This window comes from Dasypus novemcinctus, chromosome 24, assembly GCF_030445035.2.
Source record: "Dasypus novemcinctus isolate mDasNov1 chromosome 24, mDasNov1.1.hap2, whole genome shotgun sequence".
Taxonomy (NCBI): Eukaryota; Metazoa; Chordata; class Mammalia; order Cingulata; family Dasypodidae; genus Dasypus; species Dasypus novemcinctus.
The window spans coordinates 57,257,307-57,329,395 of NC_080696.1; the positions used below are offsets into that span (position 1 = coordinate 57,257,307).

Consider the following 72,089-nt stretch of genomic DNA (forward strand, 5'->3'; position numbering starts at 1 on the left):
ATTCACAACATTGTGATTATACTAAGAGCTATTGATTATATGTTTTGAATAGATTGTGCAGTGTGTGAATATATCTCAATAAAACTGCTTTTAAAAATAAATAATTTTTTTTTTAATTTTTAAAAACTGCTCCCCTACCCCCAACCAGAACTCCTGACCCTTCCTCCTTACAGGTTTAGTTTTCTGCATAGCTCTTATCACCCCTGACATTCTATATCATACACTTATTTGTTGTTCTTTAATGCCAGGGATTTTTGTCTCTTTTGTTTGCTGATGTAGACCCAGGGGTAAGAATAAGCACAGTAGGCCCTTGAATGAATGAATGAATGAATGAACGAACGAAACTGCCCTGCCCTCATGGAGCTCACAACTTAGCAAGAGTGCGTGACTTTGGCAGACTTTACAAATGGACATCTCAAATTTGCAGTGGAGTAGCAAAGATGGTACAGCCAGAAGGCTCCTGCTACACAGAGTGAGCCAGAGGCTTCTTCAGTCAACAGCTCCGGGCTCCAAAGCCAACTCTTCCCAGTCCTACCTGCACCGAGACCTGTGGCAGAGCTGTGTATGTCTCAATTTACCTGTTTGTTGGTTGTTTTTTTTTAAGATTTTTTAAAAAATTTATTTCTCTCCCTTCCCCCCGCCCCAGCTGTCTGCTCTCTGTGTTCATTCACTGTGTGTTCTTCTTTGACCGCTTCTATCCTTATCAGTGGCACCGGGAATCTGTCTCCCCTTGTTGCATTATCTTGCTGTGTCAGCTCTCTGTGTATGCAGCACCATTCCTGGGCAGGCTGCACTTTCCTTCGCGCTGGGCGGCTCTCCTTACGGGGTGCACTCCTTGCGCGTGGGGCTCCCCTGCGCGGGGACACCCCTGTGTGGCAGGGCACTCCTTGCGCGCATCAGCACTGCACGTGGGCCAGCTGCACACGGGTCAAGGAGGCCCGGGGTTTGAACCGCGGACCTCCCATATGGTAGGCAGACGCCCTATCCATTGGGCCAAGTCCACTTCCCAGTTTACCTGTTTGTAACATGGCATGACATGATGCCTCTCTAAAGACTTGGTCGTAGCCTCGATATTGGTCTGGTCTTTGTAGCTATGCGGTGCTATTTTTTCACTTTCTATTGAAGTATAATAAACATATACAGAAAAATGCCCTAGTCATAAGCATAGGCCTCAACGACCTCTTACAAAATAAACCAGCCCCCAGTTTAAGACGTGGGACATGGCCAGCACCCCACAAGCCACCTCTTGCATCCCTTCCCATCACTGCCCCCCACTGTGTGCCCGCCATTTTGACTTCTTGCAGTATAGGTTGGTTTTGCCTGTTTTTGTCCTTTTTATATCAGTGGACCTTACCAAAGATACCCTTTTGTACCTGGCATCTTTTGCTCAACATTTTGTTTTTGAGGCATCCCCACATTGCTGTGTGTAATTGTAGATCATCCATTCCCATCGCTCTCCGTATACTACTGAGAATATACCGTTTGCTTATCCATTCTATTCTCAGTAGGTGTTTGTGTCTATGTGATTTTAAAGCACTAAAACACCAGTATTATTGTTAGTGTAATACCATCATTTTCCATATTTAAAAAAAAAAAAGTTTGAGAAGTCTTGTGACACGGTCACCTGTTGCTTTAATTCCCACCAGGGAGTGGGGCGATTGGTGTGTTTGAGCATTTATCCATATTAGTCGTTTTTTGGCCCCAAGAACCAAATTGAGTCCTGTCCACTTCCAGACAGTCATCTTTGGAAGTGGGGGAGGGTAGAGGAAAGAGAAGTGGGACATAGGAAAAACGGAGGAGGGTGTGACAGAGAGGGAGCAAGGGGAGAAGGCTGCAGGCTCCATTCCCCCACCTGCCTGCAGCCTAAGACATTCCCTTCTCCCGGAACCAGATTTCACTCCTTTCTTGCTCCAGGACCAAATACTTTCCCTTAGGACCTGACCTTCCGCCCCAGAATAATTGGTTTTAACCTGGATCTTCTGGCCCTACATCCTCTCTACCAAACAGAAGGCAGGGGCACCTCCGTCCTGCCCCCAGCAGGTTTTCTCAGAATCCAGACTCGATGGGCAAAATGGAGAAGACCATGGCAATCAGAGTTCCTTCAAAAAAAAAAATTAAACTCAGTTTTCACTATGACTGGAAGTAAATACTAAAATAGCAGTGTGATTTTGCTCCAGCATTACAATTGCAAAGCACAAGGACTAAACTGGGTAATGAACATAGAGCTCATGGAACTTTGAATGATGAAAATGTAAAATATGGCAATAAAAACATATTAATATCACAATAGTCAGAAGTGGAAACAACCCAAGTGTCCATTAACTAATGAATGGATAAACAAAATGTGGCATGTCCATACAATGGGCATAGAAAGAATTGAAGTTCTGGTATATGCTACAACACGGATGACTCTTGAAAGCATTATGCTACATGAAAGAAGCTAGACACAAAAGGACAAATATTGTATAATTTCACTTATATGAAATATTTCAAATAAACAAATTCATAGAGACAGGAAGTAGGTGTTAGAGGCTACCAGGGAAGGGCTGGGGAAGGAGGAGGGGAAATGGGGAGTTATTGCTTAGTGAGTACAGAGTTTCTGTGTGAAGTCACAGAAAAGTTTGGAAGATGGATGGGGTAAAGGTAGCCCAACATCGTGCCACTGAATTGTACACTTACAAATGGTTGAAATGGCGAATTTTGTGTTTTATATGTGTTGCCACAAGAAATTTTTTAAAGAATAATATTGATAGTCTCCTATTTCCTTCAGCATGTGAAAGAACACACATGTTCCATCTTGAAAAATTTGTCCCAAATAGTTGAAACTCCAGTGGTGGAGTTTGTTTGCACCAAAGCCACCTGGTGGTGCTACTTCCCAGCGTTACAGTACCCGCCTTCTTTGGTCAGGCCTCCGGGGAAAATATTCTTGGATTGTTGCCGTGCTGAATTACCGACAGTCCTCAAGAACCCTCTCGCAGAAAATCTGGCGGAAACGTATCGCACCCCTCACCTTCCTGCCGGGAGACCGGCTCGGCTCTGAACGCAGGCAAAGCCCCGTTAAGGCTTCAGCCGAAGTCACAGACGGACCCGCCACTTCCAAACCTGAGACATCACCTGTGCCCAGCTCCCGCTCCACGTGGTAAAAGCACAGACCCAGCCCGACCCCTTTACCAGTCATGGGCAAGTTACTTAACTTCTCTGGACCTCAGTTTCCTCATCTGAAGAATGGGGAGAGGAGTGACACTGGCCACACTGAGATAATGATGCAAATCCCTTCATGCTGCCCCCACTGCCACCTTCTGCTCCCCACCCCAAAGTGACTGCTCAGTGCTTATTAGATTAAGGCGGGGAGCAATTTTCAAAAGGTTGTAGAGGGGGTGGGGAGTACATGGGGACCTCATATTTTTTAATGTAACATTAAAAAAAAAATAAAGAGGGGGGAAAAAGGTTATAGAACAACCCCATTTCTGTGAATGTAAGGGGTAGCATGGACATAGGGAAAACTCTGAAGAAATAAATTCTGAATTTTTAAAGGTGGCTATCTTTAGAGGAGAGGAGTTTCACTTTCTAGAGTATAAATTTACATGAGGCTAGCTTTTTTTAATAAAGATATATTATGCTTGTAATTTTAAAATTAGTTTTTTTTTTAATGCACCAAATAATAGATGCTAAAGCAATGCTTCTATAGTGCCCTAAATCATTGCATTCTTTCAGCAGTTCTAACAGTGTGGCCCAGGAACCCCTGAGGTTCCCAAGGTCAAAATTATTTCATAATAATGCTAAGATGTTATTTGTCTTTTTTACACTCTTCTCACAAATAGAATTTCCTAGAGGCCACATGATATATGATATCTCAAAGACTGAATGCAGAAATAGATATGATAATTCAGCCCTCTTTTATTAACTCGGACACCAAAGAGAGTTACAAAAACATAAAACAACGTCACCCCTCTCACAGCTTTTCTTTTATGCTTTGGAAAATATTTTTTTAAATGTTATATAGATTTATTGTTGATCCTTTAAAATGAATTAATAATTTTTTGTTTCACATTCTAACATGGTAAATATTGACAGATAAAACCCACATACACAAAAGCTTTTGAGGATCTGAATTATTTTTAAGAGTATAAAAGGGTTCTGAAGTCAAAAAAAATTTGAGGACAGCCATATTATATAAACCTTCCCTGCAATGAATAATAAATCAATGGGCAGATGAATCAAGAAACACTTTTTCTATAACATAGATGACTTGTGAATGCCTAAACTCAGATGTGGCGACACCCTGCCCTAAGCGCTATCTTTAGAATCCTATGATCTGATTATCAAACTCTGCCTTCCAGCCTCCTCCACCCCACCCCATCCCACCCGAAAAACCTTTCCAATACTCCAGACCAAATCTCTTTTGGTCTTATCTACCTATTATTTTTCTAAAATACCCACCCCAACCAAGCTTCATCTTTTCTGTGAAACTCCCTTCACTGGGTACAATGACGTGTAAAGAATGTATAAGGAACAATAATTACTGAGTGTGCACTAAATGTATTGCATTAGACAGATAGAAATACTTTACATGGAATAACTCAGGGATGTGAAATTATTCAAAAATAATTTTAGGAGACCACTCAGCTGTCATTAATGAACTACTAGGTGAGAGTAGATCACATCCATCCACCCGCCCAGCCATCCCTCCATTCTACCAGCAAATATTAAACGAGCACCTTCTATGTTTAGGCTCAGCAAATACAGTGCTAAACAAAACAAAGCTCTGCCTGCACGGAGTTCACCTTCAACCTGGGGAGATAAATGAACAATATGTCAGATAGTACTAAGTGCCAAGAAGAAAAATGCCAGGGAGAGGGATAGAGAGTTCAAAAAGCTTTGGGGCAGGTGACATAAGAGCATCTGAATAAAATGCAGAGGAAGGCAGGGGGTTATCTAAGATAAAAGTGTTACCAGGTAGCGAAACAGAAAGGGCACGGCGGCTGGAGGAAGGAGCTTAGAAAGTTCCAGAGGAAAACCAAATCTCCTGCGGTTGCTGCATAATAAAGAGGAAAAGAGGGATAGGAACAGAGAGTGCAGAGGTAGCCAGAAGCCAGAGGACACAAGACCTGGCAGTAAACAAGCCATGGCGCTGGGTTTTATTCCATGATTGATGTAAAAGCTTTGGAGAGTTTGAGTAAGAGCAGTGGTGGCAAATAATAAGCGGCTCGGTCTAGGATGGTCACGATGGGGGTGATGAGGAAGGTCCACATTTCTGGATTCGCTGGAAAGGTTTGCTCTTAGATTGGACGGGGAAATGAGAAAGAGGAGTTGAGAAGGACTGTAAAATTTCTGGCCCATTCGATGGCATGGGGAAGACGGGCTGGGGTGGACGCTGGCAGGGGGCAGGAGGTGGAGCAGCCTTGGATTTGGGGCGCATTGAGTTCCAACGCGAGTTAGGCATCCTGGTGGAAATGTGGGGTGGGAGGTTGTGTACGACCCATCTGAGCTTCGGGGGCAGGGCTGGGGTTCTAACCCATTGCAGATGAGGGCTGATCTCTGGGCCCCGACCTCGTTGAGAGATGTGGAAGGAAAAGAGCCATTCGTCCCTAAAATCCCTACCTGGGGCTGCAGGAGATATGAGAGAGAATCCCTGGTGGGCTGAGGATGGAATTAGTCCATTAAACTGAAACTCGTAAGTGCACTTTGAACAGGGCCCAGCACCCAATGAATGAAATGCTTTCATATTCATCTGTATGAGATAACAGTTGCTCATAGAAAGCTGTATTAGAATGCTTGGAATTCCAAACAATATCTGGGGAGCTTAGGTTAGGAAGCTGAGACTGTCTCACTTGATAAGTAGGAATCACCTGGTTAAAAACGGGATTTCTCCGCCCAACCACGAGCCTCCACACCTGCAGCTGGGGGGACAGTACTTGGAAATTGGCATTTTTACCGTATTTGTCAGGAGATTCTGACGGGTACTGCCCTTAAAAGGGACACAACCCAGCCCACAGATGTTCTAGAGTTTGAAGTAGATGGAAAAGTGATCACAAAATTTTCCTATAGTGAATAAGGGGAAAGGACAGGAAAGAGATGTGGGGTTTCCTTCTCCTTTTCTGATGACTTTATAAACTCACAAACTGGAAATCTTTTGTCACTAAAACAGGCCAACTAGGCTCTCTTTGAAACACGACTTAAAATGCTCGTGTTAGCATGAGGCTGCTCAGCTCAGACACTGCCACACAGGATCGGCAGCACCAATGGCCACGTTAGGAAATATCAACCTCAAGTCCACACATTTTCTCTGGGCCTTGAAAGCAGAGCTTACTGTGATGAAGGGAGCAGCTACGAATCAGCCACCGCCCCCCCAGAGGTGCCTGGCCTTGGGAAAGTGTGGTCTTTGGGGAGCCTGGGCTCCCCATCTGAAAGGGGGACAGGGACATCCCTCCAAGTGCACCTCTCACCTTCATATTCCACGACCCATGTTGGGCTCATGCCTGTTCAAGATTATTTCAACATCTAGCTTTCCTTTCCAACTTTCCTAATCCAGCCTAAGATGTTATGTTGCCAGCCTATTCATGTTAAAATTTTGAATTTTAACTGTACCAAACACTGCATAGAGAAAAGGCTTCCACGCACAAAAGCGATTAACACCATGATTTTTCTGATTCCTTTTCATCTCTTTGGTAATGATACACTAAGGAATTTGGACGTCCAGCTTCAGCTCCTGCCCTTCTGTTTTCCCACAATACACAGAATTACCCTAAAGCAGAAATCTGGCCACACCCCCTCCCTGAAACCTTCCAAGGCACCCCTTGGCACTTAGAATCGTTATGGTGTCATCTGACTCTTGCACAAACCCTCCAAACTTGTCTCAGGTAGCTCTTTCCAGGTGCCGTTCTCCACCAGAGATGATTTTGCCTTCTTCCCCCCCAGGGGACACGTGGCAATGTCTGCAGATACTTCTGGTTGCCATAGCTGTGAGAAAATAAATGCCACTGGCATCTAGCGGGTAGAGGCCAGAGAGGCTGCTGAATGTCCTACGATGCACAGGACTCCTACAATGCACAGGACCGCTCCAGAACAGACGGATACTAAATGGCAATAGCTCCAGGGCTAGGTGGCCCAGCGGTTGTCCTTCTCGCTCTCCTTCTAACCTCAAAGCCACACCCCGTGCCTGAGGCGATACTCGAGGACAGCCTTCTTGTTCTGCCAGCTCCTTTGATTTTTAGGGCACTGCTTGGCACTGGACGGGACCGCCCAGCTCACATCACTTCCACATTATCCTGCTCTGCACTGGTTTCCTTCTCAGCGTCATGAGGGTAGAATTGTGACTTCACTCCTGTGATAACCCCAGCAAACGGCACTAGCCCCAGTGCCTGGCGCTTAGCAGACACTCAAAAAAGATGTGTTGAATGAATAAAAGCAGGCGGAAGAACCTCAGCCATTCGCCTCACCAAATTGGATTTTTTTTTCTTGGAGCTATTATTTTCCAGAGAAAAGTGTTCTCTTCTATTTACAAAAACAAAAACAAAAAACCACTCTAAATCATCCTGTGCTCCTGTGGACTGCATGTTCCTTAAGAAGGAAATATAAACATACTTACGTATATACCTGTAATTCACCCCCCCCACAAAAAAAAAATGCAATAAGCAAAAAAATCATTTTTAAAAGTTACTTATAGAAGGGAGGGGCAGGGTGAACCAGAGGAAAAGCTGGATTGCTCTCAATCTACCTTGTTTTATGGTTTTGTATTTGAAACTGCTTTCCTGAACGAAATTACGTATATTTTTAAAAAGCAAAGTAGCACCTAGCGATGAGAAAGTGACTAACCGTACACAAATCTCACTGCATACTCAGACAGACATTATTTCAAATGACCATCACACAGTACCTCCAATACCCTGCAGTGGACTCCACCCAGGAAAGACCAGTGTTCCCGGGGGACTGGTTAAAACAGACCACTGGGCCCCACCCCCAGGGTGCCTGGTTCCCTGGGTTTGGGTGGACCTGGTAATTTGCATTTCTATTCCCAGTGACCTTCAAGTTCCCAGTGACGTTGATTTTATGTGGTCGAGGGACCACAACTTGTGAACCACTGCTTTAGACAAATAGAGTCGCAAAAAAAAAAAAAAATTGTAATAATATTGGCAGTTTTTTTTTTAGTTCTATATAGCAGGATAAAGCAGTTATTATGTTAATGCCATCATACCCGAGAACAAAATAAAACCAAAAAGGTAAAAATTCTCTATCACCCTAAATTTGAACTGGAAATGGCAGTATCAATTCAATTCAAAAGGGATTTTTTTTCCCTTTAAAAAGTATATTTCCTTGTTCTACCCATCAAAATGCCAGGGGGGAGCAGGTGTAACTCATTGATTGAGCATCTGCTTTCCATCTGAGGTCCTGGTTCAATGCCCATACCTCTTTTAAAAAAAAAAGTCAGGCAAATAAGCCATGAAAGAGCAGTGAGCACCCTTATCCCTGAGTCATCATTTCTAATGACTATTTCCCACAAAAGGAACCCAGCCTCCTTGAAAGAAAGGACTATTTCCAAGCTTGGGTCAGGAAATGCACAGGATGAGCTTGGAACATCTGATAACATTCGTCTGGAAGCCAGCAGACCGCTGGAGCCACCAGGCAGGCACTCCCACTGGCCAAAGATGGGGGACCATGAGCTTAAAAGATGACTGCAGCTTACAAGGAACACATCGCATGTGTGAAGACCCTGAGTTCTTCACATAGGGAAGCCTTGCATGATAAGCATGCTTGTTTTGTAAGTTCACAACTTTTACCGTACACTTATTGTTTTATCAATGTCCATGTATGAATTGATATACTTCAAATGAAATTCACTGATCTAGGTATCAGTGCATTATCCTAAAAGTTGGTAAGAGGCAGAATCAAGCATTTATCCTGCCTTTTTGGTTCAGCTGTATTTCCCAGGAACCAAACAGCCAAAAGGAAGTTCTTCTTTATAAATTCAACTAACAAATGCAGAAGGAATGATTTTTAAAAATGCTTTAATTAAAGTTATTAAACTTGCAAGATCATCAGTGGAAGCTAAAATCTTAAGGAGAAAGGCTGCCGGGGAACTTTATAATGGCTGTTTTAGTCTGATCAAGCCTAAAACATCACCACAGGTGGGAAAGCAGAAACTGATGTCCCCAGAGTAGGGCAAGAGGCTCTACAGAGCTACCCCTCCTCCTCAAAAACAAAAACAAAAAAAAGAAAAGCCCTGAACCTGAATCTCCATTTAAGCCTGAAGATTTAACATACCGGTTTACAGAACATGGAATAGGTTAAATGAAACCACGAAGATGCAAATAAACCTAAACAAGAATTGAGAACTTTTACAGGAAAAATAACCCAGTCTCTTCAATAAATAAAATGTCACAGAGTAGAGGCAGTCGAGATTTTTTTAGATTAAAAAGGGTGTTAAGAACTCGAGACGACACACCGTGAGCAGGTCTTGTTTGGATCCTCCCTGCAGCATGCCAAATGTACAGGGCCACTTCTGAGATGACCAGGAAAGATGGACAAGGACAGGAGAGAGGCTGGAGCCAAAGAAATCACTGTCCCTTTTGTTCACTGTGATAATGCTATTTGGGGCCTAAGTTTATTAAAAAGTCCTTCTCTGTTAGAGACACTTGCTGATGAAATTACATCATGTCTGACATTTGCTATAAAATACTCCAGTGGGGGAAGCTGGGACAAGATTGGCAAAACACTGCTAAATGACAAGGACATGGAGGGGGGGGTCATTATACTAATCTCTCTACTTTTGTGTATGTGTAAAGCCCAATTCATAAAAAGTTAAATAAAACAAAATCAGAAACCGGAAACGCAATGAAGACCAAAACCCAAGATTGCAAAACACCAAATCTATATTTACATCCACATATAATAACATAACTTTAAGCTGAAATATATCATAAATAAAACAAGTAATGTCTACTGCTTGACAACTTAGGCATCAACAATCATAATAAATCAAACTGGAATGAAATAAATACATAAACAAAAATCCAACGAATTGTACCTCTATTATATGTACTGTTGTCTCAAAAGAAAAAGAAAAAACATAAAACCAGTAGTATCCCAATAGTTAATACTGATGGGCAAAAACATATTTTGAAGTACAGGGCTGTGAGGAAAAAATTGACATTTTTACGCATTCAGAAATGTGGTTGGAAAGAAGAAATCTGAAAGCCCCCGAAATTCCAGCATAATACAAAATTGGCTGTTTTCAAATAGATTTGGTGATTTTTTTTAAATACAGTTTTAAATTTCAGCCCTCTATTATTACATACCCCCTTTAAGATTTACATGTATAGTCACAGCAAGCTTTCTGTAACACTCATTGAATCAGGCAAAGATCGAGTCAATCATTTTGCAAATGTGTTAATCTTCAAAAATAGGCTATAAAAGTGCAAAACTATGAAAACAAAATCTAGATTATGTACATATGGCTCAGCTTGTGGACAGGAAAAAAGGTAAATAGTGTACACTTTCCTGATACAAAGCACTTCATTGCAATGCCAGCGGACGGATCTCAAATTAGGTCCCCCTTTAATAACATGGGAATTAAGACTTTTATCGAGGACCTATCATATGTTGCATAATGAAAAAAACGCAGAATTTTTTTTCCAGGTTTTGTTATTTTAGGACTTTACACTTGGCTCTAATGGAGAAGGGCAGGGCAAGAAAAACAGTGCAAATTTATTTTTTGAAACAGTTTCTTAATAAAATAGTCTGTGGCTGTTAAACCCACATACTGCTGAATATTATCAGCCATGGACTGCACATTAAGGGAACAGAACTTTAAAATACCCAGGAAGCCAGCTGGTGGCTGTCTTCTCTTTAAAACCCAAATTGCACATGCACTGAGAAAAACGTTGCTGCTTCAAAACAACCAAAAGGGAGAAAGGCAGGAAGACAACTGAGGTCTCGAAACAGATCCTCGCTTCCCCGATTCCCCGATTCCCAGGAGGCTCAGCCAGCAGTTCCTTATTTAGAATCAATGTGTTTATAATTAACTTTAACACAGTTAACCCCAAAGCCAGACACACCAAGACTTCTAAAATACAAACCGAAGATTTACCAAAAAACTGTCACTGCCTTTTAAATTGCTCCCCGATATTTGTAAATCACATGTATAATTTAGCAAGCTTTTATATATTTATACTTATATAGGCAAAGGCCCCCCAAAAATAAATTCCCTCCCCCTAAAATGATTAATTTGATAGAAAACAAATCTAAATAACTCCACTATGGTGTGGTATTTACTCAATATCTGGCTGCTCTGAAATGCTTCTTAAACACAATCTTTAAATCCTACAAACCACACCCTAGGAAAGAATGGTGGCGGTTCCAGGACCTTCTGCAGAGCAGCTAGAAACAAGACTGCATCTTTCTCAGCGGACATGCTCAAGTTCACAATAAAAGGGCACCAAATTCAGAATGGCTAATTTCAATATAAGCAGCACATATTGATAGAGGGTCAATACTTTTGTCAACAATTTTAAGACAACAATAGATTGTGGAGGATTTAACATCATACAAATCATTGAGAATTTTTAAAAAACACATACATTTTAAATGAAACAGCACAAATAGCAGAAACTGCTCAAGGTGATGAACTACATTAGAGAAAAGAAAACACAGTATTTAAACGAACAGGTTTCCAACTTATCTATTTACAGATTTCTTTACCTGAGGTGCAAGCATTATATACTTTCCCCCCACCCCACCCTCAACCCAAACAATTTTTTTTTTTCCAGCAGCGCTCAAGTATGCAAAAAACTCCACTTCTTTATTTGGTCAATTCTAAAAAAAATATTATTCAGAGACAAAATAGAGATTTCCAGTCTCCATTTGTGTACAACCCAACTGTTCCAACTATAGTTTTTATTGCTATTTGGTACAAAAGTTAACAGAACAACTTTACAAAACTGTAGTGTTCCTTATGTTATATGTACAGTACAATCACAGCTTATTTCAGTAGCTTTCACCATTCGCTTTCTCAAAGGATGAACTAATGTAATTCCACGGAGAGTACACACTTATATCCATCAAAACCTAAGGGAAAAGAGGTTTAAAAAGTAATTAAGAGAGAACTGAATAAGGTTTAGAAAATTCCTTCTTTTAAAAATTGTCTAATAAATAGTAGAACTAAGAGCACCTAGAGATTCAATTGGTTCCATTTAAGCAAAAAATTTTCAATGGAAGTTATCAGGAGACTAAATACATAACCAAGAGTTCTGTAGGAGATGGTAATAGATAATGAGAGTGATTTAACTGAAAGAGTTAACCAAGAACTGGAATTCCTATCAGCCACACCCAGCCACCTAGACTTGGAGTAACCATCCCCTCGTCCTAGAGGAGGCGAAGGTGCACTTGACAGCACTATCGTTCAGCCAACACCCATCGAGCACCAGTGAGCCCAGCAACGGGTACCTCCTCCTCAAGCTTAGCAAGTGGTAGAAAACACACACAGGGAAGAGGACCCAAAATGTAGTTAAGGATCACGACAGGCATATCACATGGGGAAGCCACTAATCCCAGGGAAAGAGTTTACAGAAATGACAAGTGAGCTGGTCCTGAAGCATCCAAAAGAAGCTGGCAGGTAAAGTGGGTACAGCAGGAAGGTGTCTACAGACAGGGACACCTGCACGCAGAGAAGCCCAGAGGGGACAGAGAAAGGACTGGACAGATAGGACAGTTACCCCTTGCCATTACAGACAAGTTGTACGATGTGTGGCAAGTCACCTGTTACTAACCACCTGCTCCTTATAATCCATATTTTGTTCTGATGATTTAATCTCACTCCTCTGCTGGGAATGCTTTACCCACTAGCATTCTGCTTATACTACCGTGAGTGGGAGAGAGGATTCTGCTTATACTACCGTGAGTGGGAGAGAGGATGCAGAAGCTGCACAAGGCCGATGCTGTCCAAGGAAGAACGTTTTTGCATCTATCATCTCCTACATGTGTCCCCTTGAAAAAATGGAGAAATTCTACCCTGGCACCTGAGCATCTCACCTCTCCATCTCTGTATCCCTAGCACCTAGCAGGCACCCAGTGAAGAGGCTGTCACTGAATATATGGTGGTCATTTTATCTGTTCTATGAGCCCCAATTTTTCATGCAATTTTATTGTTAAGCAAGTCCTAGTGCAACCCTTCAGTAGACATCATGCCCTCCACCCAAACTAAATAAAATAACATGAACCTTCTACTTTCCCTTCTCCCAATCCCCATCCTCCATCCATTATAAAATCTCTAAACAAGCTCCTAGCTTTAAACAAGCGCCTAGAACTGAAAGGCTGGGGCACAGCCTTTGGGGTGGGACAGGTCTGTGACAAAAATTAGGCTCCTGCCACTCTCTGGCAGAGCGGGGTTTTGGGCAAGGTATGCAATCCAAGTCTCAGTCTCCTCGCCTTTAAAGTGTGGACAGTACCGCCAAATGCAAACTTCTCCTGTAAAGGACCAAGTAGTTAACTATTTTCAGTTTGGCAGGCTATGTAGTCTATGGCACGACAACTCAACTGTATGGAAAGCAATGGGAGGCAATATGCAAACATATATGGGAGAGGCTGTGTTCCAACATATTTATTTACAAAAACAGGTGGAGAGAGTAGTTGCCAATCCCTGACCTAACTCCCCTGTTATAAAGGATTAAATGAACTCATATCTATAAAACTTTTTTCAATGCAGCACAAAGTGATGCTTATTAGTAAATTCCAGCTATTAGTACACGGTTTTTACTATTATCATCATCACAGATATCCAGAGATCTTCAGCACTCTAAGTTTTAAAATACCCACAAAAGAAATCAAAACTAAAATAAAAATCAATTTTATTTTAGATTGCACAATTTAAATGCTTTATTTTCAATCACATAAGACCAACACATTATATTTAGGTAAAAATATGCTCACCTTTTTTCCCCAAAATAAGAAATCAAGTTTTTTTGTCATTTGGTCGATAATGTGCATTCCCAATAAAATTCTCATAGTTTCTCTTCTGTAGCATGCTGCTAGATAAGTGTTGATAGGACACAGGCCTTTTTCCTGATTGAAAAAAATGTAAAAGGGTAATTTAGAGTAAAGTTTAAGCAATTAAGTGAGGTGTATATAATTTGTTAGATGTTGAGTTTCAAAACCCCTAAAGCTGATAATGCGATCAGAACACACAAGTCACATACATGTGGCTTGCAAATTTATAGCTGAAATGTTTTTAAGCAAAAAATTTGTTTGCACAGAATTGTGTTTAAGTCACTAAGGCTAAAATCTAGGTGCCGGGTTGTCATAACTAAGAATTAAAAACCAAAAGAAAAGGGCAGCATAAAGTATTTGAAACTTATAGACATCCTGGACCAAATCTGTGTGGAAGAATAAAAGTGAAAAAAATACTCATTAAGAAGATTTGACTTAACAGAGTCTTTTCTAAAGCATAAAGACACAGTTTTAACATACGTCTAACCATTTTAAACCCTGAAGGAGAAAAAAGAAGATTCTTTTAATCAGAAGGCAGCAAAAATTAATATTTCATCATGGTTTTTATAAAACTCACTGGAGTATGTCACAGCAAATTGTTTTTTAATTTGGCATCCCCTACAAGATCAATCGCCATCAAGTTAGTCTTGATACAAGTGTTGCTGCTGCAGAATCTTTCAGTTGAAACTAACATAAACTGAGAGGTTTAAGCAGATTTTGTCTCAAGGTGACACAAGCCAGCGTAGCTCACACATGATAATGCCAGGCACCACAGTGGTTTAATCAAGTTTGCCAAGTGAAATGAGTACCCACAACACTCTGATCTACCTGCTCACAGGTACAAGTGCATGCCAGACACCTTTGTGAAAAGGTGCAAGAGGAAGCACAAGCTTGGAAAGCATTCCGTGTGCAAAGTAAATCACCGAGGGGGGAAGTCTGCCCCTGCTGGGTCAAGGGTTTTCACTAGCTATTTACCGAGGACCCCCTCCTCCTGTGTGGGATGCACCGTGACAGATTCAAAGGTACCTAAGACACGGTTTTTACTCTGAAGAGGTCGCAGTCTAACGGGGTGGTGAGACTTGTACAGAAATCCCTCCACATCCCAAGGCAGTTTGGAATTGTGTGTGGAACAATACCGTAACTGCGTAGAGAAAAGGCCAGGATGAAGGCCCAAGTGACACCCAGGATTTCAACTATCAGGAAAGGAACCGAGCAGCCGGCTGTTTCTCAACTTTTTCCTTTTCCTTTGAGATACCTGGGGCTGGAGATTTTAGTCGGGGACCTTGTGTGTGGGAGGCCAGTGCTCAACCACTGAGCCACATCCGCTTCCCTAACTTGCTTTGCTTCTTTTGTTTCTTCAGGAGGCACCAAAAACTGAACCCAGGACCTCCCATGTGGGGGGCAGGCTGAAGCACATCCACTCCCTCAACCTTTTTCTATTTTCTTCATTATGACCCTTCTACAGAGAAATAGTATTGAGAGAAAAATTAAATACAAATGAATAAAATCTTGCTGGGTAGGGCTGAGCTTTGGAGTGCTGCCAACGCTCGAAGAAAGCCATTGCTCCCCAAGAACTAAGCCGAGCTAACTGAGGCACCAGCCCCAGCTGGCTCCACGGGCCCTCAGGCCGTACCTTCTAGCACTGAGCTGGAGGCCTGGCTCCCAGCAGGTCCGCAGGCCGCATGCAGGGGCCCCGAGCCGCCGAAGGGCTTCTGGGCCGCGGGCCCGTGGAGGGCGTCGACCTCGCCCGGGCGCAGGAACCGCTGCTTGGGGGGCAGCCCTGCGGGCGGCGGGCAGACGCATTCCTGAGGTAACAGGCTCGTGACTCCTCGGACGACGTGGTACTTGGGGAGCTCGTAGCCTCGCCTGTAGTTGGGCCCGGGCTGGTCCACGTCCAGGGTTATCACACTCGTCTTGAGTCTCTTGGGAAGCAGCTCGCTGAATTCCCCGCCGCCCCGGCCGCAGAAGGGGTCTCGCCCCGGGGGCGCCCACGGGCTCTCGCTCTTGGGAGGGAAGTCGGGCCCGCTGCCGCCGCTGCCAACGAGGACGGGCTGAGGCGGAGCCACTGGGAGAGGTTTTAATTTTGACTCCGGTCTTTTGGTTTTATCTGGTGCGGGAGAAACACTGGTTTTAGAAAACATCTCAGACTGCTGCTGCCTGCCGGCGGCGGGGCCCGGCCCTCCGACGCTCTGCGGGGGCCTGTGGGACTTCAGGTTACTGGGGACTAAAGTGCTGGGGTCCAGCCCTGCAGGCGGCGGCGCTTTGCCTGGCGCCGCGGGGCTCTGCTTGGCTTTCTCGGGCGGCAGGGACTTAGCCTGCACCGGGAGAGCCGACCTGGGCTTGGGTTTATGGAAACTAGACAAGGGAGGCACATCCTTCCCCAGTAAAGCTGGAGGGCACCCCGTACGCCTACTTCTAAGCAGAGACTTGTTCCTACAGTTTTTATGGATGTCGGGGTTGTATTTATGCTCCAGTCTCTGGTGCATCATTAAAACTTCTGGATAAAATGTCTTGAAGGTACAGAACGGGCAGGTGATACTAGGGATTAAACTTTTACTCAAAGAAATCGCGGGGCAACTGTGAAGCGAGCCCAGGGATAAATTCAAAGGTTTTTCCTGGCAGTCCACGTTTGGCTTGTATCTGCAGTCTCCTGCAATCTCTACTTTCTTCTCTGTGTGGCTGACTTCGCTGACCTGGGGGGTCCTGCCATCTGGGTGAGGAAGGGGAGTAGCATCCATTTCTGTTTTACAGATGAGGTTATTTGCCTGAGGTTCCACCGTGGACCTCTTTTTTAACATGTCCAAGTAAGTAGGGGCAGGAGCTTTGTTCATCTTATCAGCACTGTCGTCAGTTGCATTTTTGTTGAAATCCTGAGTATCTCTGTGTGCTGGTGAGAGGACAGCACTGCCCAGAACATTCTGGAAGGGAGAAGGCATCTCCTTAAGTTGCTTTGCAGGTGGACTGCCTTTAACATCTTTGGCACCCTCAAAATATCTTTTCAAATTTTTGGTTTGCACACTGTCGACGGTTAACAGCGCATCTTCGGTCTCCTGACTCTTAGCATCACTCTTGATGTCGGGGGCAATGTCGATCTGCTTGTCCTTGTGATGTCTCTCCAAGTGATACCGCAGAGATGTCTTCTGGGCTGCAGCATAGTCACAAAATTCACATTTGTATGGTTTTTCGCCTAAAACGAGAAATGTCGTTCTATTACAGAAGTTTATGAAAAGCATCAAAATAGATCTTCAGAAACTAGAAGTTTACAGACAGAATACAGGGCTCTTTCCTCTCCCCTCTCACTTAATAATTTTCATATCCAGAATTTCTCCTGAGTTGTTTATCACCCTTACTGCACTAAGTATTTGAATGCATGAATACATGCCTTCACATAGACACTAACAAAACAGCAGTTTAATTTTATCTTCATAACAGTCCTATGGAAGGGATTGTAATTATCATTCCTTTTTCACAGCTAAGGACACTGGAACACAAAATGGTTGATAACTTGTCCAAGGCTGCACAGTAAGTGGAATAGATGAAATTTAAGTTTATGCAGCCTCCATAAACTACTGGTACAGCTGCTTCTACAATCTAAAGAAAAGGCTACTAAGTTTGTTTTCATATCATACTAAATTATATATTATATATAAGACTGTTGCATTAAAAAATATTAAAAGGGAAGCAGATTTGGCTCAAGGGATAGAGCGTCCGCCTACCACATGAGAGGTCCAAGGTTCAAACCCAGGGCCTCCTGACCCATGTGATGAGCTGGCCCACGTGCAGTGCTGATGCACACAAGGAGTGTTGTGCCACACAGGGGTGGCCCCTGCATAGGGGAGCCCCACGTGCAAGGAGTGCACCCGTAAGGAGAGCTGCCCAGAGCAAAAAAAAAGTTCAGCCCGCCCAGGAGTGGTGCCACACACACAGAGAGCTGATGCAGCAAGATGATGCAACAAAAAAAGAGACACAGATTCCCGGTGCTGATGACAAGAATACAAGCGAACACAGAAGAACACAACAGCAAATGGACATAGAGAGCAGACAACTGGGGGGGGGGGGTAGGGGAGAGAGAGTAGAGAAGGGAAGAGAAAAAACAAATCTTAAAAAAAAAATTAGGGAAACGGACTTGGCCCAGTGGTTAGGGCGTCCGTCCACCACATGGGAGGTCCACGGTTCAAACCCCAGGCCTCCTTGACCCGTGTGGAGCTGGCCCATGCGCAGTGCTGATGCGCGCAAGGAGTGTCGTGCCACGCAGGGGTGTCCCCTGCGTAGGGGAGCCCCATGCGCAAGGAGTGCACCCCGTAAGGAGAGCCGCCCAGCGCGAAAGAAAGTGCAGCCTGCCCAGGAATGGTGCCGCCCACACTTCCCGTGCCACTGACGACAACAGAAGCGGACAAAGAAGACGCAGCGAATAGACACAGAGAACAGACAACGGGGGGGGGGGGGGATTAAATAAATAAATCTTTAAAAAAATTTACAAGTTTTAATAAATGAGTGCTAGGACATATAAATTAAGTGATATACTAAAAAAAAATTAAAATGACAGCTGCAGTCAGCACACTAAACCTCTATTCTGAAGCTATTCCAAGTATCTAGCACCATATTTATTTTTTAAATCAGACATACGTGTTTAAAAAAGAAATTAAGTAGTTCTTTACCTGTATGAGTTCTGAGATGAATATTGAGGTAATAATTTGAACGGAAAAACTTTCCACAATACCTACACTCTCTTGAGGATGTAAGATGCTTTATTTTTCCTCCATCATCATTTTTATCTTAAAACAGAAACAAAAATATTTATGTAATAGCTGAAAAGCACATGAATAAGGTATACTGGCTTACATTACATACATATTAAGTATTTTTGATATAAACATTTTCTGAAAGCATAAATAAATTCTTAGATTAGCATTGGGGTACATCCAAAAAAGCTGAAAGCACACTAAATGTTGTCTTGATGTTTTATCACCGTAATTATACATGCATGTGATTTTTTTCTTCTGGGTGTAGCACACAGTTCACGCTTTACAATTTGGCACCCTGTGTACCTTACTCCCGAGAAAGATGGTTTAGCAGAGGACAAACCCAGCATTCGGTCTCACTGTGCGGGACCCAGCAGGATCCGGACGCCAGGAGTGAGCTGAGCCTTTGGCTGGAATAAACAGCTTCTTCAGAAGAAAGGATTTAGAGAAGCAAGCCAACAAAAATTGTCACTTCTTCTCCCAACCATGGGGGGAAAGGGGAGTTTATTTTACAACAGAGCAAGTTACCACTAGAGGGTGGTAACTTACCATTTTAACAGAAAATTTAAACTTCTGGCTTGGGGCCAACACCCAGGAAAGTTTGTCAAAATTTAGCCAAGTTTTGGAAAGCAGACTATATCATCCTAAGCACTCGCCTGCACAAAAGAGATCCTACAATTCAAAATCTGTCCTCAAGATGACAAGGCGTTAAACTTTAAACTTCTTTGCAGGATTAGTACAGCATGTCTCTTTAGTATGATAGAGTTTAAGATTAATTTGGGGCACTAATCAAATGATGATTTTAAGTCAAACACCAGGGGCTCCAAAAGACAGACATGCTGCAATCAAAATACTTCCCCCCCACCAAAATGAATATACATGATCCAGCTAAATACTCTTAATTGCAGATGTTATACACATTAAGATAGCAACAAAACTCTGGTTATCTCTTAAAATTCACCATAAAACTCACTTTGGTTTGAAAAACTGTTATTTCCAATTAAAAAGTCTAGCCCCACCTCTTCTATATTTCACATAATAGATTGCTTCGAGGTTACCACCGGTTTAAAAAAGCACGTTCTGAGCAGACCTTGGTAAGTCCCCAGGTACAATTAAGACAGGACCATCCAATCCCCCCGTATCCTTCAACTCCCCTCTAAGAAAATTGTATTTTCATAGAATAGAGATAGTCCATTTTGTGATCTCAAAATACATCATGAAGACTTTTAAAAAATGACTTATGCTGCGCTTTTTGATCCTCTTAGAAGTAAATCTACCAGGTGATAAAGTAGGGCTAGGGGATGGGAAGGTAAAACTTAAAATGTACAGGGTTCCTATTTGGAATGATGGGAAGTGTTGGTAATGGATGGTGGTGATGGTTAACACACCACTGTGAACACAATTAACAGCACTGAACTATATCTACCTGAACAGACCAGAAGGGGAAACAACAGATTGCATATATAGTAACGGAATGAATTTCCTTTCAAAGTCCATGGAACTACACTACAGGGAGCCCTAAGTTAAACTAGGTACTTTAACCAATAGCGCCATTATAAAAACGTGCTACCATCAATTGTAACAAATGTTCCACACCGACGCAAGGTGGTGGTGGTGGGGTGGTATCTGGGAATCCTGCATTTATGCAGGATTGTCCTGTAAACCCACAACTTCTCTAATAAAGAGAAAGAGGGGGAAAAAACAACTTAAAGGTACTTACTGCTATAACTTTCAGCTAAACTTATCAGAACCTAAGCTAAATATTTATTTAGCAGTTACTATGTGCCAGGGGCCTTATATATACACTATATTAGTAATCAAAACATCCCAATAAGGTAGAAGGTACTTTAATTTTCCTCTTTTTGATGAGGAGACTGAGGCAAAGACAATTTGGGTCACTTGCCCAAAGCCTCCTAGCAAGTAAATACTAGAGCCGGAACTGAAATCCAGGGAGTTTAACTCAGAGGCTCTAGTTTAATTACAATAAGACATTTCCCACATCTACAAACCACATATTCTGAAGGGAAAAACAAATGCAAGGGGAAGGAGAAAGATATTTTACAAACAGTCAATATGTGGAACTGACATGTTTTAAATCCAGTAGCAATTCCTAAAGGATTCTACTCTTGAAAAAAAATGAAAAATAAATCTAGAGAAAGATTGATAGGATATTAAAATAAACCTAAACTAGAAAACCACCTAATATAAATTTAGGAAAATGACTTCCTTAATATGGAACACCAAGCTTACCCATCATACCCAACTAGCTTGATTTGTATCTTGCTGCAATTTCCTACTTCCAACTACAAGTCAGGATTTATGGTATGTTGCATCGTATCTAAAAAATTATGAAATGTCGTTTAAAAAAAAAAAATACAGGGCACAAAATTTCCACATCTACCAGGTTCCTGCTGTTTTAGCACCACCTTTGATTGCACAGTGCTGTTCTTTAAAGAAATGCAAACCTTTTACAAACAGGCTATTGAAATTATCCTTGGGAGGTGGAAGATGAGGGTTGATGAATCAATTTTGCAACAGAAATCAGGGCAAAGAAAGGTTAAGCAATATGTAACCGGTCACAAAACAATGCAGTGGTAGAACCGGAACTAAAGGCCAATTTCATTCCAGCATTCCCATCTGTTTACTAGGTATTTTCTCTACCCAACGGCCTGGCTCAAGCTTCCCACTTGACTCTTCTGCCCACATCACCGATTAGTGGCTGACCATTTCATTTCTTTCAGAGACACTGGGACACCTCACAGGCCCTGATTCCTGCCCCATCACTGCACATCCCTACACTGTACGGAGCATTAAAAGGCATCACCTAGAAAACCAGAGCTGGGTTTAAAGACCTTTTTTATGATGTCATTACAACACCATAATGTGTTTTCTAGACTTCTGAAAACTAAAGATTTGTAGTATGCACAGCACTAGGTTTCCTGTGTGCCAGGAAACTCAAAACAATCAAAATATTTGATATGAAAACTACTGCTCTCGTGTCGGCCACATGATCAGAAACAGAACAGAGTATTGGTTAAAGGGCAGGTGAAGTCCGGTATATTGTCCGGCCAAGTTCATCTCTGCTCTCACACAGTTCTCAGTAGACTTCAAACACACAATAAAATTACACTAAAAGGAGAACAACGAGGGCATTTTCCTTTAACCAGAGACCACTCGTAAATGATATTATTTCTCTAAAACTAATTCAGGTTCTCAAATTTCATCTATGATTATGTCCTATACATCAATGGTTTGCAAGCTGTTTTTAAACAGCAAATTCCTTTATTCAACAGTATTAAAATACTAGGAGAAGCAAGGTATGAAATGGAAATTACAGTGGGGCTACCCTGGTTGAAGTGAAGATGAACAAGGCTCAAGCCACAAGTGGAATCCTTTGTCCTAGATACTCCCACTGGGCTCAGGAAATACAATATGTGAACAAGCCTTCAGAGATAGCTTGTTTCCTATAAATGCTGTTAGCACACTGACAACTTTACTGAGCAAATGCGATTAAAAAAAAAAAAAAACTCCAGTGTATCAACACCTCTTATATTTCACAAACAAGTCATTCTGGTTACAATGGATAGGAGACTCTGACATAAAGGACAGTGTGCCAGGCAGCACCCAATGGTGTCTCTAACAACAATATTCTTGCTCTGTTGACAACCATTCCCAGTGTATTTTGTGCTCCCTAGAAATCCATTTGGAATAAATGCATAAGAAATGAGCCTTGAGAGAAAGTGTGTTGTATAAAAGGATAAGGTGATCTTACAGATAAGATCAGGAATGCTGGAAAAACCAGCAGGGCCAGGGTCGCTCAACCTTGACACTACTGACATTTGGGTCCCATAATCCCCTGTTGCGGGGACTGTCCTAGGCACTGCGGATGACCAGTAGCATACCTGGCCTCACTCACTAGCCACCAGTAGCACCACCACCACCCCCAAGCTGTAAAAATCAAAAATGCCTCCAACATTGACAGATGTCCCCTGGGAGGGACAATCACCCTAGCTGAGAAGCATCACTTTAGGCTGATGCAAAACCACACTGTGTGTCCTTTGTTGGCAACATGCAAAATCAGAGGGAAGTAGGTGTAGCTCAGTGGTTGAGCACCTGCTTCCCAGGTATGAGGTCCTGGGTTCAATCCCCGGTGCCTCCTTAAAAAAAACCTTGGCAGGCCTTTTACTCAACCCCATTACTACAGAAATGGACTTACCAGGGTGGTACCAAAAAGAGCCTGCACTCAAACCCAGTTCTCCAAATTCCGGCTACTTGCCAGTGTTGTTTGGGATGAGAACAAAGGGAGAAACAGCACGCAATGGTGCAGCTTACCGTGGAGGCCGTCGGGAAGCCCATCCTCAGATCCATCTTCAGAACCGCCTTCTCCTCGATCAGGGACTCCATTTTCATCCAGAGCAGCAGTGAGGTCCGGAGAGCATGTCCTAGGCTGCCTTCCATCCACTGACATGGTTGGCGATTCGGTGTCCGTCCTTCTGTCCTTCTTGTGTACTCTTGAGTGTAAGACCAGCTGGTGGTAGGTTCTGAAAGCTTTGCCACATTCGGCGCAATGTGTCGGCTTCTCTTTGCTACTGGATGATTTGGGATCTGCATCCACAGAAGGCACTTCGCCGTTGGCGTGCCGAGGCTTCTCCTTATCTTGTGAAAGGCCTGCACAATTGCTTCTATTTGTTTTGGACTTTCCAGAACCTTCCGAATGGCTTTTACTCACGCTCCAAATTTCTCCAAGTTCTTCTTTATCTGAACACGAATCATCGTTGTCAGTACTTCCCTCATGCCCTGGTTCCTTGACTTCTCCTCGGCCAACGGCAACTTTTCCTTTGGTAGCCAACTGCCAAGCCTGATAGGTGATGAATGGATCAAGCTGAGGTATCCATTTGGCTGGCTTCTTAATATTTTCAGGGTGAGATTTTGGTCTTAAATTAAAAAACTGCAGGAACTCTTCCTTTGTTGATGGTGTTCCCTCTCGAGAGTCTGTCTGTGTATCACTGGGAGTGGAAAGTGTTTCTTTGGCGTGCATCTTACTGTGCTCAATGAGACCTTCTTTATCTAGGTATACAAAGCCACAAACCATGCAGATTTTGTAAGGACATGAAATGCTTTCGGCTGCATGCTCCTGGACAACCTCATTGATTGTTACTGGACTTTCCAAGCCTTGCTGTAGTCTGTTTCTAGCCCCGGATTTCCCAGTGTGTGTTCGCATGTGATTTTTAAGAAACCAGGGCTCTTTGAATCTTCTTCCACAGACATTACATCCATAAGTGAAAGAATCCTTGTGTTTCTTCATGTGGATCTCAACATCAAAAGCTACTCTAAATGTCTGCCCACATACTTCACAGCTAAATTCTTCATTTTCTTTGCAATTCTTGTCCTTCGGAGGTTCTGTTCTCAACTGGCTTTTATCAAGAGGACTAAGATATTCTGCTTCCACACGCAAAACTGCTGGTTCACAAAGTATAGGCCGATGTTGCATTAAGACATGTTTATTAAGATCTTCTGAATGGGTGAAAGTCTGATTGCAAAACATGCAGTCCAAAGGCATATACCCTTCGATTTGGATTATGTTTTTTTCCTGCGTAGCTCTGAAAGGAACAGCAGCAGAACCCTTTATTGACATGATCTCGTCCACCTCCATCTGGGTTCCAAGTGAACTGCCAAGAACTTCTGGCCCATCCATGTACACTAAGAGAGACTGGGTTGGCATGCTGCCTGCTCGCTTTAGGATTGTATGTGAAGTAAGAATCTCCAAGTTCCGTTGCAGACTTTCTGGAATTGGAATAAGGCCACTTGTTAAGACTTTTCACTCACAGCTCCAGCAGCCCTGGGCTTCAAAACCGAGGGCCAATATTTATTATAAAAGGTCAAATGAAAGGAGATATTCCTCTAACTTCTTAGCTTCAGAAGTTTTAGGAAACTCAGTGAAAGACGATCACTGGTTCTTTCCACACACAAGGCATACAGACTCCCCAATGCTTTGTTTCAAGTATGAATCAGCACAAAGCATTAGTTCTCTTTGTCTCCATTGAATTTGAGTGATTCAGTTGAGCAAAAAGTCAATCTTAGCAATCTTGAGACAAGGGATTTCCAAAATCTAGAGAAAAAAAATAGAAATGTTACCTACACTTTGAGATAAAAGTCTGAATGGCTAGGAGGACTCAGTGGGTCTTTTCCACACAGCAGAAGTAATCTAACAAATATTAATAAATATCGCACCCTATTAAACACATCTGCTCGTTAAATTATCAGCATTGGATCCAATCACTAATACTTCATCCTGTTAAGAAACTTAAGACATGGTGTTCTACTAATTTAAGTCTAAGATGTACTCTTTCAAGACAGAAACTATTCAATTCAGCAGAATATGTTTTGTTTTCATTTTTGTTTTTTTAAGTATCAGGGTTGAGGATTGAACCTGGGATCTCGTAAGTGGGAAGCCAGTGCTCAATCACTGATTTACACCAGCTCCCTTGAATGTTTTAGAGGCTACTAAAATGCACATGATCAGCCTCCACAAAACAAAGGCTACAAGAACTCCTAAAAATAAGATAACAAAATGAAAGCACTTTAGGTAAAATTTTACAGTTCAGAGCTCTTTCTCTACAAACATGCATACAAGAAACGATTGCCAACGGCACACAGAGATCAACAATATAAGCACACAAAAACAGGAACCTTCCCCAAAATCCTCATTTGAGAAAAGAGAGCACTGCAGAATGGTTGCTTCTCATGGCCCAGGTGACCTTGATACATTATTTTCTATCACTAGATATTCTTAAAGCCTCAACCCCCTGTCCAAATCTCAGTTTGCTTTCAACAACTTCCTACCTTCAACAAATGCCATGGCAGGACTTCTTTACCCAAAACAATCATTAAGGAAATATATACATAAAGCAATTTTGTGAACATCCACATTTAAAATAACATCCTTCAACATGGCCTGGTCCCAAATCAGAAAAAGGATCCCTTCGTTATTGTATCTCATTTCTCATGTCATGTGTTGGCCAGGTGAAAAGGGGATTACTTTATTTAGCTCTGCAGGCTCTGATTTAGAGAAGCTAACTTTCTGTCTTGGCGAAGTAAACTCTAAAGTCAATACCTTTGTGACAAGCATAGGAATTGTTTTTAAACCATTCCAACCACTTTTAATTTAGTTATTTCTATCCAAGAAAACAAAAAGGCACAAGACCTACTCTCTTCAGACAGTATTAAAGAAACACAAAAGCAAAAAACTACTTTCCTTCTCTGCACTTCCTCAAAGAGCAAGGGCTTGAAGGCTCAAAGAAAAGGAAATATTTCTTCCTCTTCTTCACACTCAAAGAAAAAAAAACATATTCTCATGCTCCTTGTTATCTTTAGTTTTGAATAAACTAGATCTTTAACATCAAGCTATTCTAAGTAAGACTGCAGATTAAAGATTTCAGTAGAGACAGAATGCACTGAAGCATTTAGCTTAACTTCTCAGTCTTCCCTTTGTTGCAATCACAATGGAGGACAAACATTTGGACTAGTGACCAGCTTAGTGTGCTATGACAGAACACTCCAGAAACCCGAGTTCTAGCCCTAAATCACAACCTTAAAGTCGCCACCACCATGGACCTCATCTTTTCTTATACTCATTCAATACAGATGGCTAAACTATAAGATGGCCCTTTCAATTCCAAAGTTCCGTGTTTGTACAAGTAGATCTACATTTACAGACAGACACAATCAAAAATTGTCAATGACTCCACTAATCAGATGTGTGAATGATAATTCAGGTTTCTGTGTAATCACTTACTCATTCAACAAATATTTGCTGAATGCCAGTGCGTCAGGCAGCATTTTAACATAAGAATTAACAACCAGTATTCTAGAAAAGCAGTTATCAAACTCTGAAGACACCGTTTTCACTGGCCAGCAGCTAAATGAGAAACAATCCAAGGAGTTCTACAAAAAGGTACATGTATTATTTCAGTTTGAATAAAGATCATCCCCTACTCTAGAGGTCCTTCCTACTTTTTGGCACTAAAATACCCTTAAAAAAAAAAAAAAAAAGAAAGAAAGAAAGAAATGCTGGTCATAGCTTAATAGTGGATTTTTTTTTAATGTCCTTATTTGGTAAAAACCAGACCCCAACATTATTTTTTTTCTTGTTAGAAATCTGACTAGTCTGTGACATTTTTAAAAGTCTGGGAACCCCATATTTCTACAGGTATCTTTTCCACTAAAGACACCAACCTTCCATCCCACTCAAACCCAATCTCTAGATTAGAAATTCAATGTGGGTACATGGCTATTACTTCCCACCATAACAGCATAACTTAGTTACTGAAAATATTGAGACATCTGTCTTAGAAAGACAGTTGGCTACAGTTTTTCTATCTGAAATTTCCAAATATCTGGCTTCAGTAAATCATCACTGCCTTGTTTTTTTTTTTTCCTATTCCTCGTTACAGTTTTTTATTGTATTTTTTGACGATATATAGATTACAAAAAATGTTACATTAAAAAATATAGGAAGTTCCCATATACCCCAAACCCACCCCACCTCACCCCTCCCACATCAACAACCTCTTTCATCACTGTGGCACATTCATCGCATTTGGTAAATACATTTTGGAGCACTGCTGCACCACATGGATAATAGTTTTACATTGTAGTTTACACTCTCCCCCAGTCCGTTCAGTGGGTTATGGCAGGATATGCAATATCCAGCACCTGTCCCTGCAATATCATTTAGGACAACTCCAAGTCCCAAAAATGCCCCCAATATCACATCTCTTCTTCCCTCTCCCTGCCCTCAGGAACCACCACGGACACTTGCTCCACATCAATGCTACAATTTCTTCCATTACTAGTCACAATAGTTCTATAGTAGAATACCAGTAAGTCCACTCTAATCCATATTTTATTCCTCCAGCCCGTGGACCCTGGGTTGGTAATGTCCACTCCCCCTCTAAATTGAGAGGGGGCTTAGATCCTACATGGCTGATGGATGTGATTCTCCTGCTTGCACTTGGAGGCACTCTCCGTTCCCTGGTGTGGTGGCTGACCATCCCCACCTCCCTCTTAGCTGACCTGCTAAGACCAAGGAACCGTAGAGTAGGAGTTGCAACTCTGCTGAGACTCAGGGCCCAGCTGGCACATAGACAGTCCAGAAAAGCACTGTCTTCTAACTCAAGACCTTCTTAGATTATTTCCCACTGAGCCCCTTTTACCATCTTTCACTCCAATAAATTCCTCCCAGGTAAAACTGAAGCACTTTCTTGGGGGAGCGTCACAGCCGGATCCCGACAGTCACTAACTATGCCCAGTATATCGTGCAGAGTACTAGCCTACCTTGAGTTGAAGCCAACCTCACCACCTCTGCCAGCCCCACACTGCCCCCAAAAGAGACGGAGTAAATGTGTGAGTTCTCAGTATTTATGCCCCCTCCTCAGAAGCTCCTTCCCTGATCACTATTTGCTGTGAAAATTCCAGCACATATATAAAGTCTTATTTTTTATCTGTTTGTAAGTGTCTCACTCCACCACCCCTTTAATCCAAGTAGAGACCTCATTGGTGGTGTTCTCGGCTGCCCCTGAGGCCCTCAAAAAACAGCTGGCAACTAAAGGAACAAGAGTCACAGCCTTAAAACAGGGGCAGAATCCATATGTACATCTCTGGCCATGACAAGTGAACTGACATTAAAATTACCTTGAAATGTTCATCGCAATTATGAGGCTATCTGTGGCTACCATCCAATCTCAGAAGGGTAAGAATTTAAAAACAGAATCATAAATAGTAATATGCTAAAATTGACCATCACATACCAAACTGCGTCCCTTGAATGTATACACTCTCCTTGCTGACCCCACCGTAAACAAAAAGGCTGGGCGCACTAGGGAAATCTGACGGCAAATGCCCTGAACTCAACTTAGAAGCTAAAAGGTATGTAGAGAAAACACTTCCTTGGCCTAGAAAGCAAAAACTAATGCTTTAAACCAAATCTATAAAACGTAAAACCAATTTGCTAAGTAAAAATCCAAAAGCTAGAACGTGGTTGTAGCATGAACCAGCCTTCTCGGGGGCCTTGAGCGTTCTAAGAGCACAGCACACAGGCGCCAACTATAAACTGATGGTGCCGCTGAGAGAATAAGTAAATTGTCTTTCTTGACAAAGAACTGGTGGGGGGAAAGAGATCATAATCCAACACACTCTAAATGCGTTTAGTCTGCAGGAAAGTGAGCATCCTGAACATACTGACTAATCACATTGACAGGTACTTCCGAAAACTGCTATTCAATATTTTTTTTTAAAAAATTAACTTTTTCTTAGGTAAATGACAACATTTAACTTTTAGGTAAGTGGTTATTCAATACAATCTTACAATCTTAAAAGAATACTAAGGTGTAATTTATATTGTGATTATTTCAGTTTTTTTTTTTAACTGACCATAATTGAAATCCAGTAGAAACCATGTTGCTATCACTGCCAGCAAAATCATTCTGAAGTTTTCTTTAGATCAGTTCTGTTTACAAAACAAAAAACAAAAAAACTGACATTTGTGACTGAAGCTACTGTGAATTCTACTTGTAGATCTTGAAATTAACAAATACTATGAATTACACAATGCTCAATGAAAAGCACTGTAATTTGGGCAAGACTTAAGTATAACAAATTAGAGACGACTGCCCCCTTGCTGCCACTTGCTCTGAGTTGGAAGTATTGTTCTTTATTCAGAGATGTACTCAAACTATTATCCTTGGAGGCAGCACAGGTCCTTCCATCAGCTGAGCAGGTGATCTTGTATTTCTTGATATGGAATATTTACCTACTATAAGGAGCAATAAGGTATTCAAAGGCCTCCAATACTGTCAAAAATACATAAACGTTTTCTTTACAGAACTCCTTTATCCCAAGGTCATAGTGTCCAAATTATTAATGACTACAAATGATCATTAAAACATTTAAACTAAACAAAACTGCTCCTCTCTGGCCAATGCATTTGGATTCTTAAAACTACAAAATGATCACCAAGATCTGGTTAGGGAACATACAGTTTTCCTACAAGCTGTTCCCATATATTTTACACATATTTCTTCTTAATATGACAAGTGAAGAAAACTCTATATAATAACGGACAGTGACAAAACCTGTAATTGTTAAATCCTTCAACACCATTTCAAGGAAATCACCAAGGTCACAACTCATAAGCTAAATAAATGGTCACTCCAACTTTCCTAATTTAGCTATGGGAAAAATGCTTAAAGTGAATAAAAAAGATTAAAATATTCAAAGCATACATCCAACATTACAACCTACACTATCAGACTTTTCAAAGGCAAAGCTTTGGAAAACGCTACAGGAAACAGTCTAATTTTCTCAAAATTATATACAAATGTGACAGGCTTAAATAAGAGTAGAGAGCAAAGTACTATAAAAGTATAATCACATTAGCATTTGAGTGTCACAATTACAAACTGCCTGACTGAATCCAAATCAGTTAAGGTCAGTTAAAGGATCTGACCTTCAATGTGAACTAAAAGTACCACAAATTACTTTTAGTTTCAATATTAATGATATTAATAGGTACTACAGAACGTAAACCGACTTTTTCCTTGACTCAATCCTGACCTAAAAAGAGAACTATCATATAAGGGAAAGGAAAAAGAATAAAAATTTAAGCAAGATTGAAACCCTGCTTTCAGTAGGTGTCTGCTATCACCACTACTTAACCAGTAAAACCTTTTAAATATTTTGAAAAAAAAAAGAGAAACTTCAAATTAAAAAATAAACTGTTCTACCTTCACCTGGATTCTCTCTACAAAGAAAACACGTACACATATATACACAAAAAATTACATATAACTACCACTATGTGTAGGTGTGTATGTGTACCTAAATATAAATATGCAAATCAGTATGCCCCACTACATTACTTTTTCCAGAAGGCCAAATGATGAGCATTTTAATTATACCCAATTTAACTAGCCTCAGATTAACTACAAACATAGTACCTTTTAAGGAATGAGATATTTCTTTGGCACCATTTAAACATTCCCCTCCTCTATCTTTTGTAAATGAATACTAAAGTTGTATGCCTGGTTCTTTCAAGTCTCCTGTTTGCTTTCAAAATTAAGAGGAAGAAAAGAGTCTCCTTTCAATTAATGAACACAATCGCTGTTGAGTAATTTATATAACTGGGTTGAAAGAATTTATCCACAATATTAAAATCCCCCTTCCTTCTGGTATAACCGAACTGTGTAATCCTGATTTAATTCAAGTAGGAAACCTGAAAACAAGTATTCACCTACTACTAGTCAACAACAAAACCTATCTGGACTCTAGTTCCAATCCATACAACTACATTTTAAATTCAAAAACAGTTTCCAGACACATCAGAAACCAATGAACAGCAAAACACAAAACACTACAGGAGCCCATAAAAACACATCTGACTCCTGGGTGGCTCTTCTGTATGAAATACAGGAATATCCACGTCTAAAAGTAACTCTGGTAAACCTTAAGACCAAAGGCTAAGGAATTAAACTAATTCTCTCATTACTTACTCAGTTTTCATTTCAGGTTTAGTAATTTTATTTCTCAACTTTATCATAAAATTACCAAACTGGCCCCAAACTTCCAGTAACTCAGTTATGTTGTTACCCTGGGCAGGAAGTAAGGGGGATGTTTAGAACTGTCAACAAATGTTCAAATGTAAAGTTCTTTAACGACCATTCCAATGTTAGGCAGGAAAGGACAATGTGTGGGGGCAGTTGACAAACAGGGGCATCCCCTCTACTTATTTGGAAGATAGGTTTGTACAAGAATTGAGCTTGCTCATCATGAGGATCAGACTTGAGGAAAGAATGGTCCTTGTCCTCCTACTTCCTTAAAGTCAGATTTCTATCTGCTCCTTTTATCGGAATTGAAAAACCTTTGTCCCACAAATGACTGCAAGTTTGTCTAAATATATTATTGGTTGGAGAAAAATAATCCAGATCCTCCTATACCTAAAAGCCAGCATTTATACTGTCCCCAAAAATGAGGCCAATGAATTATATTCAATTATCATACTCCCCTTACCCGAATTTAAGAAATTTCCTGCTGTCTTTGTGTAAGAGTCTTTCTTCCACGTTCATTTTTAACTAGTTGACACCCTCCCCACCACTTCCCCCCTCCCCCAATCTGGAGATGAGGTGTGCAAATCAAAACTCCCTCCATTGTCTCCTGGACTTATACTACTAAACTCTGGATGGCTTACAATAGTCAACGATTGGGATTCTTTTCATCCCAGTTCCGTAGCTGTTCTGCAAATACCTTCCACGTCATTTGTTTTTCAATGCCTCAGCAATTCAAAAACTCTTCTACATATTCCAGTTGCAGTCATTTAACTTAAAATCTCATTACATTTATTTTATTCTACTTGGAATACTCAGCAGTTTATACAACTGAATGTCTCATGTTTTTCATCCCCACTGTATAATTCTAAAGCTTAAAAACACACAGTTGATTTTACATCTATTTATCTACTATGTGGATAAAAATAAAACTTTTTTTTTTCCCAGGAACTTTAAAAGAACATATAGCCCTTGTTCAGTACTTTGGCTGTATCTTTCCAACCCATTTACTAAATATACTGCTATGGGATTAAGCTGAAGTAGGAAATTAGGACTGAACCACTGAAGACAAGTTATATCCAGCAAAACCTCAAAATCCATGACAGGCCGCCTGTAGTGGTGTTCCCCTGTATGAGATGGAACCATCTGAACTGAAGGCTTTTATTGAGCAAATGGAAACAAAGCTTCACATAAAACTTTAAAAAGGTCTAATCATCTACTTTCAGAAGAATGTCAGACAAAAGTAGATCCCTTTTTAAAGTAGTATATCTTAGGCAGTCAAGGGTCATTGAAACTACTGAAAAGGTCTTATCATCCAATATCATGTTGGTGACAACTGTGAGAAAAGAATGTAATTTTATAAGGTGGGAAAACAGCACATCTTTTGGGACCCCTGAGGCTCTAATCAAGCATTACAGAATTAAGAGTGCTCTGGGGTTGGGTAATGGCAACCCTGCTGTGACAAAAACATACCATTTTATAATAAATGGTGTTAAAAGAGAAAGAAGCGATTAGGAATCTTCTGAAATGAGGAGATAGAGGGACTTAGTCATTGCCAGGCCATTATATTTCTTAATTATTTCATCAGTTTGGAAGTAACTTGGTGATTAAGCCTTATATTCAGATTCCTCTAAGAACATCCACTGGAAGGGAAATGGGAGCCCCTAGTTCTCCCTCAAGTTCCTCCTGCTAAAAATGGAGGATTACAAAGAGACTGCAGCTCCAGCTCCACCTTGAAAGTAAAGGCAGCAAAAGCCAAAATCTTCACTCCTCCCTCTTCCTCCCCTCCTACAGCTACGAGGGGGGTGGCGGGATCAAGCTGTATCTTAATAGATTTCTCAGGGTGAAGACAAAAAATATTTGCCATCAATTTTATCCAAGTGGTGATTTAGTTGGTTTATTTTTTATTTTTTTAGTAATGAAGTGAAAGGGAATAATATGAACCCAAGTGCTAAACTTCAGTCTCACCAGTTATTAAAAGGCAAGGCGAAAGGTCAAACTGCAGAGTGTTAGGAAGGTGTTGTGAAGATAAAAGGATTCAAAGCATTTGAACACTAAAGAAAAGTGTGTCCTTCACTTATAAAAGTCATAATCTTTTCCTCTACTTCCTCCTCCTGCAGGCACATAACTAAATGTGCAATTCTAAAGAAGTAGCCTTCCCTCTTCATACAGAATAATTAAAACTCCACACAGACAACTGAAATAAATTATAAAATTGTCTTTTAAGTACTTACAACTGAATTTTAAAATAAAAGTCACTGCCTCTGGAATTTAATACTTATATAACTGATTAAAATTGGGGCAATTTTGGAGGGGTGACCTGGACGAAAACATCAGGATTAAAAAGTACACTACTCCAACAAAGTAGTCTTTGGAACACAGAACAAAACAGTACCTAAAATAATCATGACTCCTCATACGGGAAAATCGTCATCTACCATTAAGGACACACCTTACAAGTTCTTAGCACACATTAACTAAGCAAGTACAAACTAGTGGTGTGACTGTTGGGTTTTTCAGACAAAAAGCAATTAGATTGTTCCTCTGCACTTGTCCCTTCAGACACATGAAGGCTTTTTAGAAACTCTAGCTCTATTACTCATTCTCAAAGTCTGACACAACTTGGCAGGGTTTGCTATCAACCAAGGCAGTCCACCCCGTCGAGGGAGAAGAGTACAGAAAAATATGAATATTTTCGGTGTACTTCTTTAACAAATACCAAAGGGAAGGTGAAAGGCCTCCGCAGACCCCTACCTAGGGCGCCAGGCCCGGACGGCAGCTGTTGTTACCCTGCCTTTTCTTTTGTTGCGCTTAATCTCATGTCAAGTCATTCAAGCAACTCAAAAGCGATGAAGACATAATTGAATCAACCTGAACTAAATCAGACCTAGGCTTCTTAAAGCGTACGGCTTAATGGCTTCAAAACGATCTCGGAAACCAGGAAACGAGATGTACGGGAGTACACAGGGCGGGCAAGAAGACTCTCTCAAATCCCGAACTGGCCAGGGGACCACGGCCACCGCCATCTACTGAGGACGTGTTTAGGAATGTTCAGGGCGTCAAGCCCGATAGGCTGCCCGGGAGGGCTAAATCAAGGCTCAAGGAAGGTCTTAGGGGAGCAGTAGTAGCACGCCAGAGCCTCAAGTCTTGAAATGACTATTCTTCCCCTGAAGGGGGAAAAAAAAAGAGTATTAAAAAGTTTCTGCCGCTCCAAGTGTGGACAGGAGGCACGGAGGGGTCCCGCGGCAGCCGCGAGGGGCTCGTTCCCGCTCCTGTAACTGAACCTGGCGGGGAACCACCCGCCTGCGCCCCCCACCACCCCCTCGGCGGCCCGACCCCCAATCCCACAGCGCGGGTCCAAGCCGGCCCGCCAGGTCCTTCCCTCTCCGCAGAAGCCGCCGCCGGCCTCCGCGGCCCGCTGGCCAGGTACCGTCCCCGCGAGCGCGGCGCCCCTGGCGGCCACAGCCCGGCCTCGGGGCCCCCCAGCGGCGCCCCCTCCCCGGCCCATCCCGCTCGCCTTTGGGGGCCAAAGCGAGCGCGCAGGGGGCTCAGGAGGGGGCTCAGGAGGAGGAAGGGCTCGCCACCCCGCGCCTCCCGGCAGAAACTTCCCTTTAAAGCCCCGCAAGCGAGCAAGCCCCTGGAGACCCACACGTCCATCCTGCGGCCCCTCAGGGCTGCGAGTTCCACTTTCTGCGGGCTCCGGGTCCCCCCACTGCTAGAGGGTCTCAGGGACAGTCCGCCGTTCGAGAGCCAGTCGGAGTTCCAAAAAAAAAAAAAAAAAATCTTAAAATAGGGGAGAAACCACCTTCTCACCCCCCTCCAGGAAACGCGGCGGGTGCACCGCCCGCTGGGCGAGCGGCAGGAGGGCCGGGACTCGGGGGGCCGGATTTGGGGGCGCCCGGGAGGTGCCCCCCCTCCCCAGCGAGGGTCGGGGGCCAGGCCCAGCCCCTCCCCCGGCCCCTGTAGACGCGCACTGCGACCGGCCGGTGGGGACGGTCCCGGCCATTGTTTGCGGGGGCCGCCCGGGAGGACGCATTGTTTTGGCTGCTTCCAACTTGCCCCGGCCCCTCCCGGGCCATCGGCGGGGACCCCCAAGCCCGCCGCCCGCCCCCCAAGGCCCAAAGGGCAGACCGGGCGCCCTGCCAGGCGAAGCGACCCAACTTTTCAGGAACAGTCCCCCACGCACCCACCCACGCAGCCCCCGGGCGCCCCCCCCCCCCAAGAATACGGGGAACCCCCAACCCCGAGCCACCTTGCCCTTCCCCGGGAGTGAGTGTGATGGGACAACAGTGTGGGCACACGACGAGGGGCTCGCCCCGCACCTCCTCGCCGGTGGGGTCGCCCGGGAGCCGGGCGGGAAGGGGGCGCCCTAGCGGAGCCGAGGGGAGGGGGCGGGGGCATCATCCCAGGAGGGGTGGGGGTGAGATTACGAGGACCGGGAGACTCCGGAGCGCGCTCGGGGGGCCCCGGCGGGGCGCGGGCTCCGGGGGCGCCCCCTCGAGCCCGGCGCGGGCGGGGGGCGCGCCCCTTTACCTGCGGCGGCGGCTCCGCGGCCATCTCGTCGCTCGGCGGCGGCCGGGGCTGCACTGACACCACCCGAGCCGGCCGAGGTTTGAATGAGGAGGAGCGGCGGGGAGGGGGCGGGGAAGGCGGCCGCGGGGAGGCGACGGCGAGTTCCTCTCGGCCTTTTGTGCCGACACCTCCCGGGTTCCACGCCCGCGCCCGGCCCCCCAAGGCAGCCCCGGGCAGCGCGGGCCGAGCGGCGACGCCAGCCCGCGGGGCGCCCCGGGACCCGGCGCCCGGAAGACCCTTCCCGCCCCCCCCCCCGCCAGGAGCGCCCCCCCCACTCCCGCCCCCGCGCGGAGAATTGGGGGGCCGGGCTCACCTCGGGCGCAGGGCTAAGGTGAGCGGGGCGGGGGTGCGCACGGGGGCAAAGGCGCGGGCGCCCCCTACTCGTCCGCGCGGGGACAGTGCAGGCGCGGGGGGCCCCTAGAGCCGCCGGGGCGCGGCGCGTCCGGCGCCGGGGACTGTTGGGGCAGAAAGTGCTCGGGGAGCAGCTGTTGCGCCCTCCCTCGGCCCCGCCGCTCGCACACGCCCCGCCTCCGGCCCCCACCGGGCGCCCGTCCCCGCCCCCGCGGCCACGCCCCGACGCCCACGTGACCCGCGCCGGCGCGCCCCTTCCCCGCCCCCCGGCGCGGGCCCCGCCCCCGGGGCGCGGACGAGTGCGCGCGCTCCCGGCTCTCGCCCTTCGATTCCCGCGCACGCGCGCGCCTCCCGCCATCCGGCTTAACGTTGCCCGCGCGCGCCCCAGCGGTTCCAGTGACAGGTATAGGGGGCGGGGAGAGGGGGGGGAGCACGAGGGTAGTGCGCAGGCGCAGCTCCATGCCTCTTTCTTCCACGCCGCCTCCCCGGCCCTCCCCGGCAAGGTGTGCCCAGACCGGGGGGGGGGGGGGGGGGGGTGGCTGGGAGCCCGAATTCCTTGGGTCATCCAGAATAACCACCAAAGAATCCTGGACGCTCGTTTGGGGAAGTCAGAAGGCACCTGTGTACAAAAACACTTTTTCAGCCTCTTCTCGGGTGTGAAGAAGGTTCTTCAGTTAAGATGAAAAATGTGTTTTTAAATTAGTAGCCGCATAAACCCATCCTTTAGTTGCTGTGATTTTGTTTTCCAAGATGGATTGTTCGCACTGCTGTTATAACTTGAGATTTCTAAACTTGGCCAAGGTTCCAACCATCCACTTGGTTTTGATAGAAACCCACTTGGATGAAACTGGGCTTAAGACACACACACAAAAAAACCCAAAAACTAGTCTTTCGCGGCCCTCCCCAGTCCGGCTCATTTTAAGTGTTTCCCAACCGTTCTTTACTTTGCCCTCCCCCACACCGAAGACCTGTGATTTTCCCCCATTTGATATAAGCTCCGAGGAGAACCAAAGTAGCAACAATCCGATCCACTAAGTTTTTTGCCCCCAAAAGAAAGCGAATGCAAATGTGAAAGGGAGCTCACCAAGCAACTGCAAACAAAAGAGCCAAGTATTTTTTTTTATTGGCCTTGGGTGTATCCAAAATAGAAACTTTAAGTGGAGCATTTAAATTATATATTAAATCAAAAGCAGTCTATCACCGGTGTGTTGCTGATAAGCAATGCAATCCTTAATAAATAGGAAAAGGAATTTAAGAAACAGCTTCGTAGCAAAAGGGAGGAATTTGCTAAGTGTGATGTTTTGCTGTTCTGTCATATACAACGACCAACCACCACATATGGCCTGGTTAGTCTTTTTTAAAAAGGAAGTGAATCAATTACTTACTCACAATTAATTAGCAGTGCCAGAAGGAGATTCTTAAGCCAGCACATTTTTTTTTCCACCCAGGTACACTGATATTGATCATTTCTAGCACTGGGTTTCCTTTTCTCACAGAAAGATAAATACTTTCCTTTAAAATATCTCTGACAGCCTTATAAATGTCCACATTCTAAAACAGTCCAGAAATATCCTCTTCATAAACAAGAAACTTCATTTCACTTATCAGAAAAAATGACTTTAAGAGCAATATAACAAAACAAAGAAACGATGAACAAGTGGGACCAGGTTGAGCCTCACTCTACATGTTAATGGATAACCTTTGAACTCTGAAACCTTGAATGCTGTAAACACAATAGCACCGATCTTTGGAAATCCTAGTGTCAAAATTGAGCAAAAGGAAAGTCCAAACTTTTCAGTAGGAATAGGAAAACAATCAAATGTTGTGACAAACCATGGTTTCACCCAGAACAATGAGGCTCCCCCTTCAGACCTTGTTGCTACTGAATTGTTTCCTGAGCAAAAACAGTTGTGCTTTTTCCTCTAAGCCCCCTCACAAAGCTACCACTTGGTAAACATAACAGCATCACTGAGTTTATTAATGTTTCTCAACCCCAGCTTAAAAAAAATACGAATTTTGTTGTAATTTTTAAAAATGAAAGGTGCTTGTATAAATGGATATCCCTCCTAAGTTTTATATGTGACCCTTATGTTTGAGCAAAGAATCACAAAGAACCTTATTCCTGGAGATGTGCCAACAAAACTGGGAAATGGTTGCAAAATTCTGCCTGTGACTCGACTGCTAGGTTGCACATATATACCGTGTTTTAGAAATTGACATAGAGTGATCTGAGTTTGACTCGAGGCTGTCTGTGAGACCCACCCTTGCCTTAGAATGTAAGAATTACCCAGTGAAGCTTTATTTGGAGAGTCTGTATAGTTAAAACAATTACAAATGGAAACTCCAAAAGTAACAGAATACTAGGAACAATTGGTTTTATAATAAAAGCTCAGAGCTCATTATTCTACGAAGTGAGAATTGAAAATTGAAAGGTTGATCTACATATACTTAGCTCCACCCACACATAATCCTGCCTTGCTACCAGCCCCTAGCTAGACTGTCTCTAAAGGAGTCAGGTGCTGCAGAAGCGCCAGCAACAAAAACAAAAGAATGGAACGGGAAGAAATGTCCCCTCCAATGTGAGCTGATGCTCTGCACATGTTTCCCTGGAAGGGGATAAAAAAAGCCCAGCTTCAGCTCTTTTTAATGCGACAGACATCAGCTACACCTCTTTTTTTTTTTCCCCACAATTATCCAAACAGGCACTCCTTAAGATATATTTCCCAGTGTTCACTTATAAAACCACACCATTGCCTCTGATTTAATCCTAGTGTTGTGAGGCCTCTTCGTTTGGCTAACATGATTCTCCAGGTCTTGCCTGCTGCTATCTAACAGCATAACAACAACAACAAAAGCCCTTTTAATTTGCAGTCTTTAACACTTATTGGAACCATATTTTGGTACTTAAGCCTTATTTAGAACAGAAAACCGTATGATATTATTTTGCAAGTATCTATTTTACTGTGGGACAATTTACCGAGAAACAATTTGGAAACTGCGTATAAATCTCTGGAGTTGAAATAGAGCCAACACAGATACTCAACTTAAAAGAATTCAGTGTTCGGAGCAGGAAAACCTGAAAAACTGCAGTGAGGAGTTAGCAGGAAAAGAAAATGAAAAAGTGGGCAAAGCTGCCAAGATTTACAAACTACAAAGGACATTTGAGAAGGAAACAGGGACAACCCTTTTAACCGACCAAACACTCTAAATTAAGTAGGGATTTAAAACAACAACAACAACAATAACAAAACAACTGGAGGGAACACCACGCTACTCTTTTCTGTTAAGTTTCTTGACCCCACTCAGGTCATCTCACAATTCTTAACCCTCCATAAAATACCATAACCACATCCGATAGAAATATATGGCAGAATTTACCTTTCCGAAGTGCAGGCAGCCTCTGGAAACTGGAGACTCTGCGGGTTGGCCAGTCCACCTGGCTTGAAACAATACTGGAAGAGATGTATGATTGCTGGTTTTAAAAAGCAAAGCAAAAAGGGAGGGGCCAGGAATAAGGCTCAATTTAAATAGGTTTTGATTCAATCCAGACCAAATTAAATCAATCAATCTTATGAAAGAGCATTGTTTATTTCAAGGGTATTTGTCCTACTGGCAAGTTCGCTGAGTGCCCTTCCCCCACCTTTGCAGACACAATTTATGTCTTCCTCCAGTAATCTGGAGGGTTTTCCAAGGTTGGCTTTCCTCAAAATGTTAAGGTAAACGTTCTTAAAAATTACACCTGTAACGTAACACTGGAGCGCCTCTTGAAAGCTTTCTTTACTCATCTGATAGTCCAAATGGGGAACTTTTGTAATGAGGAGAGGTGGTGGGGGGAGGGGTAAGAAAGTAACATTTGTTGAAACCCATTACCATCATCATCTCAAGAAAGAGAACCATCGTCCATTCACCATCTCACTCAAGTCAAAACCTAGAAGTCACACTGTGATCATTTCATTTCCACGCCCCACCACCACATACACACCTTTAATCCAACAGCAAACTCTGTCATATCTGCCTTCCTCTATCTCAACTTTGTCCACATCTTTGTCTTTGATATAAGCCCACTCGCAGGCACCATGACAGCTGTCCTCCAGAGAAAATGGGTTCACTCAAGTTTCTCCAAGCTTTTTCCCTCTCTAGGTTTGCCTTACTGCATTCTCCGCCCAGTAGCCCGAGAGATCTTTTACGATGTAAATGGGATCAGGTCACCGCCCTGCTTAAAGCCTTCCTATTGCCTCGGGGGAAAGAACAAACTCCCCAGCTTGCCCTACCAGCCCCAGGGATGGCCCCTGCCTACCTCTCCAGCCTTCAGTCCAGGCACTGTCTTCTGGTTCTTGGCTCCAGCCATTAGGCCTAGAGCCTTCAGGCTGTTGGTTTCCTGTGCCTGACACTCTTTCCATTCTCTCCAGGAAATTAGCTTTTCTCCCCTCCAAGACTGCTCGAAACCTGTACTGCCCTCTGATATTGCATCTTGATTAAGAACATCTTCTCTCCAGTCACTTGGGCTCAAATACTCCAATTTCATCCCTTAAGAGCCACATAATCCTAGAATATTAGTTTCCTTGGATTTCAGTTCAGTTCCCTTATCTGTAAAATGGGGTTGATGATGATGATGACGATGATGAAATAACAACAACAAACAATAATAATATCGTTCCCTTTGGGGGCTCTTTGGAGAATTAAATGAAACACACCCTGCAAAGCTCAGAAACCCAGACTTGTCAGAGGCCTGGCCCTCCCTGAGAAGCTGGGACTTCAGTGAAGTCAGACAGGGTCAGGGCGATCCCTTCAGAGGGACCAGAGGTGGGAAGGCCAGTGAGTCTGGGTCCCAGCAAGTGAGGCTACGGAAGCGGAAGTAAGGCAAGACCTTGTAAGGACCATGGCCAGGATGTGAGATTTGACGTGGGTTCTGATACAATATCTGTTGGTCAATGCTCTGTTCTCATTTCATTTGCCACATCTGCAGCATTTGATGGAGGTGATCCCTCCCTCCTCCTTGAAACACTTGGATTTGGGGTACTTCGCTCTTCTGATTTCCCGCAGTCCTCAGTGGCTATTCTTTCTCAGTCCTCTTTGTTGGTCCTTTCTCTTCTCCCAGACCTCTAAATTTTGAAGTGTCCCTGGCCTAATGCTGGGCCTCCTTTTCTCTTTCTTACTCATTCCCTAGGTAATTCCATCCAGTCCAGTGGCTCAAAATATCATCTATACGTTGAAGTCTCCTAAATTTATACATCTCCCATCCAGCCATCTCCCCTCAACCCCCGAAACATATTTCCAACTGACTGCTCCATCTCCATTCAGATGTCCAGAAATGAATTCTGAAGTTCACTCTCAGACCCTCTCCCCCCACGATGCTCCACCACTGATATATTTATTAATTATGGAATTGGATGAGACTTTCCAGGAAGTAAAAGTAGTTGGAGAAGAAAGTGGGTAGAGATGGACTAGCCATTAGCATGAGATCATGCATCCCTGACAGGTATCCCCAGAACTCAAACCCATGCAATAATACCCATTACACGTTGTAGTAATGATTTGTTCCTGCTCCCTCCTTCTCCCACTAGACTCTCATCTCCATAGAAATACATGAGATCTTTTTTTTTATTTTATTTCTCCCCCTCGTCCCCCAGATGGTACACTCTGTCTGCTCATTGTTTGCTTGACTCTTCCTGGAGGAACTGGGAACTGAACCTAGAACCTCCTACATGAGAGGGGAGTGCCCAATGGGATGAGCCACACCCACTCCTGACTGTGTCTTATTCTCTGTTGGATCTCCAAGTCTTAGTGTGACATCTGCATATAGTAGTGATCAATAAATGCCTTTTAAACAAGTGAATATAGAAATGAGTGTTCATACTTAGAACTCATCCACAGTGAGTTCCAGTAGGCAGGGAACTCAACTTTGGCTGCTTTTTCACCTGTGAAACGAGGATTATGGTTGTGTTGACTCCATGCCATATCACAAAATTCTGTGTTGTGCAGCAGCAAGGGGATTGTTTTTATAATGATTCATTTTGTGAATACTGAACATCAACTTCTCATTGGGCTCAGGATTCACCTTTGAACACACACACACCTTGGCACTCTAGTCTCAGTTTCCTTTCCCTGATGGGTAATCGGAAACCCAGAGTTGGCTAGGAAAAGCATTTACAGTAGAATCTCTGAGCTCCCTTTTCTTCTTTTCCTTCACTTTCTTCCTTTTGGATGAGATAAATGGCATGGTGACTTTTTTGCTTGTATAGTTCATTGGTTAGAAAATTTTGTTTTGGGTCTCAATCAGACTGTTCACGCCATCAAGAGCAGGGACGGGTCCAAACTCACACCCAAAAGCATCTCCTGTATTTCTCTGCTTTGGGATGGGTTGGGTGAACCTGAGCCCTGTTCCCAAAAAGTTTCACACGAAAAGAAGAGACAGGATGCTGAGAGACTAGCTGATGAGTCAGCATCTGTTGTATGCTCAGGAGGTACTCTTTACTTGAAAACTCATTTACTCCTCCTAACAACCCAGTGAAGTAGGGCCTATATTTTTTCCCCATTTTACAGATGAGGTAGTTTTGGTCTCACTTTAAATGCAGAGAGGTTAAGTATGCATTCAATCAACAGAATGCAAACCCACTATGTGCTTGACCACAATTTCCAACGTGCTGGGCACACTTCTGCCAGGAAACTGAAGAAGGTCCCTGTGTTTACAGAGTGTCCCTTACAGCAGAAAAGCAGTCACATGTCCCAGCAGGCAAACTTTTCAAAAGTCAAAACTGATCACAGCACAGCCCTGCCTAAAACTCCCAATGACTCTCTGGATAAAGACAAAATTCCCAATGACTTGACCAGCAGGAACTGCTAAGACTGGCTTTTTATTCCAAGAGTACTTATTCCGAAGGCATTCAAAGGAAATGGGAGTAAAACTGAAAGAATTCTTCAATTTCAATTAAATGTTTCTTCCTCAAAAGAGACATTATCTCCAGAAAGATCCCTTCCTGGTTAAACAAGGAGGACATGACACACTTTAAGAAATTGGTGTCTTTTTATTTCAAACTATCTTCCTCTCCTTGTGTTGAGGGTATGCACTTAGAATCAGAGCTGTCACTCGTGTGCGCATGCCGGGCACTGGGCTAAGTGTAATCTAATCCATCTTTACCGCTCTGGTTATAATCGCCTTCGGAAAAAAAAAAGAGGAAACTGAGGCTCAGGATGGTTAAGTAACCTGCTGAGGTCACGGAGCCAGCAGTTTGTTCTTCTACTTTTCTACCTTCCAGACTACACTAAAGCCAGTCGGCCAGTTGAACCCAAGGTCAAACCCCAGCTCTGTGACAAACCTGAATTCCCTTATTTCTGAAAAACTATACGCTGATAGATATTTCTCAACACCCTGTTTCCTGAATATTCACAAGAGTCAGCCATGTGTGGCTCTAGGGCCAGGCTGAAACACCCTCACCCACCTTCCTTCCCTCCCCCCACCTTCCTTCCCTCCCCCAGTAGGGAACAGCCATATTTCCTTGGGAACTGCCCTTGGGCTGGTCTCCTGTCCCCTCTCAGGTATCCGGTTGCCTTCTTGGTCTGTCTTCCCCAGTAGTCTACAAATCACTGTTGGAAGTAGGGAAGAAGGGTCATGCAAATGTATGCCCAACAGCAATTAGCAGAGGGATTTTTGCACTGAACTGGGAATGCCCGAATGTCTTAGACTAGGTATCACCTTCCACGCCTTTGTCTACCTCGCCCCTCATATCTAATCAGTTGGTAAATCTTACAGAGCCTATCATCCCATTTTTCAACCTTTCCTTTCTATTCCCACCCCCCTTGCTTCTTTTCCTTCAGACCTGTGTAATAATCTCGTAGCTGTTCATAGCTCATAGCTGTTCTCTTCTCAACCTAGAATATTTTTCCTTAAAGCCCACTACCAGTCATCCAGCTACTGCCCTGTGTGATAACCCCCAAATTTACCAAAATAAGTCATAGTTCCCTCTCTTCAGATGCAAAAGCACACCATGGTCCCAACTGACCCTTTCAGCTGGATTTGTTCAATAAATATTAAGGGAGCTGAGGTGGATCAAGTGATTGAACGCCTCCCTCCCACATGGGAAGTCCCGGGTTTGGTTCTTAGTGCCTCCAAAAAGAAGACAAATGGAGAGCAGACAAGGAGCACAAAACAACGGGGGGTAGGGGGAATAAATAAATATTAAAATATATATATATATTAATTAACTACCTCCTTTGTCCCAGGTACTCAGGTAGTAATTAAACAGTGAGAAACAAGACAAAAAGATTTCTACCATTATGGAGCATATTGTAGTCAGAGAAATAGACATCAAACAAATTACGACATGAAAAGATACCCCTATAATTACAATCCATACTCTAGAGAATAAGCACTCCTGTGCACAGAGAAGCAAACACAACGATGTTCCCTGCAGCATTGTTTATAAGAGTGAAAAATTAGAAACAGCCTACATGGCCATGGAAAGGCAAATGGTCACATGAACTTTGGTATATCTAAGTTTTAGAGCGGAAGGAAGGAACAATGCCACAGATACTTGTAGGCTGGATGCCAAAACATACAGTGGGGGAAAAAATTCAAGTTGCAAAAAGATAGGTTCATTATTATGTCATTTTTTTGTTTAAAACAAACAATATTTTCTAGAGGAAATATACGTATATGTGTATAATATATATGTATGTATGTGTGTATGTGTATACACAGACAGAGACCCATAAGAAATATCTATGCAAATACATGGATCAAAGTTGGGAAGTAGTTAATTCTGGAATGTTGCCATGGAACCAGGACAGTTTAGTTGGTGGCTAAATGTTTTGACCTTTTTACGTGGAAAGCATACTCCTATTTTACCTGTACACTTAAAATGAGTTGCTTATTAACATAGCATTGCCAATTGTGTTATGCACTTTGAAAGGAAACAATGAAGAATGAAGTTCATATTATTCCCATATACTGCTTTTTGATAACCATTTAATAAACCTTTCTTTCCTTATCCCCAAACACACCATATACACATACATACACAAAACATGACTCTCTCACCATCCTTTCCATCCCACCAGGTCCACCTCAAATGCTCCTACCTCCTTCGCTAACTCTCTCCTTTGTTCACGGCCTCCTTATAACAGTCGCAGTAGTCTGTCCCGTGCTGGCTGTGTGTCTTATTGCTCAAACAGACTGGAGGGAAAGCATTCCCCCTTGACCTTCGCTACACCTGCAGCAGGGGCGCGCCCTTGGGAAGTGAGGGTTCGAGCACTAGCCACCTTATTTAAGTACTTGAATGGGATGCTCTCTGGACTCTTTCATTCACTCATTTACTCTCTCACTCAGCAAATACATATTAAGCATCTTCTGTGTCCAGGCACTCATTGTTCTAGGTGTTCCGGATAGAGCAAGGAATCAAACGGCTAGAAACCCCATCCTCGAGGAGTTTATGTTAAAGATTATAGCATGTTTGATGGTGGGTGCCATGGAGAAAAATAAGGTCAACACTGGCTTGGGGAATAGAGGGAGCGACGTTAAGTGAGCTGCTCTGGGAAGGCTTCTGTGTGGGGACTTCTGGGTAAAAATCTGAAGGGGGCAAGGGTGGGAGCCACAAGGAGTTCAGGGGGAAGAGTGTTCTAGGTAAGAGCCTTGAGGCAAACCATGCCGGGTAGTTCATGGCACTGCACGAAGGCCCGTGGGCACCACTGCTGCTGGCAGGGAGTAAGAGGAGACTAGTCAGAAAAGCCAGGTGGGGGAGTGCTGGTGCATAGTGATTGCACCGGACCTTTCACAGTTAAGGACATTGGCTCCTTCTCTGGGCCGCGAGCACCATGGAAGGGTTGTGAGCAGAGGAGTGACATGACCTGGGTGGGTTTTGTGAAGTTTATTCAAACAGATTGATAAAACAAAGAGCACTTATAAAAATAGTATCACAGAGTCTCCTTCGCTGAAATCACTCAGATATAAGTATGGCCCTGATTCCAGGTTACTTTTACACAATAACAATGATAATAGCAATATAAGAAAAGATACGAAGGGAAAGGGGAAACAACTGGAGCCCTCACTGTGTGCCAGTGTCTTCACTTTACATATGCTTTATATAAGGGCGTTACTTAGTTCTCATGATAACCTGTATATTTAAATCCATTTGGCAGAAGAGGGAACTGAGCCCTTCAAAGTTACACTTTTTGACTTAGTAACTTCTTTAACTTCCTTGAAATTCAACAAGTAGGATAAAGTAGTGTTCTAGTCCAGATCTGTCTCACTCCAATGCCTGTGCTCACTCCATTCACTCCTTTTTGTACTAGGCTGCTGACCCTGGTCTAAGGAGAATAGAGAATAATAATGATAATAATGATTATCGTTCCCAGGTACTTACGGTGTGCCAAGCACTTTATATGCACCATTTCAGGACACCCACGTAGAGTGCTGCAGTTAAAAGGTTAAGCGTTGGAAGCTGGTTTCCTGGTTCCAGTCAAGACTCTACAACTCCCCAGCTGTGCCACCACATTCAAGCTCTTTGCCTCCGTTTCCCATTTTACTGATGGAGATAATAGTATTCACTGACAAGTGCCTTAGTAAGGAATAAGTAAGTCCTCCCAATAAAATTCTTCAGTGGGGTCTGGCACACAGTAAGTACTTAATTATGGCACACTACTATCATAGATACTATGGTTCATGGTCAGAGTTAATGAGAAACTTGTCAGTGCTTACAACGAGGTCTGAAGTCCCCACCCATCAAGATGGCAGAGTGAGACGCTTCGGGGCTCTGTTTGCCCACAGAAGCTGCAGATACAGCTTTTTCAGGGCTCCAGAAAATAGTTAAAGGACTGCAGTAACAGGACAAGCGCCGGGTCAAGAAAAAGGCCCTGATTGGGCCCTTTCCCTACCCCTCACGGCTCAGTATGGAGCCAGCTGGCACTCCCAGTACAGATCCCTTGTCCCAGTCCTAGAGGGACCCTTGTGCACATGCTGGGAGCATGTATGTCTGGCCCAGTCCATCTGGTGGTGACCTGAGGGACTCGCTGTTCCGGAACTTGCCCTGTGTGTAGAAGGCAGCTCACGCTGAGCTCTTCTACAGAAGGCTGTGAGAGAGAAGTCATGCTGCCTGGGGCAAGGGACTGTCACTAGAGGACCAATAATGCTGGCTTGTAGGACCAGGAGGAAACTATTTCCTAAGGAAGAAGGGGTATTTGTAGTCAGGTAAAGGGGGAATTCCTAAGAGCCACATGCACATGCCCCAGACTGGACTCCAAGCACAGAAAGGATCAGGGAGGTCCCTATGCTTTGACCTGGAGCAGTTCTTGGAACTCATTGTATGGGTAAGCCCTGAAAAAGAGCACCCACACAGGCCAATCTGCAAAGACTGGAAAAGGTGTTTTCTTTATTTTCGTCTTTTTTTGTTGTTTTTTGTTTTGTTTGTTTGTTTTGTTTTGAGCAAATGAGCCCTTTATCATACAGAATGAAGACTCCAGAAAGGGCAAATCTCCTTGTCACTTACATAGCACACAGTCCAAAAGAATAGAGGAAGAAGTCTCCTCTGGGTCCATGGCTCCACTTCATGCCCTACTTCAGCCTGTTTTTTTGGTTCTGTTTTGTTTTGCTCTGTTTTGTTTTATTTGCTCCTGGTATTCAAAAAAAAAAACCCAGCCATAACACTAGATGGATACAAGCTTAAGGAGCAGATGCCTGCAGTGTCTATATTTCAGCAGTAACAGTTTAAAATATTGAAATGTGCAGGTTTCAACAAAAAAACACACAAAAAACAGGAAGCGATGGCCCAGGCAAAGGAGAAGATTAAAGCAATGGAAACCATCGGTGAGAAGGATCAGACCCCGGACATTAGAGGCAAAGACTTAAAAAATGGCCCGTAAATATGCTCAAAGTACTAAAGAAAAACATGGACAAGTAACTAAAGGAAATCAGGAAAACAGTGGCTGTATACATTGAGAATATCAACAGAGAGATGAAAAGATGAAAAGGAACCAAGCAGACCTGAAGACCATAGTATAACAGAAATTGAAAATTCCCTAGAAAGGTTCAACAGCAGACTAGAGTTATCGATGTGGATAATATAAATGCCAGTACTATTGTATTTTTGGTTTGTAACTCTATATTTGACCCTCCTACAGGATCTAAAAGTCAATGCTATGATAAATCAGTGGTTTTGGACTCATAATGTATAACTATGTAATTTGTGACAAGAAAGGTGAGGGGACAGCAGGGTATAAGAACCCAGTTTGTATATACTATTGAAATTAAGTTGGTATCAAAACAAACAAGTGTATAATAGATTTAGGATGGTAAATTTAAGCCCTATGGTAATTATACTGAAAATATCGGAGAATATGAAGCTCATAGACATAGAAACTAGAGTACAGATTGTGGTGGGGGAGTGGGGAGGAGAGATAAGGGAGAGAATGCATAATGGGTAGAGGGTTACTATTTGGGGAAATGGGAAAGTTTTAGTAATGGAAGTGGTGAGAGTACCACAGTATTGTGAATGTGATTATACCCATTGAATGGTATGCTTAGGGGTGGTAGAGATAGGAAAGTTTAGAGTGTATATATGTTCCCACAAGTTAAAAAATAATAATAATAAAAGGACAATAATTGTTTCTTTTTTTTCAGACAATGACAAAGCAATACATGATCCTGGATGAGGTCGAGCAAAGGAGGAGAAAAGGCTCAAAGAGTCATTATTGGGGCATATATAAAAATTGAAATAGAGACTGTAAGCTTTATATCAATGTTCAATTTCTTGAACTTGATAACTACTTAAGGCGGTTACATAGAATATCCTTGTTCTTAGAAAATATACATAGGCAGTATTAAGTATTCAAGGAAGATACAACCTACCCTCAAGTGTTCAGAAAAATGTATTGATAAATAGATGCAGATAAATAGATGGATAGACGGATAGGTTGGTACGGCAGATGTGGCAAAATGTTAAAATTGGTGAATCTGGGGCGGGAGGTAAGGACATGGAGTTCTGTGTGAGATCTGTGTTATTTTGTTAACTGTCCTGAAAGTCTGAACACATTTCAAAATGAAAAGTTAAATTAAAAAAAAAAATTTAACATGCTCTTACCCACTGTAGGACCCTGCCAGGATACTTTTTCAGGAGTTGAAAAGAAAAGCGAGTGTTTACAGTACAAGAGGGAGACAGTCAAGATTTGAACCCGGTTTTGTCCGCACTGAGAATCTGGGTAGTTCCATAATCACCAGCGAGGCCTTGCAGTGTAGGCCAAGCAGGCAGAATTCTTTGAAGAAGTATACCTTGGATGGGGGTGATCCTCACGGACGTTCAGAGCTGGCCTGCCCTTCCGTGGTGCTTGGCATCTTTTCCAACCAGAGGTCCAATGCAGCCAGCCAGATCCCTGCAGGAGACAGTCAGATGTGAGTGGCATCAGGGAAGTATGTGAAGTCGCAGAGTTCCAAGTCTCCTGACTGTAGGTGTGTCCTCTCAAACCACTCCCTCAAACCGAACTTGGAGACTCGGGAGGGTGGGGGTTGCTAGAGATGTGAATAAGGTCTGAGCCATACCCTTGATGGGTTTACAGTACAGAAAACTCACGCCTCTGCACCGGAGATCAGACAGCTGCCCTAAAAAGTTCAGGACTGTAATTCATCAGCTCTTCACGACTTTCTGCTGAAGGGCATTTGCTCCCCAGCTCCCAACACTAGTACAGCAGGTTTTTTCAGAAACCAGAAGTGAACAGAATATACAGTGCTTTAGAGAGAAGCCACCTGGATTCAAATCCCAAATGCTTAACCACCAAGAGACCTTAGCCAGATTCTGTAACCTCTCCTGCCTCACCTGTAAAATGGGACTAACAATGCCACTCGGCGCATCGGTTGAGAGGATTGAAATAAGCTAATCAGGAAGAAACCCTAAAACTGCCTGGCATATGGTGATCACTCAATGAACACCAGCCAAAATGACACTAGCCTTTATTCTCTCTGGATAGTTCCTGTTCTAAAACAGCTCTTCAATTTAACTAAAGCTTTTGGCTTCTTGGACAATTTTGTTTTTTTAAATGTGATTGTCATATTTTTACAAATACCAAGCCCGTTTATCCTCTTAAAAATATTTTACGAGTTCGGATTATTTCCCCTGCTTTGAGGAACTACTTTAATGTTGTTGAGTGAGATGAGAGGAGAGAAAAGCAAATGTGGATAACAGGACAATCTTTCCTGAATTATTTTCAAAAACAAACAAAAACCCACAGACACACACACAAAAATTCAGGTGCCTTTCTTCTAAGGACCATCATACTAAGTATTTTCTTCTCAACTTCCTTCTTTTTTCTCCCTCTCTCCTCTTGTAAACATGACAGTAATGAGATGGGTTTCTTTTCTCCCTGCCTCAAAAGAAAAAAAAAATCTGTCATATAAACTGTCCAAAACTAATACGGTGGAATTTTCTAGAAGTATTTGTAACTGATATGCTAGATTCCTTAAAATAAGAATGCTTTCGGAAGCAGAATTATTTGAAATCTACAAATAAGAACAGTGCGTCCCCAAGGAAACAATTTAGAATCTGGAGTCGCAGCTAAAATGGCTCTGCCTTAATCCTCTATTACCCAGCACTGCGGCGGTATGCTTACAGGAAACGCCTGTCGCTAGAAGTTTTGTGCTGGTTGTCAACCAGTTTTTACCCGTATTTTGTTTCTTTTTTTGCATCATCAACGCAGCCATAGGGAAACAAACAAAATACCCAGTTTTTAAAAAGCAATGTCAAAGGAACAGGAGAGAAAGCTGACTGTTCATTTCTACCTTCTTCAGGATAGGTGGAAAGGCAGGCTCCCCTCCCCCCGTCCCGGGCTTCCCGGCTGGGTGGAAGCTATCTCATTACCACATTTTCAACAAGTAGACCTGCTTCCTTGTTTAATCAAAGTTAGTTTGTGGTCGCTTGGCAGTCTGCGCATGCTACGTTTTATAGCTATAGAAAACAGGTATTTATTTATTTTGAGATGACTATGACCTTATGACAAACCTAAGTCAGCCTCTTATAGCCAAGGATTTATAAGGGTTCTGAAAAGCACTGCCTTAAAACATTTTATTAGAGGCTCTCTCATCCACAGTAAGTGGAAGTGTAAATTGGTAGAGTCCTTTTGTAAACAACTCACTGAGACAAGTCAAGGGCCTTACAAATGTTCCTACATTTTGATGCAGCAGTAACACTCCTGGAATCGATCCTAAGGAAACAGCCCTAATCATGGAAAAAGTGTGAAGGACAAAAATATTCATGGCAACAAGATTTGCTATAAGAAGAAACACACATACATACTCTGTCTCTCCAGATACATACGAAAAGAGGAATGGTTAATCATCCAAGATATCCCCACAACGTGGAATAGCTTACATTCAGACATTTAAAACTTACCAAGTTTTGAGCAATATACCATTGGGAAATAAATATAATAGCAAATGCTATAAAATCAAGATGCAAAGTGTATTTTTAATAAACTGTAACTTTTTATTAGTAAGCAAAAAGGAAGGATATACAATATAAACATACATAAAAGTGTTCAAATTGGTTTTCTTATCAGGGAAATTTTATTATGGACTGGTATTTTATTATGGATTCATTGTTATATTCATTAGCTTTGATAATGGCTTTATGTGTTATTAGAGAAAATATTTATATATATGTATGTTTTTTTTGAGATGCCTCCTGAAGCATAGAGAAGGAGAATGACATGATCTCTTGAAAGTTATTATGCTTTCGTAAAGCAAAAGCAGCGAAGAATTTAAGCAACTACGGTTAACATCTTGAAATTGTAGAACTGGATGTTGGATAGATGGAGGTTCATTTTTACTATTTTATTTTGTGTATGTTTCAAAAATTTTATAATAAAAATTTTAAATGTTTGTCTTTGGATAATAAGATATACATGACTTTTTTTTCTGCTTCCTATTTTTCTCTAATTATTTTCTCTAATATGCCTGCATAATCTTTGAACTCAAACAAATTAGTGCTTATTTTACCAAACAGAAATTCAAAAGGAGAGGTAGCAGTCTCACAGACGTGGTTTTATTGCTGTGTAATGCTAACGAATCTTCAGAATTCTCTGATAAGCCTGAGTCCCTTAAAATGTTAGCTGGAAAATGGTCCAAATCATCTCTTTGGGAGAGCAAGCACCGTGACATCTGAGACGATGCAGTAAATATAATCAGCTGATAAAAAAGGCCAGCTGCAACTAACCAGTTTAAAGATTAGGAACCGTTTAAACACACACACTACCTCTTGCCTCTTAAATGTTAAGGAGTGTTTTCATTGTAAAGTTTCATGCAATAATCATGTTCGCAGTGTGGAGTTCTACATACCACCGGGCTGTCTCAGACGGCGGTGTTCCACATTCCCTAATTAGCAGCATCTGAAAAGCACCACTTCCTGTAGGGGAGTTTCCCATTTCATACAGCTACTCAGCTGGCTCAATATACTCGATAAGTTCACAGAGAGCATTTCCATAAAATCTGGAGTGTGATTTTATTTTTTCTTTACTTTGTTTTGTTTTATTCTAGTATACTCTTATTCTGTCCTAATTTTTATGGCTTGAAGATGTTCTTGCTGACATTATGTATAGTCTTCTTGGTTTCCAAAATTTGTGGACCCCCTGTATATACTGAGATCACAACTGGAGACAGAAAAATGAAAGCTCGACCAACATAAGCATATAGCTTTTGTGGTTATTAATAGTCAAATGGTTCAAAGTAGTGGGTCAGAAGTTGTTTTTTTTTTAGCAGCAAATTACTTAAAGTTTATGATTTATATTAAAGTTCTCTGGCGGAACTCATAAAGGATGCAAAAGCATCAGGAAGATTTCCAAACAAGATTACACGGTTTTCCAGTGTCATATATTTAGTCACGTTTCAAAAGCCAGTGGAGGCACTATTACAACTTTAATTGAAATGTCAAGTTCTCAGCCAACATGTTCTCCATATACATATAGGATTTATTCACTGTAAACAGTTATTGACATGAACTTCAGAGGTTTTAAAGACATAAAATAACTTTAATCAGATGATTGACTTGTTGCTGAAGGTAGGGAGAGGGAAGAAGAGATGTGATATGGGGGCATTTTCGGGACTTGGTGTTGTCCTAAATGATATTGCAGGGACAGATGCTGGACATTATATATCCTGCCATAACCCACTGAATGGAGTGGGGGAGAGTGTAAACTACAGTGTAAACTATAATCCATGCAATACAGCAGTGCTCCAAAACGTACTCACCAAATGCATTGAATGTGCCACAATGATGAAGGAGGTTGTTGAAGTGGGAGGAGTGGGGGGGCGGTATATGGGAAATGGGAACCTCTCATATTTTTTTAATGTAACATTTTTGTGATCTATGTATCTTTTTTTAAAAAAGACAATTAAAAAAAACGATTTGGAGAAATAGCATTTTTGAAGTTGCCAGGATCCCAAATCTCTTCTTCGATGTATTATTTCATTTTCCCCTTTTAGCCCTCTCTTCCTTAAACTACATCTTTTCAAAGAGTTCCTCTTTTTGACCACGAGGTGGATAGATTTGTATTTGGCTTTTTAATTAAGTACAGTACTTCAACTGTAAATAAGAGGACATATAAGAATAAGAAAAGCCCACAGCTCTGTGCCCCAAGAGAAAACAAGTGTTTGCCTTAGTGACAAACCTGCCCTCTCAAAGGCCTAAGGGAAAAAGAAGCAAAGAAGCTCTACTTAGGAATTTTATTTCTTCTGAAGACACATCTAGCATTTGAGAACTTCTAAGGCTATTTAGGGGGGTAGGCCAGCTCTTGATTGTCTCTCTTGAGAATGTGAGCCTTTCCTTTTATGCTGATTCCAGAGAAGGAATTATGTATAATACTATATGATAATTATGATGGAAAATTGATTTTACAATGCATGACCTTTCACAGTTAGGCCAAGTGGCATCCAGAGCTAAGTGCACTGTCTTAAATTAAAGACACCTTGGACTTTTGGTATTCTTGGGTCATCAAAGAGCCAGTTTGACCCTATCCCAGCCTCAGTTTCCCTGCTCCTTCCTTATAGCTCAAGATACTATGAAGGTACATGGGCACCTCGAAAGAAAACTGCCCCATGGCCATGATATTATCTTAATGGAGACCTAATTGTGGCATAGATTTTTTTTCTTGAAAAGAATATTTACAAAAATAATACATTGTGAGACATGATCCTGAATCCAAGAAGCTGAGTTTTCTTTTAACTTCAGAGAAATCGAGATTGAAATTAATTGCTCTTACTAACATCTGGGAGATATTACTGATACCTAAGTAAGAGTTTTGCTCATGAAAAAAAGAGGATATCTGAATTCAGTCTAAAGTTGCCTTCAATTCCTTATTTACTTTTTCCAAGTTGTTAAAGGTTTTGTATCTCTCTTAGTTTTCAGATATGCTGCAAAACACTATAAATCCATTAGAAAGACACTGACATTTTGACCCATAGTAATTCAGGGCTTCCACTGCTAGAACCTGCAGGGACTTACCATTCACAACATATTCTCTTTCATTCTGTTTACTCAGAGTAGTGTGAATGGTGCCCACCTGGAGTTGTTCAATGGACTGAAATAATCATAGCAAATTTGTAATGGTTTGGGCACAACCACTGCTCCCTTAGCATCTAGCCGGACCTGCTGCCTGCTGCCACCGGCAGTTAGATAGTGACCTCAGAAACCTCCTGGCCTTGTTGATATTTCTTTGCCCACCAGTGGATCATGAGTTGGAGTGTTTCCTTAGTCATAGAGATTGGCTGTTTATTCAGATATTCTCTGTAGACCTTTGAAGACATTTGAAGGTAACACAAACATATGGTTATCTAAATTCCATTCCACATGGTTGGGGAAAAATAGATTCTTCTGCAGGACTTAAGATGGTTTTGCTATTTTCTGATTCTTTCATTTTGACTGTTTTTAAGGGTAGGAATCTGATTTTTAAAAATCTTTCCTATGACATTTGAATGTTTATGTCTTTTGAAAACATTTACATTTCCCAACCAGCCAGCAAACATTTAATATCTTCTATAGTTGCTAAGATTAAGAAAATCAGAGAAAACTAGAGAGATTTGGCAAAGAACTTTGTAATAATCTGGCGAGGAATTTCTTGAGCAATTGTATATGAGTATGAATTTGTGGGAACATTTGAAAGCAATTAAAATGTTTTTTTTTCCTCCAAACTTATTTTTGTCCTTTTTACTTTAAGCACACACAAGCATACAACTGAAAAATAACATTATGAGTATCAATGAACCATTAAGCTGATTAAGCCAAGATCTTTATAGCATATTAGGATGAAGTGTTTGTAATCCATTTTCAAGTTTATTGTCAGTGTCAAGAACAACCCTTTTAAGAAAAGTTGATATTCACACTGTTGATATTCAAATCTAATTAATATATATTGACCTGATATAGAACGTCCTAAATAGTATTCAAAATATCATCTTCCGATTGTGAGAATAGATGCTGAAATGTCTATATAGTTAAACTATAAATGCATGTTGAGCAAATGTAAATAAACCATAGCACAGGTCACAGTATATGAGTCAGAATCATTGGGATTGTTTCACAATAAACTAGCTGAAAACTATTTTTAGGTCTGTGTACTTCATATGTGCTAGGTACTATGTACCCCTACTGTTCAAATATGAGTTCTCAAATTTTATAGTCACATGGAAAAAATTCAAGAACACACTCTTGTATGCAGTGTATAGTTCTTTAAAAAATACTTTTTAAAATAAAAAAAGAACAAAAAATACTTTTTGATTTTTTATGATTAGACTTTTAGTGATTTTTAAATGATTTTTTTTGCTTATGATTAGAAAGATTTTCATTACAGAAATTCTGAAAAATGCAGAAAGTACCCCCTCAACCTAACCTATAACACACAGAAACAACCACTTTTCCTATTTGGCTATATTTCCATGCAGCTTTTGAAAAATAGCACAGTGCTTGATAGATTTCTCCTTTTCTTCACCTAGTATTTCACTATGATCATTCTTCTCATGTACTGAAAATAATGTGAGCTTGTTTTTCTTTATCTTATAAAATTTTATAAACTCCTAAAGCTGTACAACATTTCAGGCTTTCTCTCTCCCTTTCTCTGATCCCCCCAGTTAGCCTCACCTTCCCAGTTCCTTTTGGGCTGGGGAAGGTTGGGCCGGGTGATGCAGAACAGCTCTAAAAAGCAAAACATAGACTAAAAACAGTTTCCCTGACAGCCGAATTAAGACTCTTAACAGGTAAACACTACCATACCACTGGAACTCTTTTTTTCTCTGTGTCCTAGGATCTCTCCGAGTAAATTATCCAGGAATAAAGGCCACAAAAGGTGTACTCACATTACAATGGAAAACCAAGTTGACAGGATAATTATCTGCTTTAAAAGGAAATCATCCTGCTGGCTATACTGGTGACCTCCAGGGAGGGGACTGGGAGGTTGGGGGCCTGAGAAGAAGGGGGACTGACGGCCTTTTCTCTGTTTACCCTTCTGGACCTTTTGAATTTGGTGTCAGAAGCATGTGTTAACTTCTTAAAACACACGTATGTAGATTTTTTTAAGCCCAGTAATACATATATCTGAATTTACTCTTAGGAGATCAAGCACATTAAATAAGAAACGTATCACCTCTATCCCAAGTGCAGAAGGCTCTTACCACTTCTCCCAGAACCAGACTTTTTTGGGGGGGTTAGGGGGAAGCATAGTAACTAAAAATAGTACACCTGCTCCATTTTGTCCAGGAGAAAATTCTGAGAAAAATCTTAACACTGCCCCCTCCCTGAACTAGACTGTCTGTCTATTAAAGCGAAATATCTAAAGCGACGTTTGATGAATTTTACACCATTTGAATGTTTTCTATTCCAAGCATTTTTCACTAAGTCGGTGACCATGTCAGACTTCAAAGGTGGTAAATCAGCTCCTTGAAGATGGAGTGAGTGTCCGATTTGCTGCAATCCAGAGTCCGAGATGCCCTTTGCTTCAGCATCACCTTCAAAGATAGCCTGAGTATTTCACCAGAATGAAACCTGACTGCTCATGAGCTCTCTGACTTCCTCATACTCAACCACACATATGATTAATTTAGATCTTTTCTAAAGTATTTATTTAAATCCATTCTCTTCCTGAGTAAGCATGTAGTTTGCTCATTCTGCAATTTCCTTGAAATATCTCCACCTTATATGGACAAGCAATTGCATTGGAGTAAGGGTCTTTCCGAAGTACACAATGGATAATTTGTACTTGCACAGATATATATTTTTTAAATGTACAATTTGAGCTTTTCTTCGAAGACTGCAAGTCATTTTGGTTTCAATTCACAGTGTTAAAAGGTGCAAAATTTACAATTTGGTATGTAGGGTAAGACTGGAATATGGGGAGCCTCCCTTTGTTTGCCTTTCCCTATTGCACTTCATTCTGACTGTATGTTTGGCTTGGAGAAAGAGCAAAGGACACGCACTGTCAGTAGTCCAACAACTGAGGCAGGACAGGCTCCGGTAACTGGAGTAGTAACAAAATCAGTTCTGACCTAACCCAGCAGACACGAGGGACAAAAAGTTTGATTGTGCAATTTTCACGGTAAGATGACCGGAGGCTAGTCCCATGCTTGTGCTCTACATTTTAGAAAACATTTCCAATGGGTTTTGGATACTTTCACACTAAGCACTTTTTGCTTGTTAATAGAGCTTGGACTCTCGAGCTTTATTGAGATTGTATTTTGAGAACATGTGAAAGTTGGGATTTTTTTTCTTCCTCCTCTTTTTTTCCTCTTCTGCTTTAAAAACAAGATAAGCCTGTATGCAAATAGAGTCTGCGGTAACCACAGTAACAGTCTCAACTTTATTTATTGAATTACAGAGTCTTCCTTCACCCGATTAAACTCTATTTGCATACCTTTAACATTAGAAACATTTATTCCAGTAATGAGTCATTTGAGACATCTTCTGGGTTTGTAGCTCTGAGGCTGGATTCAACAGTTTTAATGCCGGAAGAATGGATGTCTTCTGTGTTAAAACTTGAGGATTGTTTATGTGCACGGAGAGGGAGAGCGCGAGCAAGAGAGAAGGGAGAGCGAGAGCTAGAGAAAGAGAGAGAGGTTACTTTTAAAATTCTAAAACTGAAATGTGCTCCAATGGATTGCAGATAATATTTGAGATATATTTAGCCATGTATTTCATACACTAAAGAAATATACAGTATGGCATTCTTATTCTAGGAGGAGAGAAATGACAGTTTACCTCCTTCTTGTGCTGAATATAACTATTCTCTTGTGGAAGAGTAATAGCTTTACTTTTTGAATATTTTTAAATAAAAAAAAAAGCAAAGAAAGAGATAAAGAGAAAGACAATCTAAATACTTTTCTCAGAAAGAACAGGAAGCCTAGAAGAGGAAGTATGTGACAGTTTATTTTTCAACAATTACATATTATCGAGTTAATGAAATTCCTCAGGAAGCCATAAAAATGAAGATTGGAGGATAGCTGTGCTAAGACAGCACAGAAGGCTCCTCGATATTTAGGGACCTTTTTCAAAGTTTAGGTATTAATGAAAGCCAATTATTACACTTTTCCAAAAGGAAACACTGAGTCATTCATGAAATGATCTAAGATTTCGAAACTTGCTTACACCATGTTTTTTTTTTTTTTTCCTCCTTTCCTACCTGTGCCAAAAGCAGGCTCAGAAAAGCCAGCTAGTAACTGTGGCCTAAATCCAGAAAGCTGGCACCAAATTCGCACAAGACTGGAATAATTTAACCAAGACTGTAGATGCCCCAAGGAAGAGGGTCCTGGAAGATGGCAGGCTACAAAGTGCCTCCAGGCCTCCAGCAGGATCCAGAGCAGAGGGGCCTTGGTCCCCTTCTCCCGAGGGCCTGTGATTAACTGGTTCTGGCACAGCAATTATTTGGCCATACCCCTGGCCTCCCTCCAAGTTTCATGGGGAACAGCAAATGGGCGTGGGCCCCGGGATAGGCAAGCCTCTGTTTCTAGGAGGCATCGCACAGTTGCAGCCAGAACCCTAACAGAATTCAGGCAGGGATGGGACACAGATGAGAATGTCTTTGGCTAGGCAATGCCAAGACTTCTTGATCCATTTCTCCAAAGTGCTTAAGTGGAGGCCACTCACCTCTGTCCCAATGGCAGTAAACGACCGTTTTGACCAAGAATTAGCTGTGACTGAAGAAGTTGTTTTAACCTGGGGCTGTCTTATCTTGGTCTCTTTCCTGCTGAGGGTGGGAATTTCTAGGTATTTAATTAGCTAAGAATTAAACCACTAAAGTTTCTGGAGAAGCCGTCAGTGGAAACAGCTTATTTCGTCGTTACAAACAACTGTAAGTCCATGTAGATAAATAATGTAGACAAGGAAACAATGTTTTGATCCAAACAATACAGGAAAACTTGGAATTGTGCCTCCTTCACACAATGTCTACTATTTGGATTGTAATTCTAAAAGGGACTTTACAGACACCTTATCTTACCGTGAGGCTGGGAGGTAGAGACAGGAAGCACACTGTCCCATTTCACAGTTAGGAAACTGGCTCAGACAGACAGATCTGAGTTTAGTCGCCTGCAGAGCCCAGACTTAACTCCAGGGTCCCTGGCAAAGAACACTTCCGGGTCTTTTTCCCTCACTCCCTGCCTCTTGTAAACCTGATCTGAAGGTTCCCTCCTGTATCCCTTGACTCTGCAAGTCTTTTTGCTTTTATATTGAGCCTGTACTTTTAACCACTAGAATTCCCAAGGAATATTCAAATCTTGTTTCTACTCCCAAACATGCAGTTCCTGGTCCTTTTTCACAGGAAGGACTGTTCTCATCCGAGAAGGAAGTGATCAAAATTCTGGTATTGGTGCAGAATGGCTTCCTCTTTTTCTCCTTGAATTTGTTTTGGTATTGTATTTTGGTATTTTATCCCAACAGTTAAAACAAGCCCAGTTTCCATACCACATACAAGGGGCATATTTAAAAATTCTGCCTCAGTCACTAAGTTGTTACTAATGATCACTAGTGATTTTTAATTTCCTTTCTCTGCGTGTGCATTAACTTTTTTTCATGTATTTTACAATAATTTTTTTGGGCCATAGGGAAAACTTTTTTTTTTTTAAACTACCATACAGTTTTTGTGTAAATCACATTGTACAAGTCACACAATAGGGTAGTTATTACTAATGCCATGCCATTAGTAAAACTATTACTGAGCTTTGTGATAAACCATTAGACAAGTAAGACTTTAGCTCTCACTTACTTAGGACATGCCCTGTAAGCAGTGATTTAAAACTGATGATCTCAGGGCAGTCTTTTTCAAGTGGTTTTTGTAAAATACCTGGGAGAGCTTGAGAATTCTGCTGTAGCATTTTACAAGCTTGGGGACAAATTTGAGGAATACTGCTTTATTACTCAGCTGAAAGTCCCTCTGGTCCTGCCTTCCTCCTCCGAGTGCCACTGGCAGGGAGGTGTCAGCGATTTCTCTACCTTACTGGCATTTCTTCTAGGCTAAAGAGTTGCCTTTTGTGGACGAGTCCATTTTCAAAATACATAAAAGAAAAGTTTGTTCTTTAGTAAATGATTTTCTCCCTGAATGGTTACAAATCCTTCCCTCTTGAGAGAATGTTTCCTGTATTCTCTCCATTTTAAAACGAGAATTCAAGCAGAGCCCAGAGGTTCCTAAACTCAAATTTGCTGAGCAGTAGCCATTTTGGGAGAAGGTCGGGTTGTCACCAACTCCTGTAGCCATAATGGCAAATCCTTCTATAGAGGGCTCACCATGTCCCAAGTGCTGCTCTAAGAGTTTTACCTGTACTACCTTGGCCCATCTGCACTCCTGCCCTATGGGCTAGATGTTAGGATTATGCCCATTTTACAGAGGAGAAAGCGTGGCACAGAGACGTTACCTCACATGCCCAAGGCCACACAGCTAAGGGCCATGCTCTGACCCATTATTCTTTGCTGCCTCCCAGCATTACTGCTGCCTGCAAACTTTCCATGAAGTCTCTGTGGCTGGGTTAGGTGGCTGACTCTGTCCCAAGAAACAGAACTTTTTTTTCTAATCTCACAGGTATGATGGTGAAAGCAGGAAGTCTTACCACAGAGACTTAAGTTAAATAAAGAGTTGGAACCCATGGAGAAAAAGATATGCGACATCGATCTGGGCCAACACTTATTTCTACCCATTAATATCTTCTTTAAATCTATGAGCCAACTCAGTTGTTGCAACACCCGTGTGTAGTGGCTCCTTAGCTAGGGCACGTCAGCTCAAGGGAAAGATCTATGTTTAAGAGTACATGCTAGATGCTTTAGACTGCAACACAAGGATTCATTTCAATGCATTTTAAATGCTTTTAAAATTTAAACTGCAAAATGTTGAAATTTTAAAGGGTTTTCATCACTTCCTGAAGAACTCATAGTTACTACTGTAAAAAACATCAAGGAACACACAAACTAGAAACAAGCAAACAAAGATTACATTTAGCCCTAAAGCTTGGGAGAATACATACTTTGTTTAATTATGTATTTTCTGGCTAATCAAATATCCACAAATAAAAGGTTTTGTTTCATCTATATATATTTTTAGTATACATTAAAAATAGTTTTCCATCTTTAAACATGTATAGTATGGTAAACATGTCATCTTTTATGAAACAATGTTTGACATCAATAAACAAAACCACAAGTAGAAAGAATATTTTTCTTGAGAAATTCACAATTCTTCAAGGCCCTCACTCTGATTCTGAATAATCATCCATGATGAAACTGAAAGCACATTATGTTTTGCCTACATAGACTTCATAACATTCCCTGGAAACTTCTCTTTTTGTATTAAATCCTTAATATCAGCTCTGGTCTTTTGATTTATCTCTTCCTCCTCCTTAAGAGGAAGTGAGAAAAAAAAAAAAGAAAGAAACCTAAGGCCCTGTTTATATATATAAACTAGAGTATATATATATATTTAATTTTTTAAAGTATCACACTGTGTGGAATACAGCAGTGCAATTTTTTATTTTTTAAGATTTATTTTATTTTTCCCCCCTTTCCCCTGCCAGTCCCCCTGTTGTCTGCTCTCTGTGTCCATTTGCTGTGTGTTCTTCTGTGTCTGCTTGTATTCTCATTAGGCGGCTCTGGGAACCAATCCTGGGACCTTCCAGAGTGGGAGAGAGGGGATTACTCTGTTATGCCTCCTCAATTCCCTGTTCTGCTACGTTTTCTTATTTTGTCTCCTCTGTGTCTCGTTGCGTCATCTTGCTGTACCAGCTCTCCACATTGGCCAGCACTCCTGTGCAGGGCGGCTTTCCCACGTGGGTCAGCACTCCGCGTGGGCCAGCTCACTATGTAGGACAGCTTGCCCTCACCAGGAGGCCCTGGGCAGTGAACCCTGAACCTCCTATATGGTAGATGGGAGCCCAATTGGTTGAGCCACATCCGTTTCCCCAGCATTGTAATTTTAACAAGAGAAAGGAAAGCTGTCTTTTGAAACTTGTCCTTGGTGGGTAGTTGCTAAACACGGAAGGACACATGCTAATGTTGATGACAAGTACAACTTAGTTAAGTTTTCCATTTTATGTATGATGAAAAGAACTTAAGACTCTCATCTTAAAGTGAACTCAATGTAAATCCCACATGAGAAAAATGAAATGATTTTATTATATGAAAGTGTTCAGTGAAATTGTTAATTCTCGTTGAACATAATAGATGTATACTGGTAAGGCCAAATACCATGAATGCAAAAGGCTGTGCTACCTCTCTTTCTCAGAGAAGAAGTAACCCCCTTCCTACCACAATCGGGGTACTTTCCACTTGCCCAAACCATAACCAAAGGAAAACATAGTAAGCAAATGCAGCCAAATGGCTCATCTATGTAGAGTCAGTGAGTTTTATGTCTTGGCATTATAAATCTTGGATTCAAATAAGTAAAGATGGTGATGGCAGCACAACACTGTGAATGTAATGAATACCACTGATGTGTATATTTGAAAGTGGGTAAAATGGGAAATTTTATGTTGTATGTATGTTGTCACAGTGAAAATTAAACAAAAACAAAACCCAAAGAATCGTACAACACAGTGAACCTCAGGTAAACTATGGACTTCAGTTACTGAAAGAATTCTAATGATATTGATTCATCAGTTGTAACATGTACCACACCAATGCAAAATATTAAAATAGGGAAAACAGTATGTGTTGGTGTGAGTGGGTAAATGGGATCGCTGATATTTCTGAGTATTTTTTTCTGTAAACCTACAACTGCTCTAAAAAATAAAGCTATTAAAAACTAGATCTAGGACAGTATTCACAATAACCAAAAAGTAGCAGCCACCCAAGTAGTTCAACAAAATAATGGACAAACAAAATATGGTTGGGAAGCAGACTTGGCCCATTGGATAGGGCGTCCGCCTACCACGGTTCAAACTATGGTTCAAACCCCGGGCCTCCTTGACCCGTGTGGAGCTGGCCCATGTGCAGTGCTGATGCGCGCAAGGAGTGCCCTGCCATGCAGGGGTGTCCCCGCATAAGGGAGCCCCACGCGCAACGAGTGCGCCCCATAAGGAGAGCCGCCCAGCACGAAAGAAAGTGCATCCTGCCCAGGAATGGCGCCACACACACAGAGAGCTGACACAACAAGATGACACAACAAAAAAAGACACAGATTCCCGGTGCCACTGATAAGGATAGAAGCGGTCACAGAAGAGCACACAGCAAATGGACACAGAGAGCAGACACCTGGAGGGGGGGAAGGGGAGAGAAATTAATGAAAATAAATAATAAATCTTTTAAAAACAAAAACAAAAACAAAATATGGTCTATCCATCCCCTGGTGTATTCTGCAGCTATTAACAAGAATGAAATGTTATACATGCTACGACATGGATGAACCTCGAAGCTATCATGTTGAGTGAAAGAAGCCAGGCATAATACTGTACGATTCCACTTATATGAACTATCTGGATGAGGCAAATTCATAGAGACAGAAAGTAGTTTCGAGTTTACCAGGGCCTGGGGGAAGGCAGAAGGAGGCAGTGGGAACTTCTTGCTTAATGGGTTTAGTTTCTGTGGGATGATGAAAAAGTTTTGATAGTGGATGGCGGCGATGCTTGCATAACACTGTGAATGTAATTAATACCACTGAATTGTACACCTAAAAATGGTTAGAGTGGAAAATTGTTTGTTATATATATGTTACTGCAATGAAATTTTTTAAACAAATCAATTGTATTGATACATATTAATAAAGTATACAATTCACCCAAATTGTACAATCATATTGGTATAATCACATCGTTGAGCATTCAGCACTTCAAACACATTTTTAAAAAAGATATAGAAAGACATTTATGAAGTGATTAACCTGTAATTTGAGAAAAAGCATGTTAGTGTGCAATGCATGACTGTCTCACACTCATGTGCATTTATTCAATGACAACTATCTACTGCAGGCCTACTAGGCCAGGCAACATTTTAGGAGCTAGGGGTACATTGATATATAAGACTCACAAGATCCTTCAAAATGTAGTTACTTTCCTGCAGCCATATGTGACAAAAGTGGAACCTTGCAAAACATATCAAGGCACATTCCTTTTTTTTTTATCTACTGAAAATTCATCAAGCCCCTGCTATATGTCAGTCCTGGTGTTGGTGCAGAGATGCAGAATTTCACACAACAATCCTGCTGGAGTCAACATTTCAGCCAGGTAAATGCTCATAAACATCTACTTCCAGCGGTCCTCAACCATTTCTAAGCAGTAAAATTCCCAAAAGCTGGATTAAAGACGCAAATTGTGAGGAAGTGGACATGGCTCAACTGATAGAGCATCCGTCTACCATATGGAGGGTCCAGGGTTCGATCTCCAGGGCCTCCTGACCCGTGTGGTGGGCTGGCCCATGTGCAGTGCTGCCACATGCAAGGAGTGCTATGCCACACAGGGATTCCCCCCGCGTAGGGGTGCCCCACGAGCAAGGTGTGCCCCACGCACAAGGGGCGCACCCCACAAGGAGAGCCGCCCCATGTGAAAAAAGCACAGCCTGCCCAGGAGTGGCGCCGCACACAAGGAGAGTTGGCACAGCAGGATGATGCAACAAAAAAGAGGCACAGTTTCCCAGTGCTGCAGGATAATGCAAGCGGATACAGAAGAACACGTAGCGAATGGACGCAGAGCAGACAACAGGTAGCAAGGAGAGAGAAATAAATTTAAAAATTTTTTAAATTTAAAAAGATGCAAATTGTGAGGTCTTCCCTAGAAGACTAGAGGTCTAGAATTTCTGAATGCCCCCCCCACACACACAGGTTCAAATGCAGTTGCTCTTAGCCCCACCCTGAAGGAATGTAACCACAGAGCAGTCAATATTCTATAGAATAAAGACACAGTGCTGGGGGGCAACTTCTCCTTCAGGCACAGGAGGCTCAGTTCTTGGGGCCCAGGAGACATTCGAGGGTCCTTGGAAAAGTTTTCATTGTAATTTCTTGAAAGTCAGAAGAAATAAAATTATAATAATGAATCCAGCCTGTATTATGTCGTCATTACATATATATATATAATATGGTACCCAGACTGGGGAATGAGCCCAGGATGTCGTATGTGGGAAGCCGGTGCTCAACCACTGAGCCACATTGGCTCCCCTGAGTTGTTTTTTCATTTGTTTGCTTGTTGTTTGTTTTTATTTTTAGGAGGCACGGGGGGCCAAACCCGGGATCTCCCATGTGGGGAGCAGGCACTCAACTGCTTGAGCCACGTCCATTCCCAAAATATAATTTTTTAAAAAGATTTATTTATTTATTCCCCTCCCTCCGTGCTGCTTGCACTTGCTGTCTGCTCTCTGTGTCCAGTCGCTGTGCATTCTTCTGTGTCTGCTTGTCTTCTCTTTAGGAGGCACCGGGAACTGGTCCTGGGAACTTCCCACATGGGAAAGAGGCACTCAATCACTTGAGCCACCTCCTGTCCCTGGCTTGTTGTATCTTTCACTGTCTTTTCCTCTGTGTCTCTCTTTTTTCATTGTTGCGTCATCTTGTTGCACCAGCTCACCGCACAGGCCAGCTTGCCTTCACCAGGAGGCCCTGGGAATCAAACCTGGGACCTCCCCATCGGTAGACAGGAGCCCAATCACTTGAGCCACATCCACTTTCCATAAAAGATAATTTTATGGGTTCCTGAAGGAAGGAACCCATGGCAGCAAATTGTCCAGGGACCCACAATCATGATGCAACCCTGGGTGCTAAGGGATTTTCCTATGAAGTCTCCCACTATTCCCAACACCAGGGGCAAACCAAATGCATCTGCGGGCCGCATTGAGCCCATGGGCCTCGGCTTCAGGGCTGCTGCTGGGGGTCTGCACAACTCTAGGGGCCGCCCTTCATGGAGCAGTGCCGTGGCGTAGTGCAAGAGGGTGGCCTTGCCTCTGACTCACAACTTACTCATTCCTAAGCTCCCCTAGGACCCAGGCCCCGTTCTTGCTCCTTGCTGTATTTTCTAGCATCTAGAATGATGCCTAATCTGCAGCAAGCACATAATAGATATTTGTTGAATGAATCAGATCTTGTTTTCTTTATGAGGGCTTTTCAGCTGATCCTAGCCCTTTTTCTTCTTCTGAAATCTTCCTAATCGGTAGCATTTGTCCATCTTATGTCCATAACTTATACACTGTGTGACATTGGACAAGTTACTTACCTCTCTGTGCTTTTCTTTTTTTCAACTGTAAATGGGAATGACAACAGTCTCTAACTCAGGCTTCTTGGAGGACTAAAAGAGTGCATGGCACATAGTAAGTACTTAGTACATGCTCGCTAGTAATATTACTTAACTATACCTTTCCTAATCTATCATTTTATATTTTATGTATCTTTCTCTTATTATTTTTTATTTTCAGGAGGTCCCAGGGATTGAACCCAGGACCTCGGGCATGCTAAGCAGGCGCTCCCACTGTGCTACATCCGCTCCCCTCTTTCTCTTACTAAAATGAACAATCTCTTCTGTGCTGATCCTACGACTTTCATCTTGTGTCTCTCACAAGCGTGCAATCAATATTAGGGAATTGACAAAAAGAAATTTTGGCATCTTTATTAAATAGGACCAGAATCAGCTGTGAGTAACAGAAAAACACAAGATAAGACTTTATTCCTCTCTCATGAAAAATAAATTTGGAGGTTGTCAGTCTAGGGCTGTGTGGCACTCTACCTTGTTGGGTAACAAGCCTCTTTCTTATGGTTCCACTATTCTTTCATACAGCTTCTCCCTCATGATCCAACAAGGCTGCTCAAGGCCCAGCCATCAGACCACATTCCAGCAAGTGGGAAGAATGAGGGAGATCAGAAGAGGACACACACGCCACTTTGAAGACACTCCTGGGAAGTCATATACACCACTTCCCCTTACAAACCATAGGTCAGAACAGAGGCTCATTGCTTCCCCCAGGTGCAAGGGAGGCTGGGAAACATACTCTTTAATTTGGGTGGCCATGTGCCAACTAAATGTTGGGGACTTTATTGCTAAAGAAGAAGGGGAGCCTGATAAAGGGGCAGTTCCGTTTGACGTGTGAATACCACAAAGGACTGGAATGCTTCTGGCCTCTTAAAGGAAGCTGGAAACACAGACATGCTTGTGATTTGGGTAAAAGCTCTGTTTCACCTCGTACTTAAAACCATAATAATACTTTCAGAATTGATGATTTTTCATTTATAAATGTCAGCATTCACTTATAATGGGACCCTCTGAGGTAGATACATGAAACCAGTCGGTTAAGTAGTGTTTACAGTGTAAACTACAATGTAAACTAAAATCCATGCGGTGTGGCAGTGCTCAAAAATATATGCACCAAATGCAACGCGTGTGCGACACTGATGAAAGAGGTTGTTGATGTGGGAGGGGTGGGGGGCAGGAGTGGGGTTTTGGGAACCTCTTCTATTTTTTAATGTAACACTTTGTGTGATCTATGTATCTTTTTTAAAAAAAGACAATAAAAAAGTAGTGCTTTTGTTGTTTATTACAGACAATTTTGAACAGTTACAAATGTAGAGAAAAGAGTATAACTGGCCTTCAGCTACCCTCTATCCAGCTTCACCAACTATCAGCTCACGACATTCTCTTCTGAACCCTATTCTCCCAACCATGTTATTTTGATGAAAATCCTAGATATCATCTGATTTCATCTATTGATATGTCATTAAGTATCTCTAAAAAGACAAGCACTCTTTTAAAAAGCACAGCCACAATATCATTATCATGCCTTACAAAACTGTTTAAGTCCTTACTACCATCAAATATCTTGTCTATTTAAATTTCCCTGACTGTCTCATAATGGTTTTTAAAGTTTAATTCAAACAAGGCATGTACATTGCAGTTTGTTCCTATGTCTCTTTTTTTTTAAAGATTTATTTTTAAAATTTATTTCTCACCCCGCCCCCCCCGAATTGTCTGCTCTCTGTGTCCATTTGCTGTGTGTTCTTCTGTGTCCACTTGCATTCTTGTCAGCAGCACCAGGAATCTGTGTTTCTTTTTGTTGCATCATCTTGTTGTATCAGCTCTCGGTGTGTGCGGCACCATTCTTGGGCAGGCTGCACTTTCTTTCGCGCTGGGCGGCTCTGCTTACAGGCACACTCCTTGCGCATGGGGCTCCCCTACGCAGGGGACACCCCTGCGTGGCAGGGCACTCCTTGCGCGCATCAGCACTGCGCATGGGCCAGCTCCACACGGGTCAAGGAGGCCCGGGGTTTGAACTTTGGACCTCCCATGTGGTAGGTGAACATCCTATCCATTGGGCCAAGTCCGCGTCCCACGATGTCTCTTAAGTCTCGTTTAATCTACAGTTGTACAGTTCAATACAGAAGCTACTAGCCACATGTGGCTATGTAAACTTAAATAAATTAAAATTAATGAAATTTAAAATTCAGTCCCTAAGTCACACAGGCCCCATAGCAAGTACTCAATAGCCACATGTGGGCAGTGCCTACCGTATCAGACAATGTAGACTTCGAACATCCCGATCATGGCAGAGAGTTTTATTGGGCACCACTGCTCTAGAGGCTGCCCTGACTCTTATTTTCCTTACAATTTATTTGTTGAAGAAGCAGCGCTCCTCACATTCTAGACTCTGCAGATTCCAACTCCTAGTGTCGTTTATCACATTCCTCTGTTCTCTGTACTGGCCCTAAACCCAGGTTCTCCAGCTAGAGGAGTCACGGTGATCAGATTCGGGGTGGATCCACTGGCACACTTTAAAATGACAGGCAACCCTGAGAGTTCAAGGTTGGGAAGGATGTACACCAGGGCATTGTCAGGAGTGATTTGGGGGATAGAGAATAGCCTTATTAAGTATTATTATTAGTATTGCTTTCTTTCTGTGTATCTGCATTTTCTTATTTTTCTACTGCGAGCATGCTTTTCTGATTAAAAAAAAAAAAGTAAGTAAAGAATAACTGCTCTTTATTGCAAACAATGTGCCAAGCACTGTGCTGAGAGATTCGTTTAGATTCACTCATTGAATCCTCATGACAATTCTATGAGGTAATTGTCTCCATTTTGCAGTAAACAGAAAGATGAAGTAACTTATCCAAGCTCACAGGGTCAGAATTTGTTGGAGTCCAGATTTAATCTCTCCCCTGCCTTTCTCTAAAGGGATTTTGATTTGGTTGATGTGGTGTGGGAAGGGAGAGACATACTTTTTGGAAGCCCCCTCCCCAGCTAATTCTTTTTCTTTTTTAAACAAACCCATTTTATTGGCACATAATAATAAAGCATACAATTCGTCCAAAATGTACACTCAATAGTATTTGGTATAATCACATAGTTGTATAGTCATCACCTCAATGATTATTAGAGTACTTTCATTATTTCATTAATAGTAATAAACAGGGAAGCGGATTTGGCTCAACAGATAGAGGGTCCACCTACCACGTGGGAGGTCCGCAGTTCAAACCCCGGGCCTCCCTGACCTGTGTGGAGCCGGCCCACGTGCAGTGCTGATGCGTGCAAGGAATGCCCTGCCACGCAGGGGTGTCCCCCGCGTAGGGGAGCCCCACGCACAAGGAGTCCGCCCCGTAAGGAGAGCCGCCCAGCATGAAAGAAAGTGCAGCCTGCCCAGGAATGGTGCTGCCCACACGGAGAGCTGACACAACAAGATGACGCAACAAAAAGAAACACAGATTCCCAGTGCTGCCGACAAGAATACAAGCGGACATAGAAGAACACACAGTGAATGGACACAGAGACAGAGAGCAGACTGAGGGGGGGGGGTGCGGAGGGGAAGAAATAAATAAAAAATAAATATTTAAACAATAAACAAACAAGAAAATTCTTCGCTTCTCAATCTCCCTGTTCCCCTGCCCAGCTAACTCTGATGCAGGCCTGGGGACCACAATCTGTCTCTGTCCACTTCACTGCATCATCGGCAAGTAACTCACCTCCCTCAAGCCAAACCATGCTCTTCTCACCTCCAGAGGATTCTCCCCCCATCGCATCTAAGCCTGACGCGCTCGGTCTGCACAGAGCACGTGCTCAACAAACCCCCCTTCTTCTCTCCCCCAGGCTCCTGGGAGACCACGCTGGAGAGCCCATCGCAAGAGCCGCAGCCCCCGGGGTGTCCCGGTCCCTCCCCTCCCAGCTTTTCTCCTCACAAGTGCCATTCCTGCAGCAAGTTTTTACTGAGCTCCTACTACATGCCAGGTACACCAGGGCACCTTACTGCACCAACACAGACCAAAGCACATGGAGGTTATAGTTGGGAGCAGTTGGAAGGAGAGATTAAAAATATAAAAAAGATGGTAAGATAGAGTGAAAGCCAGATGGTGATAAGCCAGATGGCTATAAGCCATTAAGAAAAAGGGTAGGTAGAACTGGGACTGTGTGCGCGTCATTTTAGAGAGGAGAGCCTGGAAGGGCTTTCTAAGACGAGGTCAGCAAACTATGGCCTCAGGGCCCAGGGCAACCCACTGCCTTTTTTTTGTACAGCTGCCAGCTGAGACTGGGTTTTACATTTTTTGATGGTTGGAAAAAATCAAAAGAAGAAGACTATTCTGTGACACGTGAAAACCACATGAAATTCCAATTCCAGCGTCCATCAATAAAATGTTAATGGAACACAGCTCTGCTCGTTTGTTTACTTATTGTCGGTGGCTGCTCTTGGGCTACAATGGCAACACTGAGTCATTGTGACAAGACCTGCAAAGCCTGAAATAATTACTTTCTGGCCTTTTACAGAAATAGTTTGCTGACTCCTGCTCTAGAGCATCTTTTTTTTTTTTCACAATATAAAACAGTTTTATTTGTAGAAATGCAAAATGTTTGCCATGAGCGTTTTGAACATATGATATGTCTAATTTTCTTGTTAAATTTGCATTTATTGGACAACTGGTGTGTAAAAAACCTTAAGTATAAGCTCTGATCTTCATTGTGGTGCCTGCTGAGTATGTGATATAACTGCTGTATCCCTTTGGGGAAGGGGAGAAGGGATTTCTTTACACCAAGTCCTAATTAAACTTTAATTTCACTCTTGACTTTAAGCTATCAAGTTAGGACCTGGCAAAAAAAAATTTGAGGGTGATTGACTAGAGGATGCTTCACCACTGAACACTCACTGTCATCAAGGTACTTTTGAAAATTAAAAACATAGCACAAATGACCATACTCTCCAGGTTATTATGACCTGCATAAGAAATGGAAGCTGATTCACATTTTTGCAGTGATCAGCAATAAGAAATGCACTAATGAAACATAACTTTTACCTAAAAAGCTAAATTTCAGCCATATACTAATTTCTGTGATTTAGGACAAAACTTGAAAATATCCAAACGTCCGACTTGGCTGTACAAGCATCAGTTTTAGTCTGACTTTCTACAGAAGGATGCTGCAATATTTACTACAAGTTCAGATGCGCTCTTTTGAACACCTGATGTC

General features: G+C 42.3%; 1 protein-coding gene and 1 long non-coding RNA gene across 5 annotated transcripts; one reads left to right on the forward strand and one right to left on the reverse strand.

The window, feature by feature from the left end:
* Nucleotides 1-9,851: 9,851 nt before the first annotated feature.
* ZNF217 (zinc finger protein 217) lies at nt 9,852-49,610 on the reverse strand. 4 transcript variants are annotated; one of them, XM_058287243.2, is made up of 7 exons: nt 49,503-49,610; nt 39,623-39,696; nt 23,055-24,831; nt 18,639-18,755; nt 15,614-17,167; nt 13,924-14,055; nt 9,852-12,063 (listed from the first exon to the last, which is right to left on the reverse strand). In XM_058287243.2, the coding sequence occupies exons 3-6, from the start codon at nt 24,442-24,444 to the stop codon at nt 13,946-13,948; spliced, it is 3,171 nt and encodes a 1,056-aa protein (XP_058143226.1). In that variant the 5' UTR covers nt 24,445-24,831; nt 39,623-39,696; nt 49,503-49,610; the 3' UTR covers nt 9,852-12,063; nt 13,924-13,945. The 4 variants fall into 4 exon arrangements, with proteins under 4 accessions (XP_058143226.1, XP_058143227.1, XP_058143228.1 ...); XM_058287244.2 differs by lacking the exon at nt 39,623-39,696 and having other exon boundaries at nt 49,503-49,603; XM_058287245.2 differs by lacking the exons at nt 39,623-39,696; nt 49,503-49,610 and adding an exon at nt 36,207-36,432.
* On the forward strand, nt 36,518-49,509 carry LOC131275800 (uncharacterized). The gene is made up of 3 exons (XR_009183271.2): nt 36,518-36,647; nt 46,595-46,855; nt 48,855-49,509. It is a non-coding gene; the product is annotated as an uncharacterized lncRNA (long non-coding RNA).
* Nucleotides 49,611-72,089: the final 22,479 nt, after the last annotated feature.

Bases quoted from the DNA above. Each gene is read 5' to 3' on its own strand.
- ZNF217 (XM_058287243.2), bottom strand. From the start codon at position 24,444: ATGCCAACCCAGTCTCTCTTAGTGTACATGGATGGGCCAGAAGTTCTT. The intron at 18,756-23,054 runs GTAAGCTGCACC...TTCTGTTTTAAG, and splicing joins GCTTCCCGACGGCCTCCACG to ATAAAAATGATGATGGAGGA. The intron at 17,168-18,638 runs GTAAAGAACTAC...TTCTCGTTTTAG, and splicing joins TCATCTCAGAACTCATACAG to GCGAAAAACCATACAAATGT.